We start from the raw sequence: 71,016 nt of genomic DNA, 5'->3' as shown, positions 1-71,016 counted from the left end.
CACTTTAAGTCCTGAAAATGTGGTGTCCACAATATATAAACTGGAGACCCTACTCAGGCGAGGATGCTCTGAGAAGGTGGTGAGTAAATGCAATACCCTGCTCAAGGCCAACCCAGAGTATTCAATGGAACTCCTGCTGCTGAGGGCGTTGGCATGGGTGCTGTCAGGAACACAACTTAAGAAGGGAGTTGTGGACTATGTCCAGGCCTTTGTGATGGATCGGGCCGAGGCAGTGGCCTATGTGTGTACCAGGCAAAGGGAACACCTGCCACAGGTCACCCAGGCCTTCTCAAATTATCTCTCAACATATGCAAAGGAAAGCCCAGATTGCAGTTCCTTGGACCAGTGGCTGGGCAACTGCTACGACTTCCTGTCTGCAGTGGCACCGGATGATATCTGTGTTTGCAGGGCGCAGGCAGCTTACCTCTTTAAAAAAAGCAAATTTGAGGAGTGCGTGGCAGTTTGTAGCAAGGCCCTCAAGGGCTTCTCCGCTGATAATAATCTCAGAGATGAGAACGCTTTGGGTCTGCTCTTGGAACGGGCTGCTGCATATTTCTTCTTGGGTGGACGGATGCAGGAAATGATGCGGGATTTAGGAGAAGCCTTTGCAGCAACCCCTGCCCAGGCAATGAAACACTTCGAAGAGCTTTTCTCACCACATGACACCGAGAGGATTGAAGAACAGGCTAGAACTGTCCTGGAGGTGAAATTTGCAGCGTACAGGGAGGCTGTGCGTACTCGGACTGAACTCAGAGGCAATCGTGGTACTGAACTACTCCCTTCTGTCATCCAGACAGTCCAGTTCCTCCTTCAGGTCTCCCCAGGGTCCAAACGTGAGCTCAGTGTTCGGCTCGCAGACTGCCATCTCCTGCATGGACATATCAGAACTGCTCTGGATATCTGTGACCACCTCTTGGCAGAAGAGCAGAAAACTTACTGCAATACTCTCTTAGCATTGCGAGGATTCTGCTCCCTCCACGCTCATGACCATCAGCAAGCCCTGCAAGATTTCCAAAAAGTCATTGAGCATGATTCCCCCCATCCCAACAGCTGTATTAAAGCCTTATGTGGGCGAGGACTTATCCGGATTTCTGGTGGCAGCCATTACTTGACAGCCCTGGATTATATCACAGCTTGCCAGCTAAAGCTGGAAGAAACCATCTTCACAATAAAGTCCTACGTGCCGTGGAACCAAAGAGGACTGCTGCTAAAAGTTCTGCAAGAAGAAGGACAGCAGATGCTCCAGAAGAAGAGGTACCCAGGAGGCAGTTCAGCTTTGAGGGCAGAAAAAGAAACTGGGCTGTGCAGATTCCTAACAGAAAGAGAGCAGCTTGAGAAGCAGGGAGGGTACTTGCTTCAGATAACTGAGAAAAGGATATAGACCTGTTTAACGTTCCTAATAAACATAATGGGGTGAAATAAAACTGCATAGCTGTGGCTGTTCCAGCAAAATACTGTTTTGCTGGTCTGTCAGAATGTGGTAGGATCCACGTAGCCAAATCAGCTCAATCTTTTTGTGGAAGGTAATCCATAATATACCAATTGGCCTAAGCTAGGAGTGAGCAAAATGCTAGAGGGAATATGACAGAGATTGCTCATCAAAGTAGTATCTCTATTAGTTTTTTATTTCTTCCAACACAAAACAAGCTGCTATTTAAACGTAAAAGTTTCAGTGTTTCATTTTCGAAGTATTGTCCGATACCACCCCAGGAAGTCTTCCGTTTGCTCCAAAACTGGATTTTTATCTTACTTTCTCAGTTTTTTCTGCAAGTGAAATACTAATATTTATGGGGAAAAACTGAAAATTTGAAGTGGGAAATAGCACGTGAAAGTTCATCTCAGGTGGCTGCTCTTTACAACTGATACCCACTTTTATTTAGTTTCTTAATAATTTTAGTGTTATTATGGTCTTTTTCTTCAGCTGCATGATGCTCGTTTCCCACCCGGTACTTGGGGCCTGCTCTCCAGTGGTATGACTGAAGGACAGAAGAACATGCTCACTCATTCAGTGTTGCACTGGCAGATCAGGGCACAGCCACGGGCCCCCTTAGACACAGGTCACTGCTGCTAAAACAAGAAGCTGCCTATTAACACAGCTCTTCCCAGTCCATGCAAATTTTAACAGAATCACAGAATCACAGAATATTTTTGGTTGGATGGGACCTTTGAGATCATCGAGTCCAACCAACAAAACAAAACAAAAAAAACCAAAAAAAAACAAACAAAAAAACCCACACCCAAAAAATCCCAGAACACCAACACCAAAACCAAAACAAAACAAATGCCCACAACCCCACCCCACCCACAAACAGACACAAGCTTTTCATCAGACATACGGCTCTTCATTAGAAATGATCTTTTACTATTTTTTTCACTATCACCGTTCCTTTTTCCTTTTCCCATTGTGGTATCAGCTGCAACCACAGATATGAATCATAATTTGTTAACGTTTCTTTAGAGACACAACTGCTTAAGAGCATGTTTTTATAAAAAAGGATTATGAATATGGAATTAAGTGGTGCTGGACATGGTAAAATGTATCATCCGTTTTGATACTGGACTGATAACCTGCTTCGTAGCTTCCAGGTGAGACAAAGAGGCTCAGTTACTCTTATTAGTATTTTTTCCTTCAAGGTGGTCTTTCTCTTTTTCTTTTTTTCTTTTTTTTTCCCTCCAGAGATGCCCCTGGGGTTTACCAGCTGGCTTCTCTCTTGGTGGAGCTGGATGCTTCCGATGAAGCATCACGGATCCTTTGTGCTGATGCCCTGTACCAGATGGGCCGTGTAGAAGAAGCTCACAAGCTCCTCTCACTAGCACTCTCCAGAAATCCACAAAGGTCTCCCGTCCTGGCTAGACTCGCACTTCTGCAACTGAAGAAAGGTTTCATGTATGATGGCAACCAGGTAAGGAGCACCTGGCTAGCAGAGAGAATGAGAGAGTGGCCAGTGATGGAACAGTGAAGAGGGTCAACAGACCTTTTGGCTGATACGGAAGATGCGTGGCAGAACTTAAGAGGGACTTTCTGTCTGTAGCACAGGCCACACAAAGAGTCCCAGCTAAATACAGCCCATTCATCACATGCTATTTAATGGCACTTTTCATCAGAGACTTTAACGAGGCAGAGCATGACTGAGCATCCTGCCCCTGGTGACAATATTGATGGGATTGGTAATTTTCCCCTAGAGAAAAGTAGGCAGAACTACTACCTAACTGATTATCCTAATGAAGCATTGTAGGGGAGGGTGGGGAAAGAAACAAAACCAGAAGCTTAAACATCAGTCTGCAGTTTTCTGTCTTTAGTGGCTAATGACTTGTGCTTGAAACCGTGAAAGAGATTCCAACGTGCTCATTCTCCTACCGAGGATTACAAAGCTGAATTACCAGGTGCTGCCATCAGAGGGAACTATTGCATTTTTTAAAATCCCATATAAATTCTACTAGCTATAAAGAGAAAGATTTTATTGTCACCACAACTCCCTATGAAAAATATAAACTTTGTATAATTTGCTGCCTTTGGGAAGACTATTAATGAATGACATGAATTTATTAGAGTTCATATGTTGCCCTTGGAATTTGGATTCCTATCTGCAGCTTCTGCTACAAGTTCTAGATGGAACATATGTGACATGTGTCACTGAAAATTTCAAAATGTTTTTGTCCCACCTGCCTGTCAGCACCCAGACACTTGTATCTATAATAAAAATAGAGAAAGTAATAGGGAATGGAGGCAAAGATACTGTACGTCAGGCACTGGGTAAGAGCATACTTATCTCACCAGACAGTAATATTTCCAGCTTTAGCATGACTTCATTTATCTTTCCATACCAATCTTTCTCTTCTGCCTTTTTCTCTCACATTGTTAAGCTGCTAAAGAAAGTGATCAGAATTGGAGATACCTCCTGCCTCCTGCCAATCATGGACATCTTCAAAGACGAAGACAGGAAGCTGATGGAAAGTCACTGCCGTTTCAGAGCGCTGACCGTCTTGAAGGACAGACAGGAGGACACTGACATCAAAGAGGCCATTGCCTACCTTTCCTTTGCCATCATCGCTTCAGGTAGGGTTATCGAGATACTGACAGGAGATTTACTTCTATGGGAAATCAGGTCAGTGGGGAGGCAAGTGGGTCCCACCAGTTCTCATCTCTCATTTTCCCAATGAGAAGATTGAAACAATAGATTTACAAAGGCAGGTGAAAAGCAGGGTAAAATTTGTTTAAAGTAGCAACTCATCTTGGACCATGAAATAGTGCAATTAAACAGCGACTGCAGTTCTTACTGTCCTGTAAATAGCTTATGAACTCCTTGAAATGGGTTGCAAGGGTTCAGTTCAGTTCAGTTCTACAGGGACATCAGCCGCTTTTCTTCACCTGTCCAGAAGACCCAGCGTGTGATTTTGTTCTGTTGTTTGGCACATAAAACCCTCCTGGAGCACATCTGAGGATTATTTTAAATTGCATTTTTCAAACAGTAAAAGTTAAGTTCAGGCAAAGCCACCCTTAGAGGGTCATATCAGCACAGAGAACCCACAATTCCTTCATAACTTGGAAAAGATCTTTAACATCCTGAATCGATCTATTTCCAGCTGGTGGCTTGAAGCTTGCAATCTAATCATTTCCCTGTTTTTCCTGCTCCAGAAATGTAATGTGTAGAGCGTACAGGAAACACAATATATGTCTTCGTTACACTTTACAGTCTTTTGCAGACCTGCTGCCAAACATCAGACTGCGATTACTGTTTGGTTCTTGTAGGTTGCTTCTGAGTAATTGGTCTGTACAAATTGATCTGTAACCATAATTTTTTTCATACATATGGTCACAGATTTTCTCACAAGTACAGCTGTGCTGTTGAACAAACTACATGTTTTAATGTTAGCAGTGCTATCTTCTCAGAGTCATTAGATTATTTTCTTTTCTATGTGCCATGCTTTCCTTCTTTACTGTGGTTTAAAAGACCCTTTTAGGATAAGCAATGAAATGCTGTTCTTCCATTGGTGAAGGAAAAGCAGAACGGCGAGGGCGTTCTTCTGTGCTTAATGTAGGGAGGCTGTTTTATCACAGCAACAGATACATGCTCAAAATACAGAGAAACGTCTCAAGAATATCTTACAGAATTATTTTTCCTTCTATAAAACTTGTTTTTTCAGTAAGTAGCTCTGCACACAGGTGACTGAGGTAAGCCGGAAGCCTGGTGATGTCAAGAGAAGTCAGGGCATTTTGATCCTGTTGTCTAACTGCTAGGTTGGATGACTATATTTTTGGAAATGTTTCCCCAGAGAATTAAACTTGATCTCGAAAGAGATGAGAGCTTCTTTGAAATACAACGGAATTATTTCATAAAGAGATCAAAGCCAAGCTTGTGATAAATGACAGGGGAATTTGGTCCCTGTGAGCAGTTAGTCCTTGAAAGAGTGTGAATGAAGGGACACCTCACAAAATCATCTAGAGGGATGAAATCCCCCTTTCAGAAGAAAGAAGCCTTCCTCCTATTTATTTTGCATAACTTTTAGAGGATGCTAGCTGGTAAGTATTTTGGAAAAGCTACTGAAACAGAGCCAGCTTCAGCCCATTTGAGACAAGCAGTGCAGGAGTAGAAGGCTCCCCTGTTTCAGCCTTAGTTTGTTACATCGATTAGTACCCTGAAAACCTTCCTACCAATAAAATGTATTTGGTACCTCCTGTTTCATCAGAATAAACATACTGTAAATACAGTCATTGCAGCGAGCAACCTGCCTTCCTGTTCCAACACACCAATGAATGTGTAGTTCCAGTGCAAAAGAGTGAATGCACGCGCTTCCATGCCTCATTATCCTGGCTTTTCCTAAGGAGAGAGATCAGGCTAACATGGAAATGCTTCTGGCATGTTCCAAGTAAAACCATGTTCGTATGGCAACCTGCCTTTCACTCTGAGCAAACGTTAGGACAGCAGCATTGAGAAGAAGAGAGATTGGTGTATGAAAATGGGAAAAAAAAAAACCTGTTAATTGCATTGAGATGGTTCCATTTCACAGCCCCTGTGCTCCAGCTTATCAACTCCTCACCTGCTGGAAAAGATGCTTGTTAAGAAATAGATATTGTCTTTATGGGATCCAAGTGATAGAGCTCCAGAGTGATAATCATCTTTGGTACAGAAGTTTTGGAGCATATCAGGAGGGAGAAAAAGCCTCATTATTGTAAAAGAATTGCTAGAAGCCTGCCTGCTGGCTCACCTCTGCAGACAGCTGCAAGACGCCGCGTTTGCTGACCTCCCTATGAAAAAATATTTACAGTGGCACTGATCATTTATCATCCAGTACTGGGATGGCACAGTTATTGATTGCAACCCTGGGCAAATTAAGATCCTTATAAAAATTGCCTTGGAAGGAAGGGGCAGAAAGATATATGTTCTATAACCAGTGAATGAATGAATGGACAGTGATTTTCATTGTCAACTGTCTGTGTTTATTTGGGCAGCGCTTATTTGAAAGCAGAGAAAAAAGAATCTTAGTATCACAAATCCCAGCGCACATTAAGTGTGGCAGTAAATTAGTCAATTCCATCTGGATTACTGTTTTATCCAAAACATGTACCTTTTGACTCCACTTTATTAAAGCAGCCAAATGGCCTTGTGCCTCTATCCTCATGTATCTTCCTCTTAGAGCTTTCTTCTCTCATTTGTGCTGCTCCTATTTCTTCATACTAAAATCTCCCAGGATTCCTTCTAATGAATTGGATCCTAATCCAGCTCAGATCCTGAGATGATGATCATGTCATTGGTAGGGTGCCTCCATTTTTTGCACATTAATGATGTCTATGGAGAAGGGCATGGTGGAGGGGTAGATGTGGAGATATGAAGACATTCCCTTTTGCAGTTGCCTCGTCTTCCTTTTGCTGTTTTCCAGGGCAGCACCACAATGCTGTCTTTTAGAGGTCCCCGTGAAAATGCATGAAGACCTCAGGGCATAATAACAAAGGGTAAAGCTTTCCATACCTCCTAAAAAATTGATAGTAGCAGTTTCATGGCAACTGGCACACAAGGAATGTTTCTGTACTGTCAGCTGGCTGAGTCGAGGTATCCCAGAGAAGGTAGAAAAAAAAGTTGCTTGCATGGGAAGGTTGAGTACTTAATTGCAGGCCACTCCTTTTGCTTCCTTTCGCTGTTCCAGAGGAGACCTACTCTTGCTGAGACCTTGAAGCAATCAGAAAAACAGTCATAGCTGTTTGAAGAGAGACAGTGTTGATCAACATTTATATTTGTTTTTATTAGAAACCAGGAAGCGTTTGAGCTAGTTGAGCAATGTGATTTTATGATTTTCATTCTGTTACCCTTTCCAACCATTCAGTTTTTTATTACAATGTTCTTTTAGCGTGTTTAACTAGACTGAAGACTCTTTGAAGTGGGGCCTGTGTTTTTGGTGTGCCTGGCACAGTGTGGTTCCTGTTCCTGTCTGGAAAGTTAAAGTTGAGTCACAGTAGGACAGTTACAGTTATAAATCAAATTGCAGCCATACAACTACTGTCATCAAAGTTCCCTTTGCTTCTGTAAATCAGTTAGAATTATTTTTTCTTTCTGTAAATATAAATATATATACATCTTTTTAGCTATTTCCAGAACTTTTCATTCCTGCAGTCGCTGTAACCCAACATGTAGGTCTCCGCATCATTCTCACTGAGCCGCTTTGAAGCCCTTTGCTGGGGCTCAGTGGTCTGCGCACACTGGGATTTGCTCTACCCTGGTTTACAGCGGTAGATGTGAGACCTTCCAAGTAAGCACAGCTGCATTTCTCTCTCCCAGGTGGTTATGCTGAAGATTGCCTTCTCATCAGGGCTCGATGTTACGGGCGCCTTGGCCAGAAGAAAACTGCTATTTTTGACTTTAATGCCATCCTAAAGGAGGACCCTAGGAATGTGCAAGCTCTGAGTGGACGAGGATTCATTTACCTTGCTCTGAAGCAGCAGAAGGTATAATCACTATATTGATTTGCCGGTGATTTGGTCAGTGAAGGCTTTTGTTTTGGCTGGGTGTACAAGTAGCCCCCTTGACGTTACTGATTTGCTTTCCCAAGTCTAGAGAGAAGAAGACTAAACCTTAATCATTGATCTTACTGTCACTGCCATGCATTGATTTGCAATGCTGCAAATGCTCCCCTATATTTGATCTCACATTTTCATGACATGATGTGTTAGATGAAATTTAACAATAAGAGGAAAAACAAAGAACAGTTTCAAAGTTTAGTGAGACCCTCTCCATCTGTGAAAAGTTCACGTGTGCAATTAGTGTTACAGTGGACTTTGTAGATTGCAGTGTATCAATGCCTGGAAATCATGGCAGATGTTTGCCGAGTTTATCTGCTCCTAATGTGGTCAATAGCCTTAGACTTACCTGCCCACCACACGGACCCTACACTGAATTGGAAATAGTGCATCTCCAGTTGGGTGTGTGGAATTGTGCTGGTTTATCCTGGCTGAGCCAAATCCTGCTTGCACTTAATCATTCACAGCATCCCTTTCTTGTTGCTGTAAGAATTTTTTTCAATGATAATCTGAGCAGTTCAAAACACTTTGGAAACAGCCATTCGAACCTGTCCTTATGATCTTGTATCAGCTTTGCAAATGGAAAAAATGCAGCACAAGGACAGAGGAGAGCAAAGAGCTTCCAAAGGCATGCAGCTGACTTGTGGGACAGCAGACAACTGAAAGCATCTGAAAGAACACGTTATCAATGCATAGTAATTGCTACAATTTCATTTTTTGGTCTTGTTTTCCCATAGGAGGCAGTGCAAGATCTGATCTCGGCGCTGAAGGTGGAGGCAGGAGAAGTGATCCCAGCAATCCTGTCTTTAAGGCATGAAGCCCAAGGGTTGATCACTCAGTGGCTTCTTCAGCATGGCAGGGCCACACTGACTGAGCTAGTTGCTACTAAAGACCTCTCAAAAGAAGAAACCCTCAGGGATCTTCTCGTGATTGCAAAAGCGCTAATTAAAATTTGCAAAGAGGCACAATGTCACATTTTCTACACAGATGTTTTGATTGTAAATGGTAAGTTCCTATTCTTCTCCTTAGGTGATCAGACTAAGTGAATGAGCAGTAAATTAAAAGAAAGTGAATGTTAAATGGCAAGTGTATTGTTGTGTGGTACTTTTCAAGAGAAGTTTACGAATATTTTGGGAAAGAGTATGAAGCAATTACTACCTTTAGATGTGGACAGGCTACCTAAGTCCTGCTTTAGTAAGTTCTCTTGATGTCTCTTTCTCCCCATGGAATGGGTTACATAGCTTGTACTGGTGTTAACCAACAGGAAGGTATGAAGAGGCCTTCGAGCATCTTCAGGAAGCATTTGGCCACTCTCTTGCTGATGACTTTGCTAGTGCAAGACTCGCTGTCCTGCAGCTGAAGAAGAGCAACGTACCAGGGGCAGCTCGCTCACTCAGCATCCTGGCTAAGAAAGATGAAAAGGAGTTGGGGTTTCTCCTGAACTTCGTAGACACCAAACAGCAGCAGCATCTTGCTCAGGTACAATCCTTTTTTGATGCCACATCTGTGGATTCAGTGGGGAAAGAAATGGGAAGCAATATTAGGCTGCAGAGATTTTCCCTGCCTTATCTTGAACAGAAGTGTGTGGGAAGAGCATTTATCAGATGAACATGAAAAAAATTGGCTTCTTCCTCCAGCCTTCACTTCAGCCAGAACAGGGAGTTGAATCCAAACTTCTTTCATTGCAGTGACCTTGCTTCAGTCTCTAATAATTCATCATTACCACTTCTTACCACTTGGGGGAATTTCTTGTTGGTCTCCCTAGCATGAGACATTGCTTAATCCCAACACTAAAATGCAGGAGATTTAACAAGATCATTGCTCGTGTTGTATTCTGGATGAGTTACGTGGTGCTCAGAGTTGGCTTCTGGGGAAGGGGAGTTTGTGTTTTGTTCGTTTTCTTGGTGAAATAAAACTGAAGGTTCTGATTCAGTCACATTTAAATGCTTCAATCCTTTTTTGCTCTTTTGTGTTACATTTAGAAATTTAAATATATTCACATCTTCATAAAATGACTAGCCTTTGAGTTGGTACTGGTTTTCTTTGCTAGAACTGTTTGACACAAAAATGGCACATTGCTCTAGTCCACCCAAGTATGTGCTTTTCAGTATTTTTTTCAAGTTTTGCCTCCAAAGTGCATCCATCTCTGAGAAAGCATCTCCAATAATAAGACAGGATAAGGTCAGATTGATGGTGAGGAGTTTTAACATTCACTCAAGCATCTGCAATTCTGATTACCCAGAAGCTCCGTGTTCTGAGAATCAGTTTGCTTCCTTTTATTCAATTTGTAGATCGTGTGCGCCCTGGTGAGAAGCTATATTGTTATGCTTTCTCCCAGGTTATAAAACAAACAACATGCTGATGTACTTAATGCATCTTGAGAGGAGTACTTTGTATGTGTTTTAGCAAAACAGCAGGAGGATATAAGTAAACAAGTATTAATTTACCGGTCCCTAGACATACCCCATTACAGAGAAAAGAGCCCCTCTCTTCTGAATAATGTAAAAAGTTCAGTCTTATGGGAAAGAGTTTGAGGACTTTAGAGCCAATTTGCAATCTTTCACTGTATCAAGTTGATAAAGGTACAATCAAGGATGTGTCTATGGAGGCCCTAAGGAGGTGTCTATAAATGAAGATACGGTTTAGAGCTGAATTTCCCTTGCTGCTGCATCACTCGTCTCACAGCTAAGTCCACCCATGCTGCTCTCTGAGAAATCACAGGAGAGATTTGCTTATGCTGGCAATGAAGGAAAAAAAAAAGAGAAGGAAAAAACCAAACTAATTTTTGTACAGCTTAAACTGCACTGATGTATTAGGAACTCACTGGTGCCACAGATTAGTGAAACCTTTAAAACAGGAGTGGCACTTTATTTCTGTCTTTTTTTTTTTTGCAGCTGTGGAACAGGGTCTGGAATAAAACTCCTTACTGGTGGCTTATTTATCATGAAAGATTTCTCTGCCACTTGAGAGAATAGGGGTGGCTGGACTGATTTCAAGACTGGAACTCAATACCAGTGTTGGAAGTAAAATAATTTCTTTCTTTTTAATCTTTAATCTTGTGCTTTTGTTCAACTGAATAAACATTTGGACTCAAGCACCTGAGAGCCTTTTCATATTCTCTAGTCTTCAAAGATTTACTGAGTGTGTTTACTTTTATTACTGATTAGCCCAGAATCACAACATTTTTTTTTTTACATGTATTTTGTGACAAGGGCCTAAGTATGTACTTTGCTGGGGTGGGGGAGGAATTGGTTAATTCACCTGCCTGGTGTCTCAAAGGATTTTCCAGTAGCACTTCCTTTTGCCTGCAAGGTTATTCCAGTGTGTGTGTGTGAAAGGAATTTCTCAGTAAAAGCAGAAAAGGTTAAGACAGAATTAGTGCCCAAAACCCCAACGATGTCCTTACTTTGCCATGGCTCTAACTACACTCTAGCGGAGGGCGTTCTTCCTGCTTCCTCCAGCTCACAAGAGACTGAAGCAAAGAAGAGTTCAGTGGTTTACGTTCAGCCCTCAGTCTCAACAGTCTCCGCAACAAAAGCATTACTGCCACATTGTTTTAGAGTGTTTGGAGATTACAGGCATTATAGAAATGTGTCATAATTACCCTGGAGTCTGGTCTGAAAACCTAAAAATAGTTCTACATATGCTGAATAGGAAAGGGTGGAGGAAGGAGAGCTCCTTGATGTACTGATTTTTTTCATGAAAAACAAAGCAATAAAATTCTTCCACTATTTATAGTCTAAGGGGTCCCATGGTAAGAAATTTGTAAACAACTGGGAGAGCCACATGGGAATAGGAATCTGAAAAATTTATTAAACTGCAAAAGGTCAGAGGAAGGGAGTTTGCTTGCCACTAGTGCAGCTTCAACCCCTCAGTTTCCTATGTCAAAGGCTAAATCATGACCGATTGCTCCTAGCCCGGATCCTCAGAGCTGCTCTCTGTTGGCTGTTGACGTGCCATGGGACATCCAGAGCTGACTCCTATGAAAGGGTCTCAAAATCTGTAAGGGCTGTGTCAGAATTCGGCCACCAGCCCAAGGTGGAAGTTGCCATTCCACATGCCTTCACGGTACGTGGAACCTTAATAGGGTCTGCAGGTAAAGAAGGGAAGACTTGCTCCATACTGTTCTGAAAACATCCAACCCTCTTCCAAATGCTTCTCAGTCTGTCTTCTGGTATTTACTGCTCAGAGACAAGCAGCAATCAATTCTAATCTATGTCAACCAAAATAAAAAGACGAGGCACACAAAGAGACTGGAAGACCTGAGCTGACTGTCAAGCGTGGCTCTGGAGACAGTGACTGGGCTAGCTCAATTTTGGGGAGCCACAAGCATCCAAAGGCAATGTGTGATATCCCATGGAACGAGACCGATGAAAACATTTATCCTGTACTTGAAGTCTCAGCTTGTTCAGCTCAGCCTTCTGTAAGACCTAAGCTGCTCGTGGCAGCCTTGTTTATAACTTAAATATTCGCTCTGTCGCAGCATGTTAAAAGCTTTGTTCATTACCCATAAAGGGAAATAATGAGAAATCCATTTGAGGCAAATAGTTATAATGGAGTTTTCTTTATTGACCTTCATGAACCTAAAAATTATGTGGCTCTTTCTGCTTTCTCTATTTTCTTGTTGTTTTTCCCTGTCAGATCAGGGCAGATAGTTCACTTGCACTTGAGATTAATGCCTAGCAAAGCCATCAGTTGGCCTTTTTTTCCTATAGCTTGGGTAAACTTCAGTAGAGACCAACCCTCATTATTAGCACATGCAAATATTTGTGGGGCAGTACTTAGGGCTGACCATCTATTGACCAGAACATGCAGTTTCCATCTATCTAGTCACCTGTTAGAGAAAACCATGGCAGAAATTTTGTTCCATGAAGGGAACACCATCTACTTTTAGAGTTTAGTCCATTCAGTTTTCAGTTCACATATCATTCCTAAGGCATGTAAACAACTTCAGAAGAAATCTTCCGAGAAAGTTTTAACAAAACATGCAGAAACAAAGAAGAGTGGTTCAGAAACTCGAGATAACAGCAAGTGCCCATTGATCCAAGATTTTTTATATCTGCATGCAAAAAATATGCTGATTATATGTTCTCCGAGTAGATGCAATTTCAACATTTGAAAAAGTATCCAGAATTTCTTCATGTCTGTGTCCACCTGTGGCCAGTCCAGACTAGCTATTTTACTCTTTTTTCACTTCTAATATTAAGTAATTTTCTGTCCACAGGTAGCAGCCCAAGAAGGAAATGCACTGATTAAAGAATGTCACTACGAGAAGGCTCTTGGTTATTACAGCCTAGCTGTCTTGACAAGCAAAGATAATCCAAAGTATCTCAGAAAGAGGGCTGCTTGCCTTACGCACCTGAAAAAATACCACAAAGCTTTAAAAGATATGGAAAAAGTGATCCAGAAGCACGGCCACAACAGCCTTAAAAGACGGGTGGAGGACCACTGCTCACAGGGACATCTGCTGCTGTCAGTGGCTGAGGAAGAAGCAGCAGTGAAGGAGTACATCGAGGCACTGCAGTTAGACGAATCCCTGGCATTGTGCAGCATCGTGAATGGCCCTGGCAGGGAAATTTTAACCAAAACATTTCATAAGATTGCACAATATAATTTTGAAATGCAGCGTTACGAAGAGGCCTGGAAAATCACAGACTATGGTCTTAAGATTGATAAAAATACTGAACTTAAAAAGCTGAAAACAAGACTTAAGCGAGAGGCGTCAAGCTGTAGCATACATTAATTTATCTGTTTGGGGATTTTCCAGTGTCTGATTGCTTTCTGGTTTGTTTGTGAGGCTGGAAGAATGAGGGAAAGATGAGAAGCTCATCATAAATATGCAACGGAGACGGCACTAAACATGGTACAGCAAGATTAGGACTAGAAAGTTTCAGGTAGTGAAACAAAACAAGACAGCTATGAGAAAAAGGCAAATTGCACTATTCAGTATTCTTTGAAGTGATTGTGGATGTATGTAAACCCCTCCTTGTGAAGGACGTGTTCTGTCTGGCTGAACTGAACTAATTCTAACACATCGGTTCCAGGCATAGTGAAGGAAAACATTCAAATAGCTTGTGGTTTATGAATAATAATCATGTATTTCCTTGTTATTTATTTGATTAGCTTTCACGTATACTGTTCAATTAAGTAGCCTTATTTTTATGGGCCAGTTGAAAAGATGAGTCAAAAGGAGCATTTGTAATGTGCTTTATATTTGTGAAGAACCGTATGGGTTACTCTGCCCACATGGCCCACTCCGGAATGGAAGAAACTGCCCTTGTCAGCATCTAGTGGATTTCAATGATCAGCACCGATAGGGGTGAGCAGGAGCCCTACAAATGCCAAGTAAACTGTTTTTCTGTCCCAGGGAACATAGATAATTGGACAACAATAATAACAAAAAAAGGACAATAATATGAAGGATGAGACTCAACAGATGAAACGGCCAATCTAGTGACTAATACTCTGTTATCTGGGCCACACACAGCTATACTCCAGACTTCACCTTGGACGTCCAGATCCCCGTGTCTCGGTTTGCCAGGGCAGATACTGGAGATAATCTCTCAGAGGGGTGTCTAAAGAGCCCACCAAATATCATCTTTCAGACTCCTGGATATTTGTGCACAAAAGACAGCACTGGAACATGAACTAATCAAGAAGTGATCAATGTACAAGTAGGAGGTCGGGGTTGGAGGCAACGGCCAAGGTAGTGACGTGATTGCTCTGCAGTGATTCTCACTCTTTCTCTGTCACCTGTGCAGAACAGCTCGGGGAGTCAACACCTCGCATGCTCTGAAGGGTTTTGCCTGCTGTCACCACCTGTAAGAACAGCTAGACTCAGGGGGCAGTGCAGAGATAGTGCCGATATACCCAGTTTCTGCATGGTTTGGCATTTTGTCTGTGCGCTGGGAGTCTATAGCTTGATTTGGAGGCAGTATTGCCTGTGCTGTGCAGAAAGCAGACAATGAGGTGAGGCCCGAAGCAACAGACTTGTGTATTTGTTTTGACTGCTTGGAGTAAATTTGTCCCAATGTTTTCAGAGTGTGATAATACAACCATGGAGAAAAATAGAAACTACTATTGAAAACAAAGATTAAAGCAATACTGAGAACTGCTCTTCTGCTTTGATTAGGATGAAAGTGAAATGGAACATTTTCTTTTTTTGTTACACTGTTTCCTGAAAGGCAACATTCCAGAGTGAAACTTCATTCAACAGCCACTAAATCAACCCAACAGGCAGTGTTACCATCTCTACTCTTGCATCTTCTTTTCTTCTCCACGTCCTACTTTTTTCTTCCTTAAGAGCACAGGTAAGAGTGGGCTTCTTTCCTTTCAAATTCAAGAAAAGTTACTCTGATTTTAATCCTTGTGATACTGATGAGTACATTTTGCTCCTAATTGGCACCAAGATGCTACAGGATAGTTTCTTTCTAAGCATGAAATTATATCCTTAAACAACTTTTGGCTACAATTGCAAGCTGAAAGAAATAAAATTGCTGATTTTTTCTTCAAATAGTAATCAAGAGATAGGAATTTCTCTGTGTCTCACGCTGAAATTTTTGAGCAGCAGTTGTTTAGAGCTTTGGATTTTTATTTTTTTTTCCCCTTGATTTTTGTTTTGGGTTTTTGATTGACTGGAATAATAAAGCTTTTTACAGCTTCATATTTCTGTACTGTTCGCATTGCCAATTTTAGTTGCAGGTTTGGTTCAGTGTCAGCTGATAGCTTCTTTCTGTAGCAGTTGGATCCCTCTGTGGGTTTTAGAATAGAGTAGTTTTGGATGGAAGGGACCTACAACAATAATATAGTCCAACTGCCACTGACCAAAAGTTAAAGCATATTATTAAGGGCATTGTCCAATTGCCTCTTAAACACTGGGGCATTGACCACCTCTAGGAAGCCTCTTCCAGGCTTCCTAATATCTAGTCTGAGATGTCTATGTCTATATAATATATTCACGTTGTACAGACAATTGAGACAATTTATAGTCTCCTTCACCACAATTAATATTGCTGAAGATGTTATTTAAGCATGGGAACCTAGACATGCAAGGAGCAGACACACAGATGCTCAGCTGCACTCAAGTGAAATAACTTCATTACAGAGAGACTATGAATCTGGTTCTCCTCCCACTTATCCATGCTGACAGATAGGAATAATATCGGTATAAAAACTGTACAAAGAAAGCATCAGGGTTTAAATCAAAAAGAGAAGAAAACAGTCCACAAAGCCTACCGGATTAGTAGCCTCTCTGCTGAGAGCAGCAGTGCCAACTGTCTGAATTTTACTATGTATTTTCTAATGAACTGAGATTTTCTTAAAGCCCCAAGTCTTTCCATTATGTAGAAACAGGATACTCAGCTTTTCTCAGACCACCCGATAGTGGTGGAAAGCACTGGCAAGACAATCTACTTGCCCTCTCTCCCCAGGCAATACTCCATCCATTGGCCTGGGCTGCCTCGTAGCAAGTTTAGAGGGGGGTGGACATGTTTTGGTTTTTTAAGAAATATTTTCTTCTTTACTGCTCTGAGTAGAGTGCATTTATTGCTCCTAAAGAAACTTTCTTTAAAAATAGAGATGACGTGCATCCCTGCAAGATTGCACTAGAGTTATGCTGAGGAAGAATTTGTTTCCATGTGCCTATAGCTGCTGTTTCTTTAAGCACCAGGAAGGCACGGAACTTCTTATCTATTCCTCATGGTCTAGATTAATGGCTGCTTCCCTCAGCATATCCTAACTGTTCTCATCAGCATTTTTATTTGTTTCTTTTATCTTCTCTGTCCTCTTTCTGTGCCCACTAAAATACTGTGATCAAAGTCTTTATCTTTGCCTCTGCCTAAGCTTCTGATTTGTTCTTTATTTCTCCGTTATGTGCTCGCTCTTCCAAATAATTTCTTGGAATATCAAATAGATCTTTCTGATTAGTCACAGTGAGAGGGGTCTGATTAGTGGCGTCACTGCATTATGCACGCCTAGCACAATTTTACACTCGCCACAACCCATTCTGACACTCATTTTCCGGAGCCCTGGGGAGCAGACAGGATTAAACGGGACCCATCTATTTCAGCTCCTGCCCAGCCCATGCACTCAGTGGCCAAAAGCACCCCTGTGCCTGCACGTTCCCGTACCTCCACCACTCCATTGCACTGAGCTTTGCCAGAAGATGGGATCTTTCAAAAAACAACACGCTGCAGTCTGCAGGGAAGAAATCCTCTCCGAGCACCTAGCTTTTTTAACAGACAGTCACCATCACTGGCTTTGGTTATAATTCAGGCTAATTGGGATCTTTCATTCAGTGCTAGAGAGGCCATGAAGACCATTTAAGATGCCTTAATAGGATCACTGCACTTGAGTCTGGCTCTGGCTGGACTGCTGCTCTGTTAAACAAGATATCACAGCAATCAGCAGAGAGGGCATTCTTCTCGCTGGGGAGCTGGCTTTGGCTGCTTTCCTTCCAGCCCAGTCTCCCCTGCCAGCAATAGTTATGCACCAGAAATCTATCAGTATTTATCAACAAACATCTCCCTCCCCTCCAGGCTGATAAATCTCATTCTTATCTGTTGCCATATCCATGTCAGAATCTGGGACCGCTCAGCTGAATCACCTACTTCATTATAGGCATGCCATTTTCTAACAGGATATTGTTCCCACTTCTTCCAGATTGAAGAATCTGGATAGAAAAAAACTGCAGCAGTTATTTCTGTATGTTTCTTTAATGCTAAACTGCAATTCATCAAGACTGGGGCTCTTTCCAAGGGCTTTGAGACATATCCCTCTTTCTGTGCATGCAGCCAACGGTTGAAATTATTTAGAAAAGGACCTGTATTGTAACACCTGGTCCTTGAAAGTCCCTTGCGCAACACGCTTTAGGACTTATTCTTGTGGCATGCTGCTGTAAACATTAGGCAACTGTGAAAAATTCAAGTCTATTTATATAATCAAGAGAAGAATATGGCCTGATAACCTGTGTAAATAGTGCAACTGGATACCCCTTTATTTGTAAGCCAGCTTGACGCTACATTCATTACAAGGAAAGATTAAATACGTGTAGTTTATTCAACGCTGAGCTGTATACAGGGAATATCAAGTATTTCTTTGCTCCCTATGAACTTTGTTCCTTAAAGCGTTCCTCAACCTTAGTAATGCTGCAGTCAGGCTGTAATAATTGCAGAAAGGCTACCCCATTGCATGTTGCCACCAGGAAAGGAATAATGAAAGAAAACTTTGAAATCACAACTGAGAATGTTTCTATTGCCTGCCAGTCTTGGCTCTATGAAGTATTCAACATTCCTTACAAGAAAGTAAAAGGAAAATCAGGTGTGAGAATATTTGCATCACAAATACAGTTACACAGGTAAAGTTTCCTGACCTCATGCTCTGCAGTTCCACTGGCAAAGAACAGCTTAGAAATGATGGCAAATTGTTTAGAATTAAATCTTCAACTGGAAGCTTTTCCTCAGAGTTCAGACAGAGCTAAACTTTGAACTTTTGTGGTCTCAATAGGTTTTATTTCCTTTAAAATCATATCACTCCCATTTATTTTTCCTTTTTCAGTTAGTTATGTGCTCCCAGGTACTAAAAGAATATAAACACTTCAGCCAACTTCAGCAACCCATCAAATGCATTTTTGATGCTGACATATTGCCTGGGAAATCATCTTCCTGACTTTCAGTCTAATTCATTGTGCTTCCCAGATTGAGATCATGGTAGAAATTTGGCTCTGGCTCACAGCCATGCAAACCCAATAACTTTAATGAGTTTCCGTGTGCATAAGTGAGGACATTCCACTTGACTTGCAGAGGCAGATGTTTCACCTTAATGACAGCTAATCTAAAAGCCATTTCTTTTACTATCATTTCCCCATGGAAGATTAACTGTGTTATCATTGCACTGCTTCTGCACCAAGCAATTTCCAATTTGCCAGGGCTCTGAGGAGCCGCTGTCACCATTAATTTAATGTGTGACATGAAGTTATCACTGGCATTATAGTCTGCCTTTGGAGTCCTGGCTATTCCAATCATATTTCAGCTAAACTGGTCCATGTTGGAATCTGCTGGCTCACTCAGCCATTATTCAATGACACCTTAAGGAAAGTGTCTCATTACTTAAAGGCCCATCACTCCAGGGCTGTGGGATTCAGGAGGCTCTTTCTCCTCTTACTCCTGTTGTGGGTTCCAGGAATGGCTTTTTCCCAGTCATTTGTTCTGTAGGATGCCAAAGAACACTGCAGACCTACACCTGCCTCCCTGACACCCCCAAGCTGAGGACCGGGGGGTTATTTGGCCACAAAAGTGCTTGGAGGGTAGAAGACAAACACAGCAGGTGAGAATGTATAAGGACACCTGGGGAACAAATTGCCATCCCAGATGGTAAGGTTAGAGAACATGAGCCAGCCCCAAAGATACGTGAGCAGAGAGTGGAAGACAATCATGATCATAGTGGTATTATTTTCAGTTTCTCGCCGATGGACCGGCAATAGGGGTGCAAGTGAAAAAACACAGTCTCTGTCCTGAGCAGCTGCTGTTGCCCCATCTTGGCCTTCCCTTGTGTCATAGCCTGGTGCCACTGACCCTCTGGGTTCTGCACCTCAACACAGAGGTATAACCTGCACACCTAAGACCTGTGCAGCTATTTAATTTGAAATTAATTTCAGTTCCAAAGTTTATTTTGGGCATATGATGCATGGCCAAAACCTACGTGAGACCTCGACAAGTCTGCTCTATGTTCCCAAGAAGCAATGAGTTCTGCGTGCAACGCAAGACAAGTTTAAGCTGGCAGGTGAGCTGTGGCGTCAGGTGTCTTACCTCCAACCCCAGCATTCTGGTATTTCTATGTTCCCTACACCATTCCAAAAAGTCAAGAGTTACAGCAAAAAAACTCGCATAGGGATTTCCCCACAGACTTCCCCACAGTCCCCACAGACTAATTTTCCCAAGGAAATTAGGAACAGTATCTGATAATAAGATTGCATGTCTCATTCCTGAACTGCGTCACAGTAAATGAGAAAATGTAGCTGTAAAGCCAAAGGGGGAATGTAGGAGGGAGCAGGAAACGCAGGGGGATGTTAATGATTCCGTTCCATTCCTGGTTTGCATTTTGTTATGCCCCTCAGTTGTACTTTATCTCCAGGTCAGTGCTGCCTATGCCTAACACAAGCTGGCAAATATGGTTCGTGGTGTCACATAGCGTGATGTGTAGGCACCTGAACTCACAAGGGAGCCACGTGTTCAGATCCAGATCAGTAGTGGATGAAATGAAAAACTGACAGTGATTAGTATTTTTCCACTTAAAATGACCATCTCCTGGAGCATCTTGATTGCTTGGAAACCTCAGATGTCACATTATAAGACATTCAAAAACTAGTAATATATTCAATATGCTCTCTAAAAGTCACATCGAAACCTTAGAATACGAGGAACACCTCTGAGTGTTGGCAACAGTGTGGGCTTTGTTCTTTTTGTATGGAGTTTTAACAACAGAAACATTTATACCTTGCCATTTTCCTTTTTTTGCAACCTTGCCAGCAGTATTTTTGCAATGCTGTTTCTTTTCTTCTCATGCATCACTTGTCCATTCTTGGGCAATAAAATCTACTTACTGGAGAAAACAGGTAATTAGCCATCTACATAAATTGCCCTGTGACTACATCATTAATGTGTTTGGACGTTTTAATTGATTGCATTCTCAACTGTTTTGGATGGCTTAAATGCCAGCTAATGCAATCCAATTAAGCCTCCTAATAAACCTGACTGATGAACTGCAATATAATCACAACATCAAGTCAAGATGTAGAGGGAAATGCCACAGAACTGACAGTTTAGAATAGAGGGTGTCATTTTGAGAGACCCAAATCGCTTCTCAACAGGGAAACTTCTAATTGACTGTAACTGGTGGCGCATTTGGTATCCAAGACCTGATTGAACACACCTTTTAAGCACACGCTTAAGGCAAATCCTATCCACAAAACATTTTTCACAGAATCATAGAACATCCCAGGTTGGAAGGGCCCTCAAAAGACCATCTGAGCCAGCCTCTCGTGGGAAAGGGAGCCTGATGAGATTATCTCGAAAACCTCCAGCGGTGGGGACTCTACCACATCCCTGGGGAGGCCGTTCCAGTGGTTGAATGTTATCACTTGTAAAAAATAAAAATAAAATTCCTTCTTATATCAAGATAAAACCTTTCCCAGTGCAACTTGTACTCATTGCCCCTTGTCTTCTCTGTGCAGCTCCTTGCAAGGAGAGAGCCCCTGACCTCTTTGTAGCCACTCTTTATGTACTGGAATACTGTGATGATTTTCCCTGAATTTTCCCTTCTACAGAGAGAAAAGCCCCAACTCCTTCAGTCTTTCCCCACAGGGCAGGTTCTCCAGCCCTAGAAGTTAAATAAACTCATACTGGAATATGATGCAGACTTCCAGTCATACCCTGCAAGCAACTTAAAGAGGGCGTAATGTCTTTATTTCAGCTCTGGAGGTCTTTTCCTAAGCCCAAACAGAGGTTATAGATCTAATGGAGTGGAGTAATCTGTTTGAAATTCTTTGCTCAGTTGTGCCAGATGCCAGACAAGACATAATAGCTCCTCTGGCATCAATGTCTATTAATCTAATCTTGACTTTGATTCTCTGTGTGACTTTGTTTCATCTGTAACATGGGGATAATACTCTATTTCAAAATAATGCAAAAATATATCTTTTAAGTCATGTACGTATAATTTTAAAACATCATTAAAAATGTAATTGCAATATTCGTCACTGTACTGACATTAGGCATATGGAAAATGCAACACTGCCTTCCAGAAGTCTTCCTGCCATAGATACTTGAAAAATCTCTTGGGGAAGATGTAAAGCATGTCATGGAAAATGAGAACTTTCCTAAGAATGAATTACTGCAATAAGAGAGACTTCTCTAAATGCTAACAAGCTAGAAAATCATCCTGTCAGCTTAAGGACAGCATTACTCGTGCCGAGTGCAGAATCTATTTTTCCAGTCTAGCTATAAAATCGACCGCTTTCATATATGGTGGAAAGGGTTAATTCTCCCCGATAGATCTCTGAGCAGAGCATTTAATTCATTGGGCATTTCTAAGCCACCTGTGTGTGACAGTGAGTGTACAAGGGAGAGAGAGGGGGAGATGTAGGCACAGCACTTTGCGAGACCATTATTGGGGAGAGCCTGTTAAAGAGATCAGCGCTTACAATAAGAATATGCATTTGTTTCTTACTGCCAGAAAATGTAAACCTGCCAGTTACGTCCCAGAAACTCCACAAGCCACCTGACCCCTGGAGCCGAAAAACAGTCTCCACAAGACAGAGGTAAGATAACTTCACATTTTTTACCTGCTTCTCTGTGCAACGTGCATGCATGTAGAAATCCACTGCAGAAATCATTGCATACCCTTTATACCTGGTACCACTAGTATCTGATACTGGTTTCTTCTCATGATGTGCAAAAGATGATTATTTCTAAAGGGAGGGTGAGTGAAGAGTTTTGAAACATCATCTGAACTTCAAGGTTTTCCTGATTCTAACCTGTTTCAGATGTGCATCTACTAGGAATTATTTACACTACACACATCTGGTAACCAACTAGCTATGAGAAGATATTTGAGTGCTGATTTTTTTTTCATGCTAAATTGACAGATGACAGGGTTACACTGGCTTTCAAAGAGAAGCACATTCTTTTTGAGCACAATGAGTTACCCTCTGTTGTCTGCATCCCTGCTACAATAAATCAAAGGATTGTGTCCAGCCACTGTCCTGGAGTCATTGATCGTGCTGATTTACTGGGGACTGGGCTGTTTGGTTGGTTGTTTTTTTAATGTCATCCTGTAGCTTCAGATTGTCTTCTGTATTTAAGGTAAAAGCATACACTAGACTAATTTCTTAAATACTCCTTTCACTCTTCAGAAAGCAGCTGCTTAGACTGAGGTTAATGAAGACATTTACTAACATTCGACAGTACTGCTATAGTGCATACTCTTTTGGTTACTAAACAAAAACTACTGATGTTGGTAGTAAAACTGACAGTTTTAGACTTGAATTATAAATCTTGGTTCAGGTGAGCTTTCCTATTTAGATTAATTTGTATACACAGAAGAAATTTATCTTTGTATCTGCATAACCTGAACATTGAAACCTGGGTCACAACAGAAATTAGGTCTTTTGATTTATTGTAGGATCTTTCTAGACTAGTGATTCTTTATTGTACTAAAGACAAAGAAACGAGCAACAAAAGAGTTTTGTAGCAGTCTCTTTGAAAAGTTTTGAAGCTACTCTCCATTTCCCTGCCTCTCACACACACACAGAGGTGGCAATTTGTAACCTGTACTAAGAAGAAATGTGAAATATTGCACATGGAAGTGATTTCAGGTCTGGTACTGCACTTCCACTGGGATATGGAGATAGATACAGCTGCTGGTTTATACATGGTGAATAAAACTGACTGAAAGGAAGAAAATGAAGATTTCACACATTTAAAAAAATCTGCTCTTAACTGACCCATCTGAGCATGAAATATTTGTGATCCATCAGTAACAGAATCCAAAGCAACAGAATTGAAGTGAAATACAGAGTTGCAATGCAAGGTAACATAAGCATGTGCTTTGCCTATTAACACGTTCATTTACATCCTTTATTGTGCCCCCAGTAGAATTAAGGTGTCACCCAGTCCTAAAACTCACAAGTTAAATAGAACACAATATCCCATATTATTGTGTTTTCCTCTCAAAGAGGAAAGGGCTCAAAAAGACATCAGAAAGGAAAAAAGCAGACATGTAGGACAAAAAAAAGTATGAAATTCATTGGTTAACCACCTTGTTCAGAAGTGATGTCATGACAGAAGTTGCATTCCCACATCACGCTAAAGGCTTTAGATGACTGCATAAAAATCAAGATTTATATGTGACTTTTTGCATGGGCAAAGTGTTCAGGGCAAAGTACAAAACCCTGGCATCCAGAGGTGTGCGATTTTCTCTCACACCTTAGTATGGATCAGTTCATAAGGAGATACAAAGTGTAACAGATAGAGATGGAGACCTTGTTTCCATGGTAACAACACTTAAGACATATAATACTAAAGATGATGTCAGCACCACGTCCTGTTCGGTTTTGATTGCTTTAGGACACCGAGTTGTTTATACATTTGATGTAGCTGTTTAGTACCTGCAGGAGAACCCCAGAGCACTGGCTGGGAAATAACTACCCTGTTGTTCATGCAGTCCCTGATTTTCTTGGGTTATAGAGAGAGCAGCAACTATTAGAACATCTCTTCGGATGACCCAGCACATTCAATTACTTGAATACTAAACACAATGAATTGTCTTAGCACAACCTGAATAAGTTTTTAGGAGAAGGTCATAGTCTGCACTGACTGTGCAAAACCTCAGGATGGCAGGAAACTAAATTAGGTAATACACTTTCATATAATCCTGAATTAGGTAATACAGTCTCATATAATCCAAATCCAGAGGTTTTGAGGTACGCATCACCGATGGTGAAGCAAATATATGCAAAGAAAAAAATGCACAACCTTTCACAGTTTTTATCTTTAGATTCAGTTCCTTCTAAATGAAGAGTTGAAGGTTAGTTTGACTTTGGAGGCAACTAAGACATAGCAACCAAACTTCTGAGAACGGCAGCTGTCTTGAATACTATCTTCTCCCAGCACAGTGTCCCAGGTATAGCCATGGTTATTCCAGATTCTCCAATGGAAATAGGAAAACAAAAATATTCCCAGCCCTGAGTCAAGCACAGTCTCCCAGGCAAGTGAGGCACCAGCGTGACTATTTGCTGTGCCGGGCTGGAGCTCTTGGACCATAAATTCCTCCCAGACTTGAGAAACTTTCCAAAGAAGAAAAGCATTGCATAAAAACTCCCAACCAGCTCCATCTCTATAGTGGAACCACAATAGTTCTGTGCAGTTTGGGGTGCCTTATGCCTCAGGATGCACCTCTTTAGTAAAAAGTCTTCAGTAAAGGTCTTAAAGTTGCCAGTAAAAACACCCTGAAAGGAGGCGGTCACCCAGCTGGGCTGCTCCAGCCCCACCCCTCCAGGATCCAAGTACAAAAATCTATGATTTGAGGCTTTTTTAAAACTGCAACCCTGCCATTGCAAGCTCTTTACAAATCCAGGTTCCAATAACAGAAGAACCTCCTTTAGTTACAAAGCAAACAAAAAGGGAAAAATCCTTCCAAAGTAACCCCATACAAACAGCAAACGCCTCATTGCTTCTCGTGTCTTGTGTCTGAATTGCTCTGGGGAAAGAGCAGGGGTTCCAAGAACAGGTTTCCCCTACTGTTTCTCAGTTTCTGGAAGAAGAAACCCCCAGATCAGTGTTCACCTTCACGTTATTGTAAATGGAGATTCCACTTTTAAGCTAGTTTGTAAAATAAGTGTCTAATGGGTTGTGAACTGGACCAGCAGATACCAGCACATGAAAATTGCTGCAGGCAGTGACTGCCATGGTAACTCTGACAGGTCACACCACTTTCTGTGCCTCAGGGTTTAAAGGAACCGAATGTTTTAGTAGTTTCTGATTGAAATGCACCGCAGAAAAAAAAAATAGTTATAATAATTTAGTCAAATGTGAGATTTAGGAAAAAAAAAAATAGCAAAAAAGCCCCCACTTCCACTTTGCATCGTTAGATCTCTTTTGTCCTAAAGGCTACAAGGTGATACTGAGATTGTATCAGAAACCCAAATAGATCTTTCCATGAAGAAGCAATGAACAGAACAGGGACCTCACTGCACTAATGGAGAACTGTCAAAATGACAGATTGCCCTATTTCAGTGACCACACAAAGTTGCTCAAGACAATCAAAATTAATGATTCTGTAAATACGTCCTTTACAGTTGCTGGTGCTTCTGCTCCTACAGAAGAGAAGCACTTTGGGGGGTTTGTGAGTTTTGTTTTGTTTTTTTTAAAACTTTCTTACAGCACAGCAACTTAAATACTTGTTACAGGTTTCCCATCAAGAAGAGAAGCCATCTGTGTCTATCATTGTGTATTTTATAGCTCATGTCACAGACCAGAAACGTATCATGCCACAAGATCCTTCCACACTCATAGAAGTCCGTTACAAAATATTCAAGTCTTCCTCCCTCAGCACTAAGCCATAATTCTGCTCTCACATACAAAATTACAGCTTCCTTGACTGCCTCTAATATTATTACCCCTCCTTAGGGGGGGAATTTACCAATAGATGCAAAAAGTAGAAGAAAAAAATATTTTCTTCCGAGTTCAAAGATACGAAGGGATTCGCTTCAGGAATGACCACATCAAATTCTCCCAGCATATTTTACCAGCAAAAGCGCTCAGTGGTTTATTTCACCAACACCTTAAGAACAACCACCAACTTCAGCTTCTTTAGGTCCAGCACATGGGATTTTATTATCTGCTTTCTGTATATTCTGTATCATTTAATTGTTGGAAAGACACACCGAGGGGATATTCCTTAGTTGCAACAATTGCTCCTCAGCCTGTGGGCTGTTCTGATCATATTCAGAGCCTGTATTGGCTCTGCATCGACATCAGGCACTTCCTATTGGCTTCCGATTATCTTGGTTACACTTGCCTGGAAAAGACACTTAAATTATATGCTGCGTTTGCCCATCAGTCCAAATTTTAATCTTAAGAGGATAAAACCCAACTTTTCCTAATTGAAAATGGTATTAATATTCAGACACTTTCTTTACTTCTCCACAACAACTGCAAGCTTCCGGATGGCTGCTTTGGGCTGTGCACTGCTATTGTTCAGCCAGATGCTGACTTAGTGTAGAAAAAATAGGCACAAAAATAATTTAAATTGGACCTGAAGGAACATAATAAACTTACTAATGCATTTTCTCCCTTTTCTGACATTCTTTAACCCCAAAACAGGCTCAGCACTACCTAACCCATTTGTCACTGATACCTGCCTGAAAATTGACAATGGAGGTATTTTCATTACAAATACTAAGCAGTTTATTTCAGAGCTAAACTGCAAGAGTAAAAGAATTACAAAATATTTGTCTCTACTGACTTTCCAGTTAATCGTTCAGATGGGCCTAACATAACCTTTGGAAAACGCAAGCCAATGCCATTGCTCCACCCAAGTTTCCTTCCCGTTGGAAACAGTACACCTTTTCCTCAGCCCTACAGGGAAGTGAAGCCATTAAAGATACAGGAAAAGATTCTTGATAGAGTTCCCACTTCCTCCCAAAACTTAAAAAAAAAAAAGGAAAAAAGGATTTTCTTTTAGGTTAAGGCAGCCTGAATCATTCGCAGCGTTCCTAGCCTCAGAGACCATGGTAGTCACGGTGGCTACAGTAGGCATGCACAGAAAGCAGGAGAAATAAAGCCCTCTAGATTCTTGGCATCTTGATTCTCCAGCTGGAAATGGGCATAATAATGCCCTTCAGTATCTTATAGCCATATTACAATAATAACTACATTAAAGCTCGTGAGGTGCTTGTCTATTGCAATATCATGGACCTTAATGAGGTAGACCTTCCTCAGAGCCAGCAACATTGCACAGTAACAGTAAATCTGTTCAGCAATAAGGGAGACTCACATGCATGGGAAACCAATCTTTTGTTACAACTTCCTGCAAACAGAAATAAGAAATCACTTAACTCCTTGCTAAATGTATAGCTTTGTCCTTATAAGCAACCTTCCCTTCTGTAGCTAGTTTTCCCATATGGACACCCAGGATCTGCAAGTGCATCCGTTTCTTTCCGATCTTTGTGTTCTTATATTCTTCTTCAGATGGTGGGATGAGAATAGCTGCCTTCACACTTGACAGAAGCCTAAGATAACATGATTCTGAAAAAACAAGCAAATTCTCGTAGGGGTTGTAAGGCAGAATACCGGCTAGAAGAGAAGGCTTAGACTCCTGGCAGAAGGAACTGGCATACATTGTTCCCTACCACATTCAGGGAGACAGGTCTGTGTTTACCTTCTTGGAAGATTCTGTGTGTGTGCTCCTAGTAAACAGGACCATGGCAAAGAAATCCCTGCTCTGCCCTCAGCAGTTCCTCCTGAACACTCACAACACTGGAGTGCTGGTGAAGCACTTGGGTCAGGAGAGGTACCAACCTGAAAATTTATATAGTGTGAACTTTGGCAGGGAGTTACACGAGCTCAGTAAACCAGAGGGGGGTGTGTGGTGTGTGTGTGGAAATAAAACCAGGCACCAACCTCCTCCTCCCTCATTCTATAGTCAGTTCTGGAAAAGAAGAGTAAAATAAAAGAAAAGGGAGATCACATGCCTATCCTGCCCTTGCTTTTGCCGCCTTTCTCAGTTAGATCAGCTGGATCTAAATCCAGCTTCCCAAGCAGTAGCATAAAAGAACTCTGTGCCGAGCCTGCAACAATCCATAAAACAGTGTGTTTTCAAACAAGAAGCCATTCCCATACATTGCTCCCAAAAGCTGCCAGCACTCTCAGAGCCGGAGAGTTTCAAAAGGTTTGCACCTCTCCGGCTTCCCGCTCCTCCTGCGAGCACAGCAGCCAAGCGACCTGGCGGCAAATTTCAGGAAAGCTGGAGGAAACTTTGGAGGAGCTGCGGCGGCAGGGAGCCTGTGCGGCTTCCAGTGCCCAGCCCTGTCTGCTGCCGTGCTGCAACCCCTCCTCCTCCTCCTCCTGCTGCTCAGGAGCGTTCGCCCGGAGCTGGGAACCACACACGGCTGAGCTCCGAAGTTTGAGCATGGCTCGGAGAAGACCGAGAAGCTGGAGGTCACAAACTCCTGCAAACCTGGGGGCTGACACATCTTCTAGGAGCCTTCTACTTCCCAAACCCTTCATCTCTGCCGAGGAAGGGGCAGACACAGCTCAAAGGCACTCACACCTGGAAGGATCTCTTTTTGGATTCTACTGCTGTTAACAGAGTCCTGCAGACCTGCTCACAGCCACAGGGGAGATTCTTCAAAACAGCAAGAGGCTTTCAAAGCAGGGAGTGGAAGGAGGCAGTTTTTCCCCTCCTTCCCTGTTTGGGAGAAAGGAGTTGCCCAACCTGGTCATGAGACTTTTCCATCCTTCCCAAAGCGGGCTCCTGGAGTTGGGATACGGCACCACCGAGAGCCTGCAGTAGCATAGCCCAGAACAGCCCCCAGCAGCACACCCCCAGCACGGACAATCTGGTGGGCACAGGAGATGGAGAATGAGGTTGGCAAGTCTGTGGACAATCAAATGGACAAATACATGTAATAATTTGGAAGTTTTCTTTCCCTCTGCTTTTATTCTCCTTCCTTTTTCTCCCTGATTTGTCATGCATTTATCCCTATATTGATTTAGCTGTGCTGTTAATTCTTTCTTACCCTCCCCTCCCTAATTTAGAGTTACAATAATGGGGAAATCAGAAAGTCAAATGGATATTGTGGAAAAATCAACAAAATCTGGGAAGAAATCCTGGAGCTTTGTGGCAATCGGTCTGGCTGTCTTGCTGCTCCTCATGACTTGTGCAGTGGTCGCCCTGGTGATCCTGTATGCCAGCAGCAGAGGTAAGGAACCCGTGAATAATTCTCCTCTTCCCTTTGCAAACAACATACAAGTCTTTTTGCAGAACTAAATGAAAACACAAATACAGGGAGATGGTGAGGTCACCTCTGCGAGTGACTTGGCTATCCCTGCCTTGTTCCAAGCTCGTGCACAGAGAGGATTATGTTGTATTTTATTTATTTTTAAATTATGTAATGTAAGATTCTATGGTTTTAATTAATTCTATGCATTTTATTGAATTCAGCATAGTTTTGAAAATGGTAAAAAAAAAAAATGTTGCACTATTTTAGAGGTGAAGGTGTGTGCCTGTGTAAGCCTTAACATTTCCTTATTTTATAGAAGCCTGAGTCAAAATTCATTATTGCCAGGAGTTATAAAGCAACAGCTGCTTAACACATCTAAAGGGGAGATTGCTTATTATGATGTGAAAGCTTTTTTTAAAAAAAAAAAAAAAACAAAAGCCAGTGTGCTGCTGGGGAAAGGGAGCAATTTGATTTCTAGGTGAGATTTGGTTCAGTGACTTTCATGCAAATGTCACACGGGAAACCTGACACTGAGGCATATTCCTTTGAGGTGCTCTGCCTAAATGGGAACTGCAGAACATCCTTACTCTCAAAACTAAGTTTTTCCACTAGCACACCAAATGCAACATCCTATTTAAAAATCCCATGAAGCAATCAACATGATTGGTAGCAGCACCTGCCTCTCGTTTGTTATTTCTATGGATGCCTCTTGGATTCAGAGCTTCGTTAAAACACTCAGGAATAAACCCAAGAAGTACAAATAGCAAAACTGAAGCAAGGAATTGTTTCCTCCTTACATTGTCTCTGCATCCCCTGCCTGCAGGGAACTGCTTTCTTCAGCACTTGTAAGTACAACGCTGCACGATTCTGAGCAAAAATTCATGAGAAAAGCCTCTTTATTATTTACTCCTTTTGCTACCAGCAACTGAATGTTACCAGCATTTGTTCCAGTGTTAGAGGAAATCTCTGAGTATTTGGCATTCACCACACTCATCCAAAAGTTGCTTATACTTATTGTCTTAGCTCAGGAGACAGGAGGAAAAAAAAAAATTCCCTGGAGCTAGGTCCTAGAGTAGGAGTTTCTGTATCAAAACACTGAGCTCTGCAGCATTGTGTTGCTTTCATGCATAAAGGATTTGGGAAGTCTGCTCTACATCTTGCTTCTTGGGCTCAGGCACAGTGGAATTCAGGTATTCATAATATTTACCCAAATGCTGGTGTCTCATGCAAAGCCATGGGAAGAGTGTGAATGTAAAGCAAGTGCTATTACATAGCTTTTTTTTTGGATGAAAGACTTATCTGTGAGAAAGCAGTTCCGAAATCTAAATATTTTGCAAGCTCATATCAGCAATTAAACTTGCACTAGAAACGTTGCCCAGATTCAGACATTCCTGAGCAAAACGTGAGCGCAAGGGGATGGTGGAGCTGATAAGCTGCTCATCCTGCACGGCTCCTCCCGGCTGTTTGCTCATGCCTCAGAGGAGTGTCCACCGACCCAGAGCCACCTTCTCCCTCTCCCAGGTCACATTTAAGTACACATAATTGAACTACCGTGACAGGAGACACCATGATGTACCCTCGAGCAACCTTTAGGGGATCCACAGGTAGGAATGGATCAGCAGGAACTTCAGTCTACACCATCTTTGAGATGAGTGTCTCTATGCGCTACTTGACTCTAACAGGGAAAGCAAGAGCTCTTCAGTGCAACCAGTGAATGTTCCTGCAGAACAGGAGCCTTTTTTGGCTTCAAAATTTCATCCAAATACTCCACTTGGTTCTGTTTTGATGTTACATCCAGGCCCATCCCCAGGCAAAAGGCTGAAGTCTCTCAGACTTCCCAAGTGAAAAGCGCATACTGCTCAAAGCTGTGCAACATAAATATAAATCCTACACTGCAATAGGAAAAAAAAAAAAATGTAGCTGAGCAGCATTCTTGTGATAGAACCAAGAATATTATCCTTAAAATTAACATTTGAGAGAAATTAAAGAATTCTGAGATGTGTACAGGGTGCTGGATTCTTTAGTAAGAGCAGATTCAGACTCAGCACTTCATCCCTGTACATCCTTTATCAGACTGACTCTGCCCAGACAGGCTTCTACAAAATAATTCTGTTTAGCTAATGGAAAATTAAAAGGATTACCTGTTCTACCTTATGTTCTCTCTTTATATCTGAAGTTTTGTGGTTCAGGGAGTACATTTTTGTTCTGCTTGTTTGTAGCTTGCAGGAGAGCACCGTGGTGCGCGAAACAGCCTCTGGTTACAGCAATAATGCATGTAATGCCAGTTAATACTGACCGATTTTTATCTATCTAGCCAGACAACAAAAACAGAAGCTCTCACAGCAATGCAGTTTTATAGTTCTAGAAGCAGTTTGGTGATTTTTTGACATCCAGAGAAGTTTTCATACCCATAAAACCTTGTCTAAATAACCTAAAGGAAAATACAGTAGGAATAGCAGAGTAATATTTGGGTGATCATAGAAAGGGAGGCAGACAGAACTGAAATAATTCAGTTTTCAATCTGAATGCACCATGCTCTCAATCTTTCCATCACACCCACACGTACATCTTTGCAGCCTTTTCACAGCTCGCTCTCAGTTCTGTTCTACAAATATTTACTAAACTCCAGCTCTCATCACTGGTTGGAAAGGTTGCAGTCTGAAGAACATTTCAACACCTCTTGTAGCTGACATATCAAGTTACAGTGACTTCTCCAGACAACTTGGAGTTACAAACAGCTTACATTCTCCTCTAACTGCTGGTCCTGACTATTCAAAAAGTCACGTTATTAGTTTAATTGATGTTTTATTCTCTTTCTGGTTTCTGAGTTCGCAGGGTTTCTCACAAGTACGATTCGCAGATATTTTTTTGTGTCTACATCCCCACAGGTTGTCACTGTTCACATCTATTACACAGACTGCCAGGCAGGCTACAAACAAACAAACAGAGAAATACAACACTTGGACTAAGCAGCACCTTGTTCCGGGAGTAGATTTCAAAAAGCGATGTTATCCTCCTGCCTTTCCTGGGCTGTGAATGCAATTAACATGCACTTGAATAATAGATTCGCAAGAACCTGCTGACTGGGGGCAGTATCTAAACTGGTCGCTGGAACACTGAGAAGAGGTTGTGGCTGAGGTCTGGCTTGTCTCCTAGACTGGTGCCTACTCAGTCTTTGACTTTGTCAATGTTCATTAACGAGGCATCTATTCAAAGGAGATGGAGAATTTAAATAAGTGGCAGTAACACAAAAGTCATGATCAAATGACATTTGGGTGGTGAGACTCTGCTCAGTTCTACTCAGAGTCACACGAGTGTAAAGCATGAATGGGGAGTGACAGACCCTACAGGGCTGCAAAAGTAGGGAAATATTCCGTTTACTGATTTTCCCATGAAATTGTCTCAGCCATGCTTAAAGGTAGAGTATAGGTATGAAATCATAGGAAAGGTGGAATAAAAATTAAACACTCATGTTATGGAGTCCATTTGAAGACACTGACACCTGGTACAAACGGCCCTCTCAGAGGAGGAAGAGCTAAATTTGGCAATTACATTACTTGTTGCAAACAATTCACTGTTACGATCCCAACAAAGGCAGTCTGCGGTGCTGACAGCACTTCTGCCCACCAATCCATGCGAGAAGTAGATAAGGTGCTGAGAGGTGAAGCTCACACTTGACTGCCTGATGACAACCACGGAGCTAATTGTTTCCGTGTGTGCCATCCCCAGCCATCTGGGGTCCACAAAACACAGTGGGAAAACTCTGAACACAAACTGTGTGCCCCAGAGGCTGCACAGAATGATTTGCTTCACTGTTGTTGCCTAAAAAAGGAACTTAATCAGGCTGTGAAAAGCAACTTGTCTTTTAAAATAATTGTCATTCAAAAGATGAGCTGCCAAAGAGGACTGTGGTGCTGTGCAGGTCTCAGAAGTTATTCTTATGTCCTGCTGCTGACCAATAATGCAATACTATTCAGTAGCTTCTTATAAAGTCAAATTAAGAAAATAGAATTCTCTACAGTGAATCCAGTGGGGTCTGAAGCATGTCCCAGCTCTGCCATTTTTCAGGGGAGCAGTTGATCTCTGAAGTACTTATTTTCCCTCATTTTCTTTCATCAGTAGTCCCACAGCTAAGGTCATTTTATTTAGCTCCATTAAAGCTTCCCTTCCCTTATTAATTCTCTGATGGTGCTCTATCAGACTGAAAGAGAGGAAAACCTCCAATCTTCAAAGGGTTCCTTGGTTCTTTTCTACTTACAAGACTATCAACAGAGCAAGAGTATCACTTTTTTTAATGAAGTAAATGCAAGGGTGATACTGCAGAGGTCCTGAAATTTGAGAGCCATGAGGGAGCTTAGTACCTCACAAAGTAGTTCCAGTGATGAAATCTTTCTGGCTCATTTCTGTTCTTTTGACATCCCTCTTCAATAATTCTAGAAGGTATAGCCCAGGAAGGGTCTCTCAGAAGAAAGAGGTGGGAAAGCAGAGTGATTAATTTTATGAGAAAAAAAAAAAAAAAAAAAATCACTGTAAGAAGCTGGATCCCAGATGAACTCAGCCAAGGGAGAAGACAAGTGGGTGGTAAGGGTTGGTAGAAGAGGCGAGTCTTGATTCCCCACAAACCCTTCTACTGATGTGTTCACTTTCTATGCAGCAGGGAGAACATGGGATTCAGAGCTGAACAATCTCTGCCAGTTTTCCGCTGCTACAAATCACCATTTTTATGCTTTACATTATTGTCAAATATGAGCCCATGTCCCACTTCAGATTTTATATTCAGAAATTCCCTATCACATCCATCTAAACCCTGCTAGACATTTTTGTTTCAACTTCTAGGCTTTATAGACTATTAACCCGAGTTTTCCCTCCCACATCTGTACTTGCAGCAGTCTTTCTCCATGGATGTCTATGCCATTATAGCCCAACCTGTCAGCAATATTTAACCAGGGAGGAAAATATAAATATATAGAGAAATACCTATATGTACACTGAAAGCTTGGACAGTTGTTTTTAGCAAAGTAGTTTGAAAAAAATTAAGGGCATAGAGTTGTCAAGCTGACACTTTTAAGATGCATTTTATAGTTGTTTCTAGTTATTTGAAGTTCAGGAGGTGCAGGAGACAGAGCCTCAGTCAAGTGAGCGAAGGCCCAACAAACATTGTGAAGTGAAACAGGGCAGTGTTGGTCACATCTCACACAGAGTCAGGTTGGCTTGGTCCTTTGTCGGGAGCGGTACAGAGGCATAAGAGAAATAATTGATATTAAAACAAAGGAGCCACTTTTAGAAGTAAACTGAGAGCCCCTCACCAGCCATTTCCAATGATCTGGTTTCGTGGCAGAGTTTCAGAGTCCCAAGCGTGCAACCAAGGTTTCAGAGCAGATTTGGCTTCTCTGCTTATACAGCTCAGTTACATTTTCACAATCAAAAGGGCTTTTTGAATGTGTGGAATTAGAATCTTGTTGAAAGCAGTTGCATTGCGGAAACTGAAGTTAGACATTGTCAGGGTATATTAAAAAGAGAAGCTTTGATTAAAAAAAAAAAGTTTCCTTTGAGTCCTGCCTGTCCCTGAGAAACAGTGAGAAAAACACAGCGTACATATAGTACGGTTATTTCTTTCTCACCTTGCCCATTGCTGTTTCCCCTTGATGGAAAATTTCCATGTACCTTTGAACTACTAGTTTCTTTTCCCCAAAGAATTTTCTGTCTTGGAAATACCCTGGACTTTTAGTTTGTGGTTTTTGTTGGTGTTTGTTTTTTGTTGTTTTTTTTTTAATTTTTGGTGTTAGTTGTCATTGTTTGTGGTTGGTTTTTTTTTTTTTTAATTATTAGGGAGTTTAGGAAACTTGATGCAACTTGGGCTTAGCTTCACCAAAAAAACCCAAAGGCGCCTAACTCCTCTGTGTGAGTCTTCCCATTGTTATGTGTATTTTGCTCATCCTGGGTTCAGACTGCTAGACACTAAACTACACTAAGGCGTGCAGTTATTCTAATGCAGATCTACTCCCACACAGCACGACAGCGCTCGCCTGAATGGTACGTTCCCAATCACAGTGGGGGCTTTTTATGTTGCTTCCACTGATGAACTTCAAAGCCTTCTTTTCTTCCCTACTGTTTTATTTCTATCTGAATTACTGTAATCTTGTTTGCTCTCATGTAAAACGCTTGTTTTCATTGGAAGGATTGTTTTTTCAGTAACTCTTTTCCGCAAACATCTTAGTGTAAGGATCAAAAAATAAAGTTTAAAAACATGGCTAATCCTGTTGGAGAGTAAGGGTATCAAGTTTTTGTTTTCTAGTGTGGAACCAAGTAGTCGCTTATTTAATGTAAGTAGATATTAAGCTACTCCAGTTTCACAGATAGGAAGTTAAAACAGCAAAATTAGTTTTCTTGTACCCAGGGCCAAGGCCACTCGTCAGGCTGGGGTGCTTAGATACCTCCCATCCCAGTTCTGCACCGAGCAGCACGCAGGAGGGTGACTTGACCAGCATCACAAACACACTCACTTTAGCACTCAGCGTAAAAAATTCTATGTTCATGCACACAGGCTTCAGTGCAATTCTGCAGCAGAACTTAGGGCTGTGAATTCACATCAAGAGCCTCGGTAGTCACTGCCCTCAGACGCCCAGCAGAGTCCCACCAAGAAATAAGGGTTAGGGACTGTTCCCATTTCGGTTCCTGCTCACCACCGATGCAATTGGAAGCACATAGAAAATTAATAGCCAAGAGCAGCACTTCCCAGGTTCTGCTGGGATGAGCAAACGTTACTCATTCAGGAGCGATCTCTGCTGAGCAGCAAGGAGTAACCTCAGAGGGCACATCTGAAATGTTGACCAAACACGTCTGTTAATTGCTTCCTCCACAAACACACACACACTTAGAGGAGTCATTTCTTTTCCTAAATTTGATCTTTGTGACTCAAAACAGCGTGAAAACAGTAACCCAGCTATGGGCTTTTTGCCCCTATTTAAACCTTTCAGTGACAGTGACTTTGAAGTTCATAAAAGAGCTCAGACACTTAAAGCATCTCGTAGGAGATCCCTAGAAAGGGATCTCATGCTTTCAGTACGTGTCAGAAAGACTGTGGAGGCAGTTGGCATGGGAAAAAAAAAAAAAACAACCACATACCACCAAACTGGTCTTATTCTCCTTCCAGGAGAGTTAAAACTCACTGTCAAGACTCTTCCAATAAATTTTCCTCATAAATCTGTAGATAAGAGATTTCTTCACAGTTGTCATTTGATATCTTTCACTGGCACTAATATTCACTTGCTTCTCCGAAACTGAAGAGAGCTGTCACTGGGGCTGGGCTGCTGGCGAGTGGCATTGGGAGCAATTTCTCTCCGAAACAACTCATTTATCTGCTTTCTTATTCCTCTCTCTGCAGGCACTCACTACGGCACCAATTCAGGCAACGTCTGTACCACACCCGGATGTGTTACAGCAGGTAATGACTGTTGCTGGGAATGATTATTGCAGAGGTGGTGTTTTACGTATTGTTAGTTCTACTGAACCTGAATAAACAGTATTTAAGACTGAAGAAGTTGCAAAGGAATGCCTGGCAGGGCACTGGGCAGCACGCTCGGGCCTCTGGGAGAATTATTCGGTCATTCAGGGGCTTCCTCTGAAAAACAGTACAATTGCAGTGCAAGTGCCTGCTCCTTCCTTGCATTTTTTAAGCAGCAAATAAGATTCTTTGAGTCATAATGATGAGAATGAGTGTTATCCACTATAAGCAGCATAAGCAAGGTGCCCGATTGCCAGTCTTTGGTAGTCCCAGAGGTTACTGGGCAGCCTGTGGAATTCACCTCTCCAATTCTTTGGTACCTAGCTGCTAGAATCATCCAGAATATGGACCCAACTGCGGACCCTTGCAAGGATTTCTACCAGTACGCCTGTGGGGGCTGGCTGAACCGGCACGTTATCCCAGAAACTAGCTCCAGATACAGCATTTTTGACATCCTGAGAGACGAGCTGGAGATCATCCTAAAAGGTAGGAATGCAGCTACTCTATCCTTGGTTGTGCACTTGTGTTGAGTTTCAGATGTTATTTACTGCACAGAGAAATAAATTTCCAGAGAAGTGTTGATTGTGATTTTTTTCTATAGTCCTTTAATCTCTAGATCTCTTACTACATCCATTTTGTGGGAACATCCTGTTCCCACTAAAAATTGGCCACAGGTGATTTGGTACTAACTTCAAAAGGAGCAGGACAAGCTGTATGCATGTCCTTATTCCTGACACTTTTTCCATTAATAGCTCCTTTAAAGAGCACTCTGGCTTCACAGTGATTGAAGCCTATGGTAAGAAGTATTTATTATAGCCCTGAATTTGCAATGATTTCTATGAAAAGATCAAAGCTCTCCAGGGGAAAAACAAAAAAAAAATCTCACTGCCATGGTTCCTTCCCCAGGTGTGCTGGAGACTTCAGATCGAGGGGACAGAGAAGCATTTCGGAAAGCTAAAATACTTTACAAGTCATGCATGAATGAGAGTGAGTTTCTTCTCATTCCACTGATTCTCTTGTTCCACACCAAATGCACAGAACTACCGATGTACTTTCAAGCAAGAGTCCAGTCAATATCTATCTAATCTGCATGGTCCTGCCTGGAAAGCTAATGTGCAGCTGGGTGGAGATGCCTTGGTGCATCGTTAAGGCTTAATATACACATTCTGGGATGCAGAAAGGTAACCAACATCCATCCTACCTCAGGTATCAATGCAAAGCCTTCCCTTCTGAATGCAAAACCACGTCCCAAACCCATTCAAAATCAGTACTGGAGTCAACAGAATTATTTTCATTACTTTTCTGAGGATTAATGTAGGCAACAAATGATTTCTTGTTATCTCTTATTGTCTGCTATGACAAATTCAGTTTCAGATTTAAACTGTTAGGCCTGTTACCCATTTTTCTTCTTTTTTTTCCTATGAAAATAATATAGTATTTTTTTCCTCTCTCAGGTCTTATAGAGCAACGAGATTCATTGCCTCTGCTTCAGGCCTTAACCGTGATTGGAGATTGGCCAGTGGCTTCTGCAGACTGGAACAAGACCAAAGGTAGTGCTGTGCCTGAAAGAGTTCAGTAGCGTTGTCAGAATTATTTACTGCACTGAGGAGACTACTGTCCTTGTATTGGATCCTGGTTTAACTTTTTCTTCATAAACAAAAGTCAGGGCATCGTATATTTTCAGCATGCAGTGATCAAATAAGATAATATCAATTTAATACCCATATTATAAGATCTCATTCATGAACAGTGTACATTTTAAGACAGGAAACGTAAAGGATTTGTGTTCATTATTCAAGTTGGTCAATATAACCAATATAAGCTTGCATATTAATTAGGGTTTGGAGCGTAACTGCCTAACTAGGCAAGGTCATGGCGATTTATACTATGCATAGACAACTGCATATATATATATATATGTATAAATCATTTACTGATGCTATCACTGAGACAGATAAGGACACTAAGACCAGTCTTGCCATTATTAGCCACTACAGGAATGTCCTGTGCAAATATTGTCATATCATGTCCAGTCTGGTTCTAAACAATTTCAGCAATAGACTTACAAACTATACAACTTAATCAGTCCTGATACATATCGATAAATAATGTGTATTTCCCCTTTTATCTCCCAGAGCCAAATTGGAGCATGGAAGAAAAACTCTCCATAATGAACTCTAGATTTAACAAACGTGTCCTCATTGACATGTTTGTGTGGAACGATGACCGGGATTCCAGCAGACACATCATTTACGTAAGAAAAAGATCATAGGGAATTATTAATTTGCCAGAATCATAATGGATAGTTATTTACCCTCCATACAGATTAGCTTTCTGTACATCAGCGAGTATGCACCACACTGGCAAAACGAATGCAACAGTTCCCTACCCCACGTGGCAGATCTGTCTGTCACATTGGGAAGCATTTTATTGTAGCATAATTTTTGTTGAATCTTTGTTGATTTACAGCATTTAAGGGTTATAAATTCTTGTGACTTGCAAAATGATGGTGAGGTATAACATAGCAGGAAACTGTGTTTTTAAAACATGTAAATAATATTTCAGAGTTTGTTCATCTATGCTTTTCCATGAAGACTGGCCCTCAAGTCAAGCAACTTCTTTTCCAAATTTATTCTTGGATCTCAATGGTTACTGAAACAATTTTGCTTACTAACCCACACTGAGTCTCTGTCCTGTCCTTATCTGGAAATCCAGAGAGGAAAGTTTTGCCTCCCATCTCACCCCGCTTCCTAGAAGGCTAAAGTTTTTTTATATTTTGGTAAAAGTTTACTCTTGTCATTCCAACACCAAAAGGAAGGCACACGCAGCATTTTGTGTTGCCTTTCAAGGATTCCTTTAACCCCACCAGTTCCTGTTGATCCCTAACTAAAGAAACGTATCATTTCCTTCAGATTGACCAGCCGAGTTTGGGAATGCCATCCAGGGATTACTACTTCAATGGGGGCAACTATCAAAGAGTAAGTATTCCTTGTCATTTGTTTACTGTGTGCTACTAAAACAACTATTACTGATACCTGTGTCTTGGAAAACTCAAATATATCAATCTTCATGTTCTGTAACAATCACAATTAGACTGACATTCATTGCTACATTTTTTCCTAATTATGCCAGAATTTTGTAAAGTTTACAAAAGGACTGAACAACTGTATAAATATCAAGCCACCCCAGAACCAGCCAATTCAGATGAGAAGGTTGTGGGAAAATAAAATCATCATGTTTTATAGCTTAAACAGTCTAATTTTGAAGGATAGGTTCACATTATCTTGGATTTGCTTTTATCTTTTAAAGCTACTGGTTCTGGCAACTATATTACAAGGTACCAGAAAGATGAATTCTAGATATGATCCAGTATGACAATTCACCTATTTGAACATACAATACCCCAAAACATTATGTTGAACACCAGAATATTCAGAATTTTTCACATGTTCATTCAGGGGAAAAAAGTTAAAAAATAAAGTGTTTTCCGTGGAGCAGCAAAAGCTGCATCAATGGAACAGATACTCAGCTAGTAAGAATCTGCTCCCACTTACTCTTCCCTTTCCCAAAAAAGTACATGAAAATTGTGAGAGATTATTTTATAACTACTTTTCTCTGCCAATCCTCAGAGCAAAAGTGCGAGGGTTTCTGTAACTACATAAAAAGCTGTTGCAAGCATAGCCAGATAGTTTTCAAAGATGAAAATACTGCTTTAGTACATTTTACTTTCCTCAATTCAGTCATACTAACAAAGAGGACTTGCAGCCTAACATCAAACTAATTTTCCTAACACGAATGGAAGGGAATACAGAGACACAACAATCACCAGTTTAGACTCTTTTGTCTCCTGGTTGTAAGGGAGGAGGAAAAAAAAAAAAAGAAAAAATCAGTGAGACTAGTTTTCTTCTTACTTCAATGTATTTGACTCTATTCTCATACAGAGTCCTGTGAAGTTTTTATGAGATGGTTTCCACACCTTCTGGACACCTTTATAAACTGCCAATTCCTGTTAATCTGTCTCACGATACAGTCTTCATGCAGTTGTGTTGGGAATTAGAATTCTTTTCCACAGGTTTCACATATATAGTGGTGGTTACAGCAGAAAAGAGGGATATTTATGCATCGTTGCATGAAAGTCAGACTTGGATTGACTTGTAAGAGGTAGAAAATCAGGTACAGTACACAGACAATTGTAAATTAGCAAAAGAAAATCACTACTGCTTAATACAGTTTTAATTTGAAGCTATGAAGAAGGGCTAAGGCTCTGTTTTTAATCTTAATGAGTAAGGAGGAGACACAACCCCTTTTTATTTGCTATTTAACAGCTCACTTCCCACAGACAATGAACCAAACTCTGATGACCCAAACTCCCCCTGTGCTTAGTCCAGCATCTTTTGGCGAAACTCCCACCGAGGCCTGTGGGAGTCTGGCCTGATTAAGGCCTCAGCATTCAGCCTAAAACCACAAATCATCATCATGTAAGCGCCCAGACTCCATTTCACAACAGTTACTGTATTTATCTGGTTTCCAAGGTCTATGGAGAAACAAAAGTATGCAAGAAGAATAGGTAATATTAAGCTTTCCTGTATCAGAGATCAGTATTCCCTCAGCAGCCAAATATCTTTCCAAGAACCAGTCTGAGGCATAAACCACAGCCATACCCTCCTATTAGGAATAAAGCTAAGGTATCACTGGGAACCATCTGAGACAGAGCTTTTCTTTCAGAAGAGAAGATAGTTTAGAAGATTTATGGTATTACTTTCAGAGAACTTAAACCTTCCATGCTTACCCTGGTATGTTGGTGAGCAGGGATCACTACTCCCACAGCATAACTCAAAGCACAGAGCTTTCTCTTTGCTCAAGTAGTAATTCTAGCCCCAAAAACCAGAGTTGGATTGCACAGGGAAGCAGAAAGCGTCGCTTTCTCTATGTATTTTGAGACTGGCAACTGCAGTGCAACGTATTCCAGGATGAACTGGAATTGCAGTAGCAGAAAAACAGACAAGAAAAATGGAGTGGGGAGAGTTGCACTGAGACAAGGGCAGAGGCTGTGGCCCCCAGGGCCAAACTTTTTCACAGCACACGGTAAAGCTAAAATAACAACAACAAAAAAAAAGGTTTGCTGGATGAGAAGTGATAGACAGAAATGCTTTCCTTCACAGTGCTAGACATGCTCTGTTTCTTGTGTGCAGGTGAGAGAAGCTTACCTGCAGTTCATGATCACCATCGCCAAAATGATCCGGGAAGACAAGAACATGTCTAAAGATGATTCCTTTGTCCAAGAGGAAATGGCAAAGGTTATGGAGCTTGAAACTGAGATCGCAAATGTGAGTACGGAAATCAAGAACTGCTCAGGGTGTCGGGGGGGTGGGCAAGGGGAGATTCTCTTGCTCTTTTGAGCAAGAGTTTTCAACACAGCAGAAAACTCACAGCCTAGAAGAAAACAGGGGGAAGACAACTTCTTGTGCCACGAGCAGCCCAGAAATCAGAGCCTCTGTGTGTATAATTATGTCTACTGTATACACTGCTGCTGTGTCTGCTCTAAAAATAAATATGGTTAGGACTAGAAGTCTCCTAAAGCAGGATAAGCTATCCTTTGCTAAACATACATTATGATAACACCAGGGCTTGCTCCCTTGCGTCTTCAGAAGTCTACAGCTCCCTAAAGATCTCCAAGAGCTTAGTCTTCCATTCTAAAGAGGACAGAGGGAGCTTCTTGGCTCAACATGTTACTGAAACGTTATTGAATTGGGGTGGGGGAAGCTGAGTTCCTGTACTGAAATTCAGAAAGCAGCACCAGCTTTCTTTTTCAAAATAAACTCTTTTATTTGCATATTATTTGAGTGCGCACATGCATGCAAGCAATTGCAGCCATTGACACTTGTGTCAGTTGACTCTCGTAATAACCTTGTGACTGTCTTCAGGCAACTACCCCAGCAGAAGAAAGGCACGATGTAACCTTGTTGTACAACAAGATGACCCTAAAAGAGCTACAGGAAAAGTTTGCGTTGAACGTAAGTGTTTAATGAGCAGTCTAACACTTTCAGCCTCCTTTTATTACCATGCCATTTGGAAATGGCTTTGTGACTTTATCAGTGATGCAAAGAGGTATGAAACAATTCCCATTCTTAATCTTGTCTTCAGAGTCTCCTAAAAAAACATTTTTCTGCTGAACACTACAACGACATTCAGTCCCATAGAGCATAGAAAGTCCAGACAGTTACTAAAGCACTTAAACACCCAGCTTTGGTGTATGTCTTTCTGTCTGCCCAGGAATTCAACTGGACCCTCTTCATCCAAGGTGTCATGGCTTCAGTTAATGTTCAGGTTGACCCAGAAGAAGAAGTTGTTGTATATGGCATGCCCTACTTGCAAGAGCTGAAAGCGATTCTCTCAAAGTACTCAGCAAGGTAAAGAAACTGGAGAATATCCAAGACAGAAGTCGGAGAAGTATTGTGGAAGTGTAAATTATTGGGCCTGCTTGGTAGTTCTGGTGGAGCTTCTCTGAGAAAAGTGACACCACTTTGCTGTAAATTATGGGTAATGTCTTTTAAGGTCCTAGGGTCCCAAAGTGCTGTGGTACTCAGTGTCTCACATGCTCAGAAAAGGTTAAATGGGAAGAAAAAAAATATGTCACAAGCTTAGCTCTTGTTACATTCCAGAAGGAAAAAAAAAAGAAATTAATCCCTGAACAGACATGGTAGCAGAGTCCTCAGGCTGGATGTCTCTACAGTTAGCCAGCATGTTCAGTAAGAACAGGTACCTGCAGATGCAATGAAAGCGATGTCTGGCAACAATCATTTGCTTTCTTATCTCCATTCAAAATTAAGATCCCCCTCTGACTGTCTGCACTAGTGTTGCTTTCTTTACAGGGGATTAACCTCAGCTCTGCTTTCCCACACAGCACCATCCAGAACTACCTCATTTGGCGGCTGGTGATTGATCGAGTCAGCAGCTTGAGTCGGCGTTTCAAGGATGCTCGGGCCAGCTACAGGAAGGTATTTCCTCTCTTCCTAAAGAGACTGTAGAGCGTGGTGTTGGAAGAGAGTCCCGCAGTCACCAAATCAATGTCAATACAATGACATTATTATGTCACGTAATCTCCAAACAAATCTCAGAACAGCAGTTACAATGGAAGCCTTTGCCTTAGGTGACCCTCCCCTTTAGGCAATGATTTAGGAGAGATGCGTAGGCAGAATTAATCCTGCGGTGTTTTGCGCTGCAGGCGCTTTACGGGACAACGCTGGAAGAAGCCCGCTGGAGGGAGTGCGTGAGTTACGTCAACAACAACATGGAGAACGCGGTGGGAGCCATGTACGTCAGGGAGACATTTGCTGGTGAGAGCAAGAGGATGGTATGTAGTTTACCCTTCATACTACTGTACATCCACAGTCTCTGCAGCGCCCATTCCCTCCATCTGATCTCCCAGCCTGTGTTCTCTGTTAAAAATATCCATCAGCAAAGAGCCAGAAGGCGTAAGAATTCATTTATGATGTTAAGTGCCATGTTTTAAAGCATAGAACCTGGGGACATCATCTCTCTGTAGGGAGCTTTTCACCCCTCCTTAGCTGTGCCTGCGAAAAACAGTGTTTAAATGAATGATTTCTTACTGCCTCTCTTTTAGGTCCGAGATTTAATAGATAAGATTCGGGAAGTGTTCATCGAGACTTTAGATGAGTTACAGTGGATGGATGAGGCATCTAAAGAGAAAGCTCGAGAGAAGGTCAGAGATAACAAAGAATTTCAGTGTTCCATCATGAATATGAAATACTTGGAATTTTACAGCATCACTATTCCCAGTTCCTCTACAAATGAGAGGAAAAAAGCTTGGTGTTCACTCCCCTGTTATCCATTATCCTACTACATTGGTCTTTTCTTTTTAATCTTTGTTAGGTCATGTACCTTTTTATTTCCTTTAATGAGTCTTGTGAACCATGTTATGAATGAGAGAAGATGGCACCAAATTCATCAACTATAATGACAACTGAACGTGATGCAATCCCCTAAAGAAAACTTTTCATAGATTTTATGACCATCAGCAACTGCTCCAATACCAAGGGGAAAAAAGGCACTAAATGAGGGTTAAGCCCAATCCCTGTCGGATGGTGCTGTAGGGTCTGGAAGTCCACCACAGTGGCTGCACCCCGGGAGGGGAGAAGAAGACTGTGTGTTCCATATTGAAAAGAAAAGTCTCACTAGGAAAAAGGGTGCATTTCAACAAGGTCTTTAAATATTTACATCCAGTTTCTCGCAAACGGGTGGACAATAGCAATAAAAAATTTGAACTGTTATATGTATTGAAACTTAACAAAAACCACAATTAAGAGGAAACAGTAACATCTTTTCTTCTAGGCAATGGCAATTAAAGAACAAATTGGCTATCCAGATTATATACTGGAAGATCAGAATGAAAAACTAGATCAGGAATATGCCAGTGTAAGTATGGAGCATATACCTCTATATACAAGCCTACACTTATTTTCCTGCCACTTGGAACACTTACACCTGTGAAACTGTCATTTCCAAGTGACTCAACAGCATACAAAATTGATGGTGTTGAACATTTTAATAAATAAATGCTGCAAAAAGCTAACTATTAAGTGATCCCTTGCAATCAAAACATGTTTTAGAAGATACTTCCAGTGGTATGAGGAATTCCTCTTTATGCACAGCTTACTAACATACTTGGGTATCTGTTTCTTTAGCTAAACTTCAGTGAAAACAATTACTTTGAAAATATTCTGGAAAACCTGAGAGCTGGAGCCCAGAAGAGCTTGAAAAAACTTCGAGAGAGAGTTGACCAAGACATGTAAGTTTCCAGAGTGGATGCTACAGACAATCTGAACTCTGAGATAATGGTTGTTGTGTTTAAGTCATATGCTGTGGACAGCTGAGAATGCTTGTGTCTGAGATCTTATAAGATATTTCTTGGAATTAAACAAGTAGTTTGTTGCCTCCTGCAGTAGGAATTCATCCAGTTCTTTTGGCATCTCTCAATCCTTCGTCAAGCTGCTTCACATTCAGATATTACATTGAAACTACTTAACACAAAAGCAATGACAGATCTTTCTGACAACTCAGCGAGGAGGAGAGGAGATATCATCATGGAAGTTCTGGAAGTTTATATTCAGGACAAAAACACTTCAGATATTCTGGCCAGAATTCTGTTGGAAATATGCCCAATCTCGAGAAAGCTGAGCACCAGATCTAATTTATGTCCAGCCAGTTACTTCACACCACACCTAGGAAAGTATAAATGGGCTTTTCAGGAGCTTCCTGTCGTAGGTGCAGGTTTGGCCGCTTTGTGGTCCCTTCTGTGACTCTATGAGCAGGTCTCAGGTCTGAGCCTGCACTGCCCGAGCTGTCACCTCGCGGGTCTCTGCTCTTGGGCAAATCCTCAGCTAGGGATAGTCTTAATGCAAAATCAAATAAAAGTAGCATGTTCATAAATTGTTACTAACAGCTCCAAGGTGACCAGCGGGCACCACTAACCAGTAAGAAGCCTTTCTGCACCACATCCCCAGGACAGCCCCTCTGGTCCTTCAAGTGCAGTTGAGTTCCTGCCAAGTCCATGATATGTCCCAGAAACTCTGGCTTGCACGTTCAGCAACAAATGCCTTGGAATACGACCCGATTTCCAGAGCTATGAGCTAGCCAAACTTCTAATAGTCCAGTTTGCTTCCTGAGCCGGACACCTCCCACCCAGCTGTGGCAAAGCTACTGCTGAACACATTAGTGACAGATGCTCTGCAGGGGAAGGCAGAAGCTTAGATAGTGTTAAGATGAGCTGGTAAACGGCCACCGTGTTCTACCCCAGTGTGGCTGTTCCACGTTCAAGAGCAAAAGCATTTGTCACTTTAAATTGTCATTGATCTGGATGAAAGGTACCCGTAAATGAGATGGCACCAGTTATTATATATATTATATTACTAATATATTATATAACTAATATCAGTTATTTCCTGATATTAGTATTTCTTTACAGCTGTGTTCAATGGCTTCTCCCCTTCTCCCCTACCTCAGTCCTTTCCTTATACGCGGTCTATGTTTTTTAAACAAGAATAATACAATAAAAAGAATGTCTTAAAAAAAAAAAAAAGATTCATGACTAACTTTGTGTGCAATATTTATTTTTAGATGGATAATCGGAGCTGCAGTGGTCAATGCATTCTATTCCCCCAATCGGAACCAGATAGGTAGGTTTGCATCAATTTTAAAAGCCGCATGGAACTAATTAACCATTTTTTGCACCACAAGGGTGCAGGTCTGCTCCCCGGAGCCAAACCTGGGACCTGATGGAAATCCTGGGCAAGGAGACAGGCTGGTCTTTTCAAGCAGTCGCTTTGTTGGATATTCAGCTTCCCCACCCAGGCAGGCACAGTTTATAAACTGTAACAGGAACAGCCTCATGTTTGAAAGACCGAGACAGCAACTGCCACTACACCAGTGCCAGCTCCGGAGCCCGGAGAGCGCTCAGTGTGTCCTGGGCTGTTTGTGCTCGTGTTTCCACATTCCCCATAAACACACAGGCAGCTCCCCCGTTTGCTGGCTCTGCAGGTGGCACTGAAGCTGCAAACCAGACCAGAGAAACCCACCTCTTCTTACAGAACGTCAAATCTCTGCGTTTTCCCAGAGTTTCTAGGCTGACCTTCCTTGTTCCTAGCTGAGAAGATCTTCAGCCTTAAGACACATTGAGCCTGCCCAGCCCTGCCTGTGCTCCCCGGTCTCTGAGCTGGTGCCAGTGGCCAGAAGGTCAGGTTAAGACTGCAGATGCTGTAGAGCCTTTGCTGAATTCCGAGCACCCCAAACATTTCTATTACATAGTGCTTATTAAAATTCCCAGACTGCCAAGAAGATCTACTATCCAAGTACCACCAAACACCGTAAGAGGAAAAAAACATGGCTTTTCTAGGCCAGAGAGCAGCTGTGCCCTGCCCACAGGACAAGGGCCAGGAATAGGAAACAACCCAACCAACCAGCACAAGAGAAAACTTCAGTAATTGCTAAAAGCAAAAACATCCAATATTTTAGTCCTCTATTTTTAGTCCAAACATCCAATAATTTAGTCCTCTCGCCTTATCAGAAAGAACCATGCTCCATTTGCATCGCTTCCACTTACCTCCATGTGTAGGTACCTGCAGAAGCTGTGACCCATCCTCCAGCCCCAACAGGAAATCCTTTAGCTCCCTGGTGCCTCCCCCCTTGGAGCCAGCCTTACAGCTGAGCTCAGGCCCCCTGTTTATCCACAGGGGTTTTATCCCGATCGCAATCAGCTGTGAGCTTCCCAGGCAGGGAACTTGAGTCTTAAAGCAGACTGGTTCCTCTGTCACTTTGTCCTTATAAGTAATATGGCAGCAACTGGTTTAAGCAACTTGCAGATGAATATGCAAACCAAAAACCCAGGCACAGCTGCCCACAACAGCGTAGATGTCAGATAAATCCTCTTTCTTCCTGTCTCTAGTTTGAGGGAAATAATTTTCCATGGTACTTTCAGTTTCCTCCTTCTGTCTTACATATTTCTCCCCAAAATTGTATGGATAAAACCTCGTACATTGTCAAAAAAGGTTTTTGTCTCCAAATGCAATATTTGCTATATAATTTCAACATCTCACTTCTTAGAAAGTGTTACTGGAATGAATTGCTGCAGTCTGAAATCCTCCAGAAGCAGATATGCTTTTCACCTTACGTCCACGGGGTGAAGACTAACCCCGAGGGTTCTCCATAGCGCCTTCACCAGGAGACTGAGGGACAGACCTCCTCTGTCCCCCCTCCCCGGACCCCCAGCCAGGGCCACTTGGTGTGTGGGAATTACTGCCGCGCGTGTGGCACATCCCGAGCGTCGCTGGTAATCGGCATATGATTGCCAACCTTACTGTAACAAAAATAACGCAATAAAACATCCATTAATTCCCCTATAAAATGGCTCTGAAACACAAACTGTACCTGTCTCCAGACGACAGTTACTAAACGTTTTGTTCTCGCCTTCCTGCAGCAAACACCATCCAGCAAATTAGGCTGAAGCTGAAATGTAAATGATGCTGGGTTCTCAGACAAGGAGATACTGTACTTGCAGATGGGCTAAATTAAACCTTTATTAACTTGTCATTTTCCATTTATCAAGAGAGAAACAATTTCACAGGAGGAGGCATGATGTTGTTTCTAATCATGTTATATTTTCTGTTCCTTCCCGATCCTTAAACCGAGCAAACAATCTGTCTGCAAAGTGTGCAAACCCGCGGCTGCCTCTCAGGCTCTCCCTCTCTCTTCCCCTCTTGGCAGTTTTTCCGGCTGGGATTCTGCAGCCCCCCTTCTTCAGCAAACACCAGCCACAGGCCCTGAACTTCGGAGGGATCGGGATGGTCATCGGCCATGAGATTACTCACGGGTTTGACGACAACGGTGAGGAGATAACGGGGAAAATACTGTTCTTTCAGTTGCACTTGTTGCGCTGTAGGAAATGACAGTTAGACACGCGGTGACCGACCCGTCCCCGCACACCCAGTAAGTCAGGATCCGGGAGCGCGCTGTTCCCATTCTGTTGAACGTTTTGCAGCAAATGTTTCATGAACATTCAGGTCAGACAAGAATTAAGCAGATGTTTAAAATAATTTGAGTCACTGACAGTTCTCCAGGAAAGCTCTTACTTTCACAGCACCATCAGAGCAGAAACACAATCCAAGCAGAGATACCGGCTCCTGCAGTAACAGGAAATCTGTGCGCTACAGTCGTGGGACAGAGGAGCTGCCAGTAGGGTCTTGAAATCCCAGGGGACCTTTTGTTCAACACGAATGTTTGAAATATATTGACTTTATTATTTTTCTAGAATGCTACATAAAATAGTTTTGGCAAAAACTCACTTTTGATACCATAAACCAGAAATTTCTTATACACAGGTTTTCTTCAGTGTGGTATTTTAAGTTAATTCATCTTGTGCAGATCACACAGTAGAGCCTCAGAAATGGAGATCTATAGCGAATAAAAGCCATGCTGTAGCCAGAGAGCTGAGAACACAAACACCAGAGCTGCAACTCCAGCTTTCTCCCGCTGTGGCGAAGTAATTAATTCTCTATGAACCTCAGTTCTGTCACCTGGACACACAGAGTGAGCACCGCAGACGCCTCAGAACCGGTGGGAAGTTTTGTTACACGGTGTCTGCGTAATCCAGTTTGAAATAAAACCAGGCCTTAGTGCCAGAACTGAAGCCGGGACTGCTGAGGGAACAGGAAATCACGGAATAATCGAGAATAGAGATGAAATTACCCCAATTGATCTTGTCTTTCCCTTGCGCCAAAAACTTTTCTGATAAATCTCTGTAGCACAGACCAAAGAATCAAAGGAGGAGAGAGGAGGAAATGCAGCTCTAAGGTTAAAAAGAAGGTGCTGCACTGGAAGAATGGTTGCCCTAACATACTTTCACTCAAAACTTCCCTTTTTTTCTTGGATTTTCATACAGGTAGAAATTTTGATAAAGATGGAAATATGTTTGACTGGTGGAGCAATTTCTCAGCTACGCACTTCAAGGAGCAGTCTCGCTGCATGGTCTATCAGTACGGGAACTACACCTGGGAGCTCGCGGGAGGACAAAACGTAAGTGAAAACTACCTTTTCCACACACCCGGTTTTTAATACAGAAAAATAATGAATGTAAATGGAGAATCTCTGCAGACGATCAGCAAAAACCCCCACATACCAAAAGCTAACAAGATACAAGGGTTGTTTTTTGTCAATCGGGGATAGTAGTACAGCCTAGAAAACCAGTAATATCTGTGTTTAATTGGGTTAATGGTGAACTGGGCCCGTGTGTGCCAGACCTTGAGAAGTTTTTCACAAGGCGGGGACGAAATCTGGTGTTTGCTGCTGTACTTTGCTACTCCTGCCAGTGTATGTTCTGCCCAGCAGCCCGTGTTCTGTTCTGCTCTATTCATGTATATTCTCTCTCATCTACAGCTTTTCCCCTATTAATTTTTTCTTTTCATTCTCTCCTTTCTTTGCCCCAGCACAAAGTCACTGCTTCCTTCTGTCCCAGACAGGACTGTCAGTGACGGGTGCCGGTGCTTCCCCCGCGGTTCTCAGCCTCGCTGGTGGTACTGACTGGAGGGTAAATGAACGATTGTTCTTTTACAGGTCAGTGGAATAAGCACATTAGGAGAAAATATTGCAGATAATGGAGGAGTCCGACAGGCTTATAAGGTAACTTTCAAATATATTGTGAGTTAACTTTACCCCTGGGATTCAGCAATGGGGTTACCTCTTCTGTCATAGAAAAATGGACAATTAACATGTTATTACCATATTCAACAACTTAGAGCCTCAATTGTATATGTAGAAGCCTATGTCCCCGCAGATCCCATCCCAGTGCAGCACGGCTGGCATTCTTGCACCCAGGAGGAGACACCAAATTCTCGTAGTTCTAACTCTGATGTGCTTCAGTGCTTGATGCTGCCTGTTTCTATCTCAGGCAAACGGGAGCAACACTCACAAACAGGCACAGCATTAGCCAGGGACAGAGGTAAAACACCATTTTCTAAGGCCCTTAACGCTGAACATGGCAGCTACGACTTCAAACAGCTTGTCACATGGCAACGGAGCACTGATTTCTTGGCAACGCGGTTTGGTGACATTATGAAGCAGAGCAACTGTTTTTCCCAAGTTTATTTCTCTCACGCTTTTCATCTTTGATCTCAGAAGTGACACGTCAGGTAGGACATGAAAAGAATAGCTGGAAATACCATCTCTTCCCCAAGGGGGATACGGATCATAGCTACTAAAATACCTGTCTCTAAAAGCCTCGCTCCTTTTGCTGCTTTCTCACGTGTTTTATAACTTTAGGAAAATAACACAAAGAAGTCCCTTCTACTGTGCTGCTGTTTATTTTCCATGCAGCTGGGAAGCAGAATAAAAGTGCAGGGATTGATAATCTCAGGACTGCCTGTCTCTTTCCAAGGAAAAGGTTGCTTCAACCACTGGTATTTCAGAGCACAACTTCTGTGCTGTGGTTGAAAAACTGCGTTCAGTGTGGTTTTAGCCATTACAAACACTATTCCCTATCACCTTCCTGCTCCTGCTCTACCGGGGGAGGAGACTCCCAGACTCAGGGAAGTCCAGTACCTTTAATCCCCCCGATTTACAAACCATGGTTATAAATAGGAGCACGGCAGGTACCAGCACGGAGGCTCTTTCCGTGCAGAGCTCAGGTGTGAGCGTGGAATGGTCTTTCCTACAAATAATCCCAACAGATGTCACAGTAAAGCGTTTTCTCTGTGGTGTTTTGGATGTGGCGACAGTTAAGGGTGTTTAGAGAAGAACATCCTGAATTTTCAGAAATCTAACCTGACGATTCTGACTCTGAGGGACACCATTAAAATTAATTACTTCGTTAAAGTGAGTATGTACGTGGTTCTAAAAGCTGTTACAAACGTGGAAGCGCCGCGTGGTGTGACACAAACCGCCTGCTACAGACTCCTCTCGTGTTCTCTGGTGCTGAATGTGTTTTTGCCCTCGGCTCTGCCTCTTCTGGGCGCTTTGGGACTAAGGAGAAGGGAAGAGAAGGTTTGGAATTAGCCGCCATGAGGACATATTAACTTGTCTCCATTATGTCAATAGACCTAAAAAAAGAAAATTGGCCAATTAATGTGTAACAATAACAGGTAATGGATTTAACATTGAGCAAGGTTATTATCTGCTATTTTATGAGCAGTTACCTGAAGAGATAAAAATCATCCCCACAGAACGGTGGAGAAGACTTAACACTTTATTTCCAGATACAAATTCCTGTAGAAAAAGTCAGTGAAAGCTGATGATTTTACTCCAAACGGCAGCCACGGGTATTCAGTCTCCGTGGCATCATTGGGCTAATCTGTACCACCGGCTAAACTCCAACGCAACGTACCTGTCACACTTTGTCACTCTTGCTGAGACACAGCCGCAGAGTGAGGGTCCGTCGGGGCAGGGCCACACCTTTGGCGTGTGCCACCTCCTGGAGAAATCCAGGATAGATCCCCAAGTGACTCCGTAAGGAACACACACGGCTTCTGGCAGTGAAGGTCAAGTGGCCAACTATAACTACTGCTCTAAAACTCCACTCCCATAATGTTTGCTATTTTTTTTCCTCTTTTGTAACAGTTTTCAGTTCAGAGATCACTGTACTTAAGAAGCTGAACGCAAATTATCTGTTTCATTTTTTTCACTAGAAAAGTCAACAGAGTACTTGTGCTGACAGCTTTTTCACAAAACTAGCTGTACGATTTGTATTAGAAAGATAAAAATGAGCAAAAGGGAAGACGCGGGGTTCATATACACTGTCACCAAAATCTCTCACCCCAGGGAGCACTCGGAACACCCGTCGTGGTCCTGCTGCTTCTCTGAACTGAATCTATCCCCATTTCTAGGCCTACTTAAAATGGCTGGAACAGGAAGGGAAGGAGCCAAAGCTGCCCGGGCTGAATCTGTCCCACAAACAGCTTTTCTTCCTCAACTTTGCCCAGGTAAGAACACTTGGATGCAGCCGTTGCATGAAAGTATAAGTGAGGGTATCCTAAAGGTTCGAGAGAGCCAGTCCCAAGCGCCACTTGGACAGTGACTCACTGTGACTGCACTCATCAAAACGTCCTTAAGACAGATGTGAAAAAGATGGTTTAGTTTAGATCAGAGGAGGGAGTTTTCAATAACTTTTCTGAGGGCGTGAAACCTGCTGGAGTGAGGATACAGAGAAACAGGGCATCTACCAACAAAAAGCTGTCAGACAACAACCTACAGGGGCAACGACTTCCAAGAGCTTGCTATTTCATGTAAGTATTGGTTCCACAACCACTTGTAAGAAAATTCCTGTTGCTTTCAATACAGCCAGGCTTCCATCCATTTTTTAACAAGCGCAGGAGAAAACTGAACACCTGAGAAATACCAAGCCAGCAGCCCTGAAACAGGAGTTCATATTCAGAACCCAGCTGTTGCTACAGATTCCACTTCTTTTCCTCTATACCACTTTATTACAACGCAGAAATAGTAAGTTTGCCGAGTTGAATTTCACCCTTCGGCCTGGATGAGGAGCTCCCCTCTTTACACTCTTAGAGTGACAGATATGTAGCAGCAGGTCAGATATTTGACAGCAGCCAACACACACAGTCTTGTGCCTCAGACTTAAGCTCGTGTGTTTGTGGAAACACATGAGTGAAATCAAGAGCTAATATAACTATTTATCTATATATCTAAGCGTCAGATCTTGATCCAAGAACTTGATAAAACAAAAACTCATTAGCAAATAATTGCATCTATTCTGCCCCCTCCATAAAACGTACTCCAACTATAGTGTAACAAATCGGGATGGCTCTTAGGAAAAACTCTGAAAAACAGTCAGAAGGTCCCTAAAGTGAGTTCCCTTAAATACTGACATTAAATACTAACAGTTAATCCTCTGTTCTAGGTTTGGTGTGGTTCCTACAGACCAGAGTACGCAAGCCAGTCAATAAAGACAGATGTTCACAGCCCTCTGAAATACAGGTGGGTTTTACAAACTCATTTACTAATTGATAACTTGCTTGGTTCAACCCTTTGCACCAACAGAGCGTGAGAGAGTGGCTCATTGCCGGCAGCCGCATTCCAACAGACGAGAGAAATCCCAACTAACTTTCAGAATTTCTCCCATGGCTTGTAGGACGCCGCTGAAGGGTATGGTCCTTTACTTGGCCTGGTAAATTTGCCAGTCTAGAAGAGGGGAGATTGAGATGAGATCTCAAGAGGGAATTCTTCACTGTGAGGGTGGTGAGAGCCTGGCCCAGGTTGCCCAGAGAAGCTGTGGCTGCCCCATCCCTGGAGGGGTTCAAGGCCAGGCTGGATGGGGCTTTGAGCAACCTGGTCTGGTGGGAGGTGTCCCTGCCCAGGGCAGGGGGTTGGAACAAGATGATCTTCAAGGTCCCTTCCAACCCAAACCATTCCATGATTCTATGAACGGACGAGAACTCACTACGTGCTCTGTTCTAGCATTTCATTTATCATGTTGGCTATTAACAATATTGGCTATATTGTTCTTGCATATAGTATCCCATATTCTGAGGCTGTAATTGAGTTATGAGACTCTATGGACATGGCTTTCTGTTTTCCAGAGCAACAATCTCCGTGCATTGCATCCACGTCAATAAATTCCTTCTCTTTGTTTAGGGTGATGGGATCTTTGCAGAACTTTGACACTTTCTCCGAGGTGTTCAGCTGCAGAAGAGGCACAGCCATGCACCCTGCAGAGAAATGCAGAGTGTGGTAACCAAAAAGAATGCTGGTGAGAGTGACACACACTCTGCTGACACAACAAACAGTTCTTGCCAACAACGTGCCTGATGTTCTCCCATTCAGTCACAGCCAAAGTTAATGGTGCAGCTGCTGTAGCAGGAATCATGGGAACTACAGCCTCCAGCTCTCCCAGTTCCACTGGGGAGCACACCGGTGTCCCGGTGACTGGTGGGCTGTGCCAAGAGCCACAGTGTGCTCCAGAAGAGAAACGACTGTTTCAACGACATCCTGACTGTTATCAAGACACCGCATCAGGGTTACAAAGACTAATTCTTAAATAAAAACCAAACCCAACAAACACCTATATATCTATTTTTCAGAAAGGAACAATAATTTTAATATGTCTTACAACTCCGCCTTCTGCCACTCAGCAAACCTGTGTGTTTCACTGAACTGGTTGCCAGTATCCGATGCCCTTTCTGGTGCATTCTTCCCAAATCCAGGTTAGAGCTTGATTAAACTCGTGCTGTCTGTGTCCTTGCGCCTCGATTTCCGCCTCGTCCTAAGAGATCCCTCTTTGTCTTGAGCTGTTTGGAGGTGAGCTGTCTGTCGGCCGCTACCGCCCCGCTGCGCTCTCTGCTGCCAGTCCCTCTGCTCCAAAGAACAGCTGTAACGTCACCCGAAAGGGAGGGATCACTAGGTAGAAAAACCACATCCTTAGGAGTACAAATTCTGTTGTTATGGTTAAAATTACAGGGTCCCTCCCTTCAGAGAGATATTAAAAATGATGCTTATTCTTGTAGAAAGTGTATGAAATACTTTTTTGCCAAATAGCAAACATGTATCTGTGGAAAAAAATACGCTGTTTTTAATCCTGTGCCTTTTCATTTTGCCATAGGCTATTTTTCAGTATTTACACTTGAAAATGTAACAAGTATTAATTTTTAATAAAAAAAATAAATAAATCACGGTAGCCAATTCAGCAAGCATTTTACTGTAGAGAGTTTTGGGTGGCTTTCCCCAGTAAGCATCCTAATATAATAATATTTTAAACTGCCAACACTTAGTAGTGAATTTTAAACACCCTTCCAGCCAACGCTTTTCTTTCTAGCACAGAAATCACTGGAAAGCAAGACAGTAACTACTAGTGCTTAGCTGATGAAGTGCCAAACCCCATTATTTGCTAACAGATCTCGTTAGCGCATCATTAGCAAAAGGTTTGATTATCGAAACAAGAAGGAAGGGAATGAAAACCCCTCCACAGAACCAGCTTTGCCAAAGAGATGACCCCCTGAATTATTGGGGCCATTTGACAGGAAGAGCTGGTAAATCGCTGAATGAAACCTTCCGGATTTTGCATATAGCCCTTCCCTAAAAACACAAGTTACTGTTCTCTGTCACCATATTCACGGCACAGTTTTGGCCTTGAGAATTGCATTATTTTTTTCTATTTTGCTTCAGTCTCAGCAGAGGGGCTATGAAACCGCCTGATCCCAGATTGCTGGCAGCCACTGCCTGCCGTGAGGGAACTCGGGCAAGTGACAACAGAATATATATGCCAGGCAAGGAAACAGGCACACAGGCATGCAGAGGTCAGGTGGAGGAGGTTCACGTGGCTGACAATTTAATTACTCTGCAAAATCATTAAGCTCTGGAGATGTGCCATTAGAAGTTCTGGCATATGCAACTGCTAAAGGGATAATTAAAATGTGCCTGGGAGGTTTTATTCCAAGTTCCTATTACAGCACAAGGAAGTCACTTTATTTTTTCATGTAAGTTTATTACGCCTCCCACCTGCAGAAGAGTCTTTCCATCTGTCGCTTTGTGTCTGTGCCAGCACAACCCGAGCGCAAAAGCAACAACCTCCCTTTACAGTCCCACCCGTGGCCTTCTATTCTGCCCCTCTGCATTCACACCCCCCGGGACAGCCCCTACGTCGCACTGGCGACCAACCGCCTTGCTGAAACAACAACAGAGATAAAAGATGGGCTCAAAACACCCAGGAAACGGCATTCCCTATGGACCACTGTGTTACTTTTCCATAATCACATGCACAAGGGTCACAGACGAGGATGTGCCACCACCAGTGAGAAACAATTCAAGTTGAGGACAGGGCAGCAGCGGAGTTTCACTGACCTGAACCTACCAGTCCGTGAACATCTACAGGGAGGAGTGCAGAGGACTTTCAAATGGATGTCCTGGCTTGGAAAGCAGGGTCTGTTCCTGTGCACTGAGTTCACCACGTGGCACGAGGTTTCCATGTGACACCGGTGCCACCCGTGAGCTTCCCTTCCCTCTGAGTTTAACACAACTGCCAGCGCAAAGTTCAGAGCAGAGATGGAAACACCTTCCCAGGAAGACCTAGGTCCTGACCAGGTTGAGCTTCAAAAACCTTCAGTCTGCCAAATAAAATTTTCCAGCATAGCTTGTTAGTATCGCGTGGCACAACCAGTCACCCCACTGGCCAGTCTGGCATCTGACCATTATGCTGCACCTTGCTGGTGGCAGCAGCTACACGGTCAGTTTGGGAAGAGCGAGGGCAGTGGCAGAGCGCAGCTTTACAAGCATGCTGTCTTTGAGAGCCCGTTTTGGCAGCAGAGGGACCATTTGCTGTGCTCCCAAGACACTGATTATCATTTATCCCACGATCAGGTGAAGTTTAAGCTACAAGTGGCTTCCCCAGTTCAAATCAGGACAGTGATTTCAGCTACAAAACCTGCTCCTACCTGAGGTTTCGCACTGTCCTCAGCAGTTGTAGAGCTGTGATGACTTTTCTGTCACACAAGATGGCACAAGACCGTCTTTTCCTCCACCTGCACAAGTAAATAACGTGTTTAGTGTTAGGTATGAATGAAACAGTTTGTCCCCAAAACGAGGTCTGTCATATTTTATAAAGGAATTCCCAATAATCCAGAGCTTTCACTGCTGGAACAGGGCTCATGCGCTCCAAGAAGTACAGAGATTCACACTCATCACCTGCAGAGCTCTCAGACGTGGGGTTCTCCACCCACCCCCTGCCCTGCCCAGACCCACACAGTCTGTCCGGCAGCGGGACTGGCACACACACACGGCACTGTTTTTTCCATTTACAGCTGCTTCCAGGCTAAATTATGTATAACACGTGTTTGTACGTCTCAGAGGGTCTGGGGAACAGCCTCCCTTCCAGCCCCCTCTGACACCCCTCACCCCAACCGCAGGAGAGTTCCTTCAGCGATAACCAAGGCAGTGGACAAATACACGGAACTGGACAGAAATCAGAAGCTCCTGCAGAACTTTAGCCCAGTGGAAAATACTGTACCCAAAGGTGTTCTGCTGCAGATCTGACTCCATTTTCGACTCGCAGGCAATTAAGCATCAGAGCAGCTTTATTACATACCTAGGAAAACAAGGAAGATTCAGATTTCGTGTTTTCCAGAAGAGGGGAAATGACACCTTTCCTTCTCCCGTGCTGCCACCTGGCGACAAACCCGGCTCCCGCTTCTACAACAGACCAAAGGACACATCTCAACATTAGCAGGTACTTTCAGCCTCCATCAAACACACGCTTGCTGCAGACGTTAAACACACTGCTGCTATGGCAGGCACCCAAAAATTACTTATTTTTTTTCCAGTTGGTAGGTTGCTGATGCTGGTCTGACGCTGCATCCGTCTCTTTACCTGCTTGTGCAGAGATCCCAGCTCATCCACAGCGTCTTCCTCCAACTGCAAATGGAGTCCCACAAACCAAGAGTTCCTGCCCAGGCCCAGCTGCCTGCCAGTTTTCTTTTAAAAGGTTTTTCCAGTGGTTACCAGCACAAACTTGGCTTCCCTAGTCAACAGGAGACAGAAGCTGAAATGTTCTTTGTGGAGTCGGCCCCAGAATTCTAATCATCGGTTACCTCTTCCCACACATCGTTGCCTCTCCAGCCCCAGGAGTAGTGAAACAGGATCCACCAGCTACAAAGGTGCTGTGGATAATGCTCAGCTCCCATTAACACAGACAATGTCAAATTCTACCCCTGAAAAAAAAGACCCAACAAACCAAAGAGCATTATAAATGTGTTTCCAGCAGCATGGCAGCCTATGGCCCAGCCATCCTGCACAATTTTAAAGCTTCGTTCCCTATTTGTTTTGGTGGGGTTTTTTTCCCCAGTGCTTTTTTTCCCACCACAGTGTCACGACAGACCTGTATAAGCCACCTGGAAAACATGGCCAGAATTAAAAGTAATATTCCCTGGTACATATAGTGAAATGAAATGACTCCAGTTTAAGTGATATTGAAGGAATCGGACAGAGAAAACTCTTTGTTCCTTCTGACTTTGATTATTTCGAAAGCTCTGGCTTTAGGAAGCATCAATAAAGGAACACCTCAGTGTGTGTCAGTCATACATCAGTGGTGTCTTTTTAAAAGGACTCCCGTGTGGAAACGCTGAGTAACATTTTGTGTGGGCAAAACCTTTAAGTGTAAATGGAAGTCACCAACCTGCAGAGTCCTAAGCTTTACAGCATCAAAGAATTGCTTAAATTACCCTTTACAGACACAGTTCAAACACCAGTGTGAGAAGCGATAGAAAGCAGCTGATGCATCGGCTGAGACAACTAAATTTTAAAAGAATTCTACGCCGGTACTGCTGGAAAAAAATAAACTCTCTACATCGCTTTTATGCCTCATCAAGGTACTCTATTCATCTGTCCACATACAAACGATTTCTGTCACACACAGAAACCGGGAGGTGGAAAAGATTTTATAAAGTCTCCAGCACTGACATCTGATTATTAAGGTGAAGCAAACAAAATCACATAAAACATACACTTGAAAAACCCTAAAATCATGCTTGAACTGACCTTTATTCATCCAAGAGGAACGCAGCAACTGTGACCCCTGGTGGCTAAAAAGAATAAAAAGTTAAAATATCATTTATAAATGGCAAGGCATTTCACTTCATGAAATTGTATTCACACTGCAATATTTAAAAATTGTATATATCTAAAGATTGTTTTGCTGTAGGGACCTTTTAGTGTTCTAGATACTTTGACAATTGTTTTGCATAATTATAGAAGTTTATACAGCAAGTTGTCTGTATGGCAAGGCAATTCACCTGCTGGGTAACAACAACAAGGTCACATCATTAGTTCTGTCCCTATTTCCATTACAGTAACATCTCAAACCCCCACATACCCACCGCTTTCCCAAGTCACTGCCAGGAGTGAAAGCCTGTACAGGGACTCTCTCCTACCACAGACCCCAAATTCCCTATTGCAATAAAAAGCATATATATGACAAATGTGATCAAACGTGGCAGAACAAATAATTCCTTGTCATAAGAAAAGACAAATGAGAAGGTGCATAAGCAAGCGATGTGTGATTTCTGGCTAACAGAATGGGATTGTGTATTTCTAGCCAAAACATTCCATAATTTCCCATGTAAATCACAGAACTATCACATTTCTTCTATCAAAAGATATTTTTCACCTAAATTTGTGCTTGCACAAACTTAGTTAATTATCATGACCAGTTTATTGTCACAGGAAGGGAATCTGCACTGAACTGTAGGTATTTTCCCTGGCCTGGGGACGCATCCCAGGGACATAACGTACTGCTGGCTCCGGCACACCTCCCGCAGACACTGAGGGGTGCTCGAGGGGTCGCAATTCAGGGGGGCACAACGGCAACGCGAGGCTTTGCCCTGGTTTGTGTGTCCCCAGCAGGGCAGCACTCACCCATCCCCATCGGCAGGACCCCACGGCTCCACAGCCCTGTCCTGAGGTTTGTGGGATGGGAGCTCCCAGAGGAGAAATAGTGGGGATACGCAGCCCTGCAGCCTCGGAACCTGTTCCCTCTCAGCATCGGGCAAAACACTCACGTGAAAGGAGGACTGGGATCCCAGATGCCACCCGTGGGGAGGCGGGGTGGGCAGGTTGAGGGCTTTATTCCTCAGGTGAGAAGGTTTTGTGTGGGTACGAGGGGCAGCAACTGAGGAAATGCTCGACATGATTCAGCTGAGAGAATCTGTGTGATGGCAGCACTCGCTTATTTCTTGGGGTTAAAGGTATAAGGTACTTGTGTGGACGAGAATATGAGCTCCTTTCGCTTTACAAAACAATCCCACTTCTTTGGAAGACGAACAGGTTAACCTTTTTTGGGGGCGCAAGCAGCTGCGTGTCCCTCAGAGGGAAAGGACCCAGACAGAAGTTGCACACAAATGCATTTTATTGCTCTCGACAGACGCATACACAGTATGCATGTGAGCCATAGGGCTGTCCCAGCTGTGGGAGAAACATTATCCACCATGAATTACATCACTTAATACAGACAAAAATCATTATTATAATGAAAATGCTAGAAAAAGCATAGCTTACACCCAAAATGTATAACATTGACCAATTAAGCCTTTTACCTACTACCTTTCCTTTAACATAAAGCAGTAACGTACTCTTTTTCTAAATTGAAAAAAGCAGCAAAGTAGTAGAAATATTCCACGTAGTTTCCTAGCTCCTGTTCATCTGTCACGCTTTATGTACTAGGACTATGAAAGGGTCACTGAAAATCCAAAACAAACCCCATCTTTGATGCTGTACAAGTTCTAAGCAAACAGAGGGAAACTGATTTTAATCAAGTGTGCATGAACCAACGGGTAGTAAGTTTATCCTCTGGAGCGACTGAGCGAACAAGCGCCGTGAGTCAAGCCAGAGCAAAGCCGATGGCTCTTACAAGCAATAGCAGAGAAACCTCTCCTACAGCAATTCCTGCCCGTCACAACCGTAACATTTACAAAAAGACCCTCCTTCACTTTGAAGACACTGGCCCCCTACGAGGCAGTGCTGTGGGCTGTCACCACCAGCCTCCGCACAGCCCCCGCACCATTCCACAGAATGCCTGAACTTTTGACAAATATCCCGTGGAAGTCAAAAGTATGCCATTCTTTCCACACGTAAATAAAATACACGGGGAAATAACATTCCCTACAGCAGAGAGGACCAGAGCTGGACTAGCAGATGCAGTCAGATCCTTCCTCTGGACTGGCAAAGGGTCACGACGTGGGGACTCCCCTGACTACCAGGGCCTCCAGAGGGTACCAGCATCTTTCGGAGACGCTTGCTTCGGGGTGCTGGGGTTCCCAGGGGAAAAGGCGACCTCTGTAGCAGCTGACTGGCTCTTCTGGAAATGGCTTAAAAGTTTGGTCTGTGTTTCAGTTCGGACTTTATGAAGAGAGAGGAAATGGAAAGCTTCTTGCAAGCACCGAGAATAGCCCTCTCTGAAGTCAAACTGGGAGCTTTTATGGAAGGATCCTGCAGCTACAGAGGGGAAGAGAAGAGGGAGGGGGAAGAAAGAATAGTTTAGAGCAATTGTATATGGCTGGAGATTCATAAAACAGTGGCAGATTTGCAGTAAGCTCGAGACTGAGACAAAATCCAATACTCACTCTTCATCTGCAGCTGGCTCTGCTGCTTCAGGTAGCTGACAGTCATCTCCAGGATGTCGGCTTTCTCCAGCTTGGAGTTGGGCTGGTGTCTCTGAAACTCCTTCTCCAGGAGCAGCTTCAGCTGCTCGATGCTGCTGTTAATCCGGTCACGGCGCATTTTCTCCACCACCGGCTTCCTCAGCTGTAAAAAGCAAAGGAAAAGAGACCTGTTATTAGAAGGATCTTTTCTCTGCCGTTGCACAGGGCTGGTTGTTGCCCCTCACTGTTCCTAAACCACATGGACCAGTTTCTCAGCTGCTGAGAACAGCCGAGAGCGTGGCTCAAAGCTGCCTTGCTGTGCCTGGACTTACTTTGTTTTTCTCCTTTGGTGTCAGCAGGTTGTCAGGCTCCATGAACACAGTGCTGGGAGCCATCTGTCCTGAGAAGGGAGTCTCAGACTGGAAGTCCAAGAGAAGCGTGTTCCTGGAAGCTGCCTCTGCCGATATTTATACTGTGCAACCTCACTGAGAGTCTGTGGGTCTCCAGCTTGGTGGAGTTTCCCACACTCGAGAGCCAATCAGGGAGATGGGCAGCACAAAAGGAGAAGCATCTATTCTTGCATGCTCCATTGCCGGTGAATAGCCTGGGGATAATGACCTTCTCCCAGATGAGCAGGTGGGGAGTGTGTGGTACGTGAAAGGCTGGGATCAGAATTACGCGTCAGAAGCTGGGAAAGAGCTGGCCTTCAATGGGACAAGGCTGCTGACTAATGCCGCAGATCAATAGCATTCCAGACGCGGCCCCGGGTTCACATGTGTGGAGGAAGGAGGAGGTCAGCTGCCGATGGCGCGAAACACGGCACTGCGCGGGGCTGCGCTGCTCTCCGGGGACGCGGGGAGGCACACGCTGCAGCGTGCACACACGCACACACGAGCAGCTCCTGGCTTCCTGAGAGAAAGAGCAGAATTTCTTTAAATCCACTCACCTTGTTTTCTCAGTAAGCCAGAGCCAGTTTTCTTCCTCAGATGACGGTGACACCAGTTTTGCCCATGTGAAACAGAAAACAGCTTTCCCAGTTTGGCTCACTGCAAATAAATGCATTTAATTGTATGTACACACAGTTATTGAAAACGTTCTCTGTTTTGATCTTCATTTTCTCCTTTGGTACCTTACGCATCTCTTCAGAACACTCTCTGTCACACTTTATGTTTCTGTTTTCAGATACCTGCAAGAGAAATCCGCGAGGCGAAGGATCTCGGAGTGCTTTGGGATCAGTTAGGTCTCTCACGCGGCTTTCTCACTTCCTCCTCAAAACATGTTTTACTCTAATTATTTTCATTTAATTGATGCACAAGAAGTACAGAAGAAATTCGTATAGCCTATAAAATTGCTAGAAATGGAATTCCTGTTTCCTCGTTCTCCACTGGGGCAGTTTCAATGTCGAGATGCAAAGCTCCGGAGGTGCCTGCAGCTGGAAGGGTTAACGGCCTTGTTATTTGTATCCTATAAACACACAGTCAGAGATCCAGGTTGGGAAACTTGAACCAGATCTACCTGCATTTATCCTGCCTTCTGCCCATGCAAATACTGCTGTTTTTTATGAGCTCTAACCTCATAGGAGCAGCCGAAGAAGATGGCAGAAGTGTCTTCTGCATCCTCTGGACATGTGTCCTGGCCGGGGAGGAGCAAGGCTGATGGTGACAGTGCCCTCTGATACCCCGGGAAGGGTGAAGCGGGCAGGTGACAGCATTAACCACACATCTAGAACCACGCGTTCTGGTCCCAGGTTTACTCCAAGTGTGCTATATGATCTAATCAGTTCAACACACTTCTCTGGGAGCACCAGTATCTCTCTCTCTAAAGTTCAACCCAGGAATAATAATAATCAGATAAATTACTGTCAAGTAATGTTAGGGCTTATGTTTGGGGATCTCTTACTGAAAAAGAAAGGGTCGTAAATACTGTTTGTGTTCATGTGTGTTCATGTCTATATTAATATATATGTGTGTGGTCACACATGTCGTTTAATGTGAAAACACATACATACGGACACATTTCTCTCTCTCGCTGCAACTCATTATTCGTAAGACCAGGTAAGGCTTAAATGACCTCTTCCAGGATCTGCCCTTCCATCCCCATTGTACTGCTCCTGAATAGGCTCCTTCTTTTCGTACAGAGCAGCAGCTGTTGAGCTCTGAGTCTTTTATGTCAAGTTGTGGGAAAGCTTTTGTGACACCATTTCACATGTTCCCTTCAAAGCTTGTGGATTATCTTTGAGCCCATGTAATGCCACCTCTGAAACCAATCTTTCGCTCCGTGCATCCCTCTTGGGGAGAGTCTCTGAAACAGAAGCTCCTGAGTAGAAACTCATTTCTTGAGCTCGTTAATCAACTGCATGAAGAAGAAATGTGCCGGTCCCGTGATTGGCAGGGTCCACTAGCAGTTTTGCTACAGACAGCTTCTGTTTTCCATATTAACTCGCTAATAAGCAGGTATAAGAACAGCAGTAATTTCCCCTTCCAGCATCAGTCACATAAACAGACACTCCAGTTTCAGTCCAACAAAGCTGTTTAAAGTGCCAGATGCCTTCCCTGAAATCACCCCCAGTACACAACGAAAAACAAACTTCTCAGAAATCACGAACCTCTTATTTCCCACTCAGCACCCAGGGGATTATGAAGTTAACTCCATGGGAACAGTCACGCTAGCCTGAACCACTTTACTCTCCTTGGTCTTGGTAGAAATTTTGCTTAATTCACTATTACAACATTTAGTTCAAGTTAAGAGAGAATGAAACCCTCTATCTCCTTTCCTGGTCCAAGAAAGTAACTTCCATATACCTTCTTGAAGGAATTAATTGTACGGGATAAAAATGCCCACTTGATTTTTTTCCAGGCTCCCAAACATCAAGTCCCATTCCATGTCTGTTTACTGTGTGAGCTCGGGATGTGATGGACCTGTTTTCCTCCTACTGTTTAGTAATTACATGGTCAGGCATCACCGCTGTGACACAAGCCTTCAGCCTTGGTGACCCACGCTGCGTGGATGTGACTGGCCCCCTGACGCTGGACCCTCAGTTTAGCTCCTGCTGGTTTCAGAGCAATGTGAGCTCAGGTCCCTCACACACAAAAAAATAAAAAAACAAACAAACAAAAACAAACAAAAAAAAACCCCAAAAAACCCTGCAAAGGCAGTAAGAGGTTTCCTAGCAGGGATTCCAGAGCAGCTCGGCTGCCCCACATTCGGTGCATCCAAAGCCCAAGGGAAAGGAGCAGGAGGCAGTTGTACCAACCCTTCGCATGGTGGCCCTGCGGTAGTGGTTGGGAACTTGGCACAATCAAGGGGTCAGCACTCAAAATTCCCTCTCCGTTAGGATCCAAACTGGCCTAAAGCTGCTACTGAGCAGGCTGAGTGCTAAAGAACCTTCCGTGGCCAACAGGAATTCACTAAGCTATAGAGGCTGGAGGGCCAAATATTTAGAAGGTGTGTGGTAATAAAAATTACAATATTCAATGTATTATTGTGAGGTGAATGTAGCAAAATCTGTCCCAGATGGTAAATCCACTGAGGTTCCTACTTCCTCACTCTGAATGAATTTTAAAGCATCTAAAATGGGAACATATATAAAATAGCTTTTTATTTTCTCTTTGGTTTCACAGTCTGTGAGGGGGAAACACAGCCAATTACTGACCATTTTGGAAGAGTTATTCAAAATAGATGCTCAGTTACCCAAAAGAGATGCTCTGCTTCTGCTTTGGTTAGAAACCTAAAGAAAAGTTATAACAAAAATCCCTCCCTATTATGAAGTTAGCAGAGTCAGTGGGCTTTACACTAAGGGTAATGAAATCTGAATTACACACCTTCTACTGTGGTTCCAAACATACACAATATTGCATAGAAACCTTATTAGGAACCCAAGTTTGAAATAGGGCATTAGTGATAAGCTGCCCCCAGAATCTCTGCCAGATGTTAGCTCTTTAGGAAGACTCGGAGATGCCGCTGCTTTCCCAAGTCGTGAGAGCGGCGGGTTGCTCCCGTTGCCTCTCCCCTGCTCCGAGCCGCCCAGATGGCCTTTGGGGAGCGGGGTTTCCCACTGAACACAAAGCCGAGGCAAGCACCGTCGCTAATGTGGTTTGTAGTCAGGCACACTTCCTTTGTGACGGGGATGAATATGGTTAAGAAATGGTGTGGGAAACTCCGAGGTACGCAAACTTCCACAGCCTTATGTTAGTAAGTCACTTAGAAAGCTAAAACGCTTGGGAGCGGGGACAGAGCAATGATTCTGAATAGAGAAGGGGAAAGACGGCAAAATGTGGGAGACTTGATTAGCGCTCAGCCCTCCAGACCATCCTGGGCTGAAAAAGAAAATTGGTCCAATAAAATGGGACCAATAAAGTCCAGTCCTAAGGGCCTTATCTGGATGCTCACTGAAGACAACAGAAACTCCAGATCCCATGAAGGGGGAAGCAGACTGCTAGGTTTGCCCTGCAGCTTTTGCACTTCCAGAGCTATTTCCTGATGGCCGGTAAACTGGTGTCAATACAAATTACCTCTACACCAACAGTGGAATTTGTCAAATTCCTAATCAGCAAAATTTGAGCCTGAATTTTCACCTGTCAAATACCAATACCAGAACCTGGTCCATTGTTTCCCGTTTCTCTCATCTAAGCAACACAGAACAGTTTAGAAGTATTAATGAAGACAAAAGCTTCCCCTAGGGTATTACTGGTATAAAATCTGATCTAATTTTCTTAAAGGCTAAGCTTCTATAGCTCTTTACGGGTCATACAAAAGTATCATTATATCCTCATGGTCCACGGGAGTCATCTTTTCTCCTTAGCACTGTGCAGCAAAGAGGTGCAGAGATCCATTGCAAAACTGGGATCTGCACTGGTATTTCCCGGTTTGCTCCAGGAAGGCACCCCAATGGACATGCAGAGCCATGGAATCGGCAAAGCTGGACCAAGGCAATGCCTCATCTCCAGCAGAGGGTCTCCAAGACAGCAGGAGGAAATCAGTCATGTATTTAAACCCCATATTTAAATCACAGCAAACAGCAATTCAGATAAAATGCCAGGGCAATTAAGGATTGGAGGAGCTTCTGTATCTGTTTGCAACAGTTTGCATGAGCTTCCGAGCAGCTTGACTAATATCAAGGGTCTGTGTTTCCCCGAGCATAAACAAATCTGGGGAATTAAAGAGGCGAACGAAATATGTGGCTCAGAAGTCTTAGTGTGGGCCGAAACCACCTCTGCCACCTTCAATGGGACAGTTTTCTTTGGCTTTACTGGTGGGTGAGCAAGATTCTGCTCCTGCAGCTCCTTTCCCTGCCGGTTCCTCCAACCCTCCCTAACTCTGCCGCTCGGCAGCCAGTCCCCTGTTTGAGTCAGGCACAATTTCTGTTTCTCCGCACAGCTTCCTTCACTTTTTTCCCTTTTACTCGGAGTTCATTTTCCCTTCACGAAGTTTTTATAATCTGATTTTTCGTTCTGTCACTCTTTTCCCCTCTGTCTGTCACAGGCAGATGTGGCTTGAGGATAGGAGTGTCTTACAGCCCCGTGGACTGTGTGAGTTTGGAGTTCCTTCCAGTTTCCCACACTGCTCTCCCATTCACCGCATTCAGGCAGAGGATAAAGGAAGTGTGCCATGCTACAAGCTGAATTAGAAATGGTGTTTGACTTCCCTTTGTACTTCACAGAAACCTTGCTCTGGGTAGACCATCTGCATAGCACTCACTGTGGAGAGAACCATTGATCAAGGCCTGTCAGCCCAGCTGGGGGAACTTGGGAAAGTAATTCCTTGTGCCACTTCAGTTCTTTAGGGCTTAACATCTGGCTGGAGGGGGAGGCGACAGTTGATGGTTTAACAGTCTTGCTTCCTTTCAAGTTTGGGATGCTGTTTTGATCCCCGATAAGCCTTTCTGAAATCCTGATTTTAATAACATGGAAAGCATCCAGCAGACGAGGAATAATGCACTGGCTTTGCATTTTCAAAGTGCTTTACAAATACCAGCTAATGAATTCTCAGCAACCTCCTCTGTGAGATAAGGATGTATTATTAGCAATGTTTTACAAAGGAAGAAAAATGAGGCAGACAGGAGAAACCCAAAATTTCAATATTTCAAATAGCCCACTGGTTGCAGTGCTTCTATCGCCAAGAGGCTATTGGAGACATCTGGTTTGCTGAGTATCTTACTCAGCACCCACTTTTGGTTTAATTAGCTTTGGCATCTCTGACAAGGAGGCAGCTCCCTTGCTTGTGGGAGAATTTGGATTACCAGCCTGGACCACACTTGCAGTCATGCACCACCTAGAGAAGCGGATGCAAAAGTTCTCCTTTGTACACAAGTTCAGTAGTGGGTTTTGAAAATGTTATTTAGTACAACTTGTTCAAGCCCATGGAATGCCTGAAAAGGAAGATGCACTTAAATCCTTGATCAGGAAATACTTCATAGTCTATTCAACAGAAATTAACTTGATCTCTCTAGAAAGTAAACTAAGTTTTAATTTGTTTATTCATGCTCCTAAAGACCTACCACAACCTCAGTCTTAAGCTGCAGCTGCCCTTAGTCCTTGTGCACATCTGTCTGTCAGCACCATCTAATTGTGATCAGGTGCCTCCCAGTCGTTACAGCTATTCTGGGCTGGGAGCTCCTTGGAGCAGGGGATGCAGCGTGCCCCGAATTACATCAACTCTCTGAGCTTATACGGGAAGTTCAGGTCCTAGACACTTGGCCTGGATAAAACCATGGTCTGTGCTACCAGCTACACTGAGATGACCTGGGGGTCCTGGTCCTAATCTTAACCCTCTCTAGACTGTTTTCTTTAGTCTGGCTCTGTAATGAGGAGAATCAGGATACAAACTTGTTCCCAAGGCAGGGAACAATCAAATGAGGCTCAAGGGATGCTAGGGAATCTGTGACACTTATCTCCCCTCTCCAGCGCTGCCTTAGCTAGAGCTGAGTGATTAAATATCTGACACACGCAGACAGGATTAATTGCTGCTCACAGGGGAGAGGTGACCACCTTCCTATCTGGCACCAACACACCGTTCCCATCCTGTCAATGAGAGCAGGTGGTTGTTGGGGCCAGACCTCAGGAGCCACACATCCAGTTCTTAACCAGCTTGTCTGAAATATTCTCTCTGCAGGTACCTTCCTGCCGAAATGCCGGGCAGCAATATTTGGTAAGTCTCGTGATTTTTATCGTGAGAGCCATAATACTTATGGCCTTCAGAAAGACTTCATGTCCAAGCCTTATGATTCCCTAAAGGGAGAAAATTAGTGATATTGATCCAAACAACGTCCAAATGCTCAGTAATCAAAAAGTAAGTGAAAAAAAAAAAATTTCTATCAAAATACTTCTATTTTCATTAGAAATATCAAAATGGTTTTTTTAAATCCCTATGACTTTCAGCCCATTTCTGGGTTTCTTGAAGCCCAAATTTTGACATTAGAAAGGCTGGCCGTAATGCCAGATCCTCAGAGATGCTGAGCCCATTATAAGAACTATATACCACTGTCTCCCAAAAAAACCCACCCAATGCAACGAAGGAAGTGCATGAACTCAGCAGCTTCTGCGTTTGCTCCCTCCACTCCACTGTCAGTGACAGGCTGGTCTCCTTCCTCGGCCAGAGCCGACCAGGGACGGACTGATGAGGTCTCCTTTTTCAGAGGATTTTTGGGGAACGTGTGCTCCCACCAAAGTCGGCAGCATTTGGGATGCTTTAGAGCAAAACTCAAAACCCTCTGGTAGCACATGTGGGAGCGCTGCTGGGTCTCAGCCCCGTTGGTGAGACAGGGACGGTTATGTTGTTGGGATCATAACTTCTCACTGAGTGGCCTAACTATAGAGCAAGGTGTAGCTGAGTCCCCCGCTAAAAGCAGGAGGATACATTCTATGGTTGTTTTATATGGATTTTTTTAAGGAGGAGGGTGGTAAACACATAACATGGTGGCTCCCGCCAAGCCTGCTCCCAGGGCAATGTGTTCCTTTGAGACATAATTGATTCCTGCCATCAGGCACCAGCCTGCTCTCCCCCAGGGTCAGCGCTTTCCCACATCCAGCCCCATTATCCCACAGACCGTGCCTTTTGTACAACACACTCCAGCTATTCATGTGCAAAGCAGCTGTAATCCCCAGACCTTTCAGAGTCAATATACCAGGAAATAATAAATCCCTCTTGTGCACTCTTGAATATGCTGAGAGGTGACTTGTGGGAATTTCAGCTGGGCAGAAAAATAATAAATTCTCCTTAATTTTTAATTATTTGTAATACTCACTGTATTGACTCACTATGTCATTGGTGCATGACTATTTCAGGGTCACCCACACAAGCAGCTTCAGAAATTGCTTTTGCCTCCAACAACACTAGAATGCAGATCAAATTGTCTCATGTGTTT

At 43.0% G+C, this 71,016-nt stretch overlaps 3 protein-coding genes across 4 annotated transcripts in view; 2 read left to right on the top strand and 1 right to left on the bottom strand.

The window, feature by feature from the left end:
• TTC34 (tetratricopeptide repeat domain 34) overlaps positions 1-13,754 on the top strand; it is a 14,032-nt gene extending 278 nt beyond the window's left edge. Inside the window, exons 1-8 of the mRNA XM_074161778.1 lie at positions 1-57; positions 469-1,254; positions 2,678-2,903; positions 3,865-4,057; positions 7,773-7,939; positions 8,749-9,016; positions 9,276-9,490; positions 13,236-13,754. The exon at positions 1-57 is cut by the window's left edge and continues 278 nt beyond it. Of these exons, the coding sequence (XP_074017879.1) occupies positions 1-57; positions 469-1,254; positions 2,678-2,903; positions 3,865-4,057; positions 7,773-7,939; positions 8,749-9,016; positions 9,276-9,490; positions 13,236-13,754 (2,431 nt within the window). The remainder of the gene's footprint in view (positions 58-468; positions 1,255-2,677; positions 2,904-3,864; positions 4,058-7,772; positions 7,940-8,748; positions 9,017-9,275; positions 9,491-13,235) is intronic.
• Positions 13,755-28,668: 14,914 nt separating this feature from the next.
• Positions 28,669-56,214, top strand: MMEL1 (membrane metalloendopeptidase like 1). Of its 2 annotated transcripts, XM_074161587.1 has the most exons (23): positions 28,669-29,192; positions 29,326-29,489; positions 36,895-36,954; positions 37,339-37,500; positions 37,921-38,001; positions 38,469-38,564; positions 39,150-39,268; positions 39,927-39,992; positions 42,207-42,341; positions 42,939-43,028; positions 43,288-43,424; positions 43,919-44,012; positions 44,240-44,368; positions 44,639-44,737; positions 45,367-45,450; positions 45,720-45,823; positions 47,152-47,210; positions 49,294-49,413; positions 50,468-50,601; positions 51,139-51,204; positions 53,403-53,498; positions 54,434-54,510; positions 55,168-56,214. In XM_074161587.1, the coding sequence occupies exons 1-23, from the start codon at positions 29,143-29,145 to the stop codon at positions 55,265-55,267; spliced, it is 2,322 nt and encodes a 773-aa protein (XP_074017688.1). In that variant the 5' UTR covers positions 28,669-29,142; the 3' UTR covers positions 55,268-56,214. The 2 variants fall into 2 exon arrangements, with proteins under 2 accessions (XP_074017688.1, XP_074017689.1); XM_074161588.1 differs by lacking the exon at positions 28,669-29,192 and having other exon boundaries at positions 29,336-29,489; positions 36,919-36,954; positions 55,168-56,209.
• A 6,052-nt stretch (positions 56,215-62,266) lies between these two features.
• LOC141473975 (transcription factor HES-5-like) lies at positions 62,267-63,049 on the bottom strand. The gene is made up of 3 exons (XM_074161623.1): positions 62,987-63,049; positions 62,637-62,817; positions 62,267-62,508 (listed from the first exon to the last, which is right to left on the bottom strand). Exons 1-3 carry the CDS (start codon positions 63,047-63,049, stop codon positions 62,267-62,269), a joined length of 486 nt encoding a protein of 161 aa, XP_074017724.1.
• Between the last annotated feature and the right edge of the window lie 7,967 nt (positions 63,050-71,016).

The sequence above is a fragment of the Numenius arquata genome, chromosome 20 (genome assembly GCF_964106895.1).
Source record: "Numenius arquata chromosome 20, bNumArq3.hap1.1, whole genome shotgun sequence".
In the NCBI taxonomy this organism is placed as follows: Eukaryota; Metazoa; Chordata; class Aves; order Charadriiformes; family Scolopacidae; genus Numenius; species Numenius arquata.
The sequence above is the reverse complement of the archived record's forward strand: the minus strand, read 5'-3'. Positions and strand labels throughout refer to the sequence as shown.

Coding starts and splice junctions, on each gene's coding strand:
- MMEL1 (XM_074161587.1), top strand. CDS start 29,143: ATGGAGAATGAGGTTGGCAAGTCTGTGGACAATCAAATGGACAAATAC. Junction 36,955..37,338: donor ACCCGGATGTGTTACAGCAG/GTAATGACTGTT, acceptor TTTGGTACCTAG/CTGCTAGAATCATCCAGAAT. Junction 45,824..47,151: donor GAGAGAGTTGACCAAGACAT/GTAAGTTTCCAG, acceptor ATTTATTTTTAG/ATGGATAATCGGAGCTGCAG.
- LOC141473975 (XM_074161623.1), bottom strand. CDS start 63,049: ATGGCTCCCAGCACTGTGTTCATGGAGCCTGACAACCTGCTGACACCA. Junction 62,818..62,986: donor CACCAAAGGAGAAAAACAAA/GTAAGTCCAGGC, acceptor TGCTTTTTACAG/CTGAGGAAGCCGGTGGTGGA. Junction 62,509..62,636: donor GAGCCAGCTGCAGATGAAGA/GTGAGTATTGGA, acceptor TCCCCTCTGTAG/CTGCAGGATCCTTCCATAAA.